A 67,474-nucleotide genomic window follows, 5' to 3' on the forward strand; every position below is an offset into this window, starting at 1 on the left:
ATATACGGATTTAGTGTTATGTATGCGGATCTTATAAATGTTTTCAGTACTTCCAGATTGAACAGTGCTTTGATTCAAGGAACATTCAATCTTATTGCTATGGGAGGAGGTATAATTTTTCTTTTTAACAGGAATTCGGTAAACCTTATGCCGTAAAAAATTGAAGTTCGTGGGGAACTTATCTGAAAGTAATATTTCGTTGACTAATTATATTCTCATGAGTTAGTCGTTTTGACAAAAATAATGAAATTATATAATTAATTTAAACTTATATATCAAAAAAGTACAGTCAATGGTACATGGTCACAATATTAAGCATATGTATGAGCCTCTCAAAAGGAAATTTTAAGACTAGTAAATGCATAATGTATATATTATGCAATTCATTTATATCATTCTACTAGGAGTATTATGGACATTACCAATAAAGAGATTCGGAATAGGCATGTGCATGGCTGCGGGCTCTCTATTGGGATGTTTGGGTTTCGTCACGAGCTCATTTGCACGAAATTTTCAAACTATTATCGTCTGCACTGGAGTAATAACTGGTAAGTTAGAATGCAATTTAAGCCAAGTAATGAAATACTGTAGTTTATCGCGCTATAAATGATATAGTTTGTATTTATTTATATGATTAGCTTTCATCAATTAGATTAAAATAAAAAGGCAACTTATGTTACTTTTATGAATATGGAATACATCAGATACATACAATGAGACAATTTTGACTTTTCTTCTATTAATCGCGCTATGTGCTTGTAAAAACATTGAAATTGTTCATTTATCGATAAGATAAGTTTCCTATTCACTAAAATGACCATTTTAACTCTAAGTATGATCTGTTGTAATTCACTATCAACATTATATCTCACGTGACGGATTTGAATCACTAAATGGAGAGTTTTATACTTATATGTAGAGAACCAAGCAAACTATCTTTAACGTGTAAAGAGGACTGTGCATGGCCATAGAAAATAGGATTCTACTGTCCCGAGGAACAGCAAGGAATGTTGAATAAATTGTTGGCAATAATTTCTTTAAATTTGAATTGCGCTTTCCAAATGGTTGAGATATAAATACATGTAGAAGATTTTTTGCCAATAATGTTAACGTTATTCCAAAATAATTTTCAATTTCATCATAAATAAGAAAGCTATTGGCCACAGAAAACTTAATCAACACACATATAAAGTGCAAGGAAACGTAAAAATTATTGAGTTACGATTCTTAACAAACGTTTAAGAATACCATATGGAAAGTTGTATACAGTATATAGCTTCATTGTACTCTTTGGATTGTTTTCCATTTATCTAAGTAATATTCCGATTTGAACCAACCATTCTGACAAATGACATAGGCAAAGGCGTTTGTCGAGTTCTATTACAGAACAAATGGTAGAAAGTCATTGCGTCAATGCTGAAAATGATATTCGGCACAAAATAGGCCCACAAATGGTGGATGTCGTCAAGGAATGCACATATTAATCAAATATTTCGTGTTTGAATTTAAGTAATGTATCTCAAATATTGATATTCCTTTAATAAAATCATAGATACGCCCTAGATATATTCTACCTATGTATCTTATACCTCTGACGTTGACTTTATTCAACGACGTAGTCATTGTTGAGATTATTTTGCAATTATTCGCGGGAAATCCTGCATATTTAGCAAACCGTAGATAAATGAAAATATCATGTTGATAATGAGCTGGTATTTCCTCTTTTGCGAGGGAAAATATCTGGTAATTACCCATGACAACATGCTATTTCCCTCCTAGGAAGAAAATAACGATGAAATTTGTGTTGTATAAATACGAGGTTAGGTGATTGTTTGAAAGTTAAACTGTATATTTTTGTCTTGTTTCAGGTACTGGTATATCAATAGGATGTCTAGCCCCGTTTTTAGTAGTGAGCATGATATATAATGAAGACCCTGGATTTCAGCTAGCGTTACTAGCAGTTTCGGGCAGCTTGGGGCAGATGACAATACCTATTGTTTATGAAGCATTTCTTACTTACTATCACTGGTCCGGGGCCTTTGTTCTTCTTGCAAGTATTGCTCTGCATGGTGTTCCTTGTGGGCTTCTTATCTATTATTCAAGAAACCTACTTGTCAGTAAAGACGATAAAAATGTTAGCTATTCTAATGAAGTTTGTAGCAAAGAGCTGTTGAGTCCAGTGATATGGTTACACATCGTTATCATTTTGATATTATTTGGGACAGGTAAGCTTTAAGAAATATATGATAGGAAACCATCGGCAATAAACTTTCAATAAAAAGTAATTCACTACCTAGTTTTGCTTAAGGAGATAGTATACATTGTTACCAGGGTAAATTCAAATTAGTTCAACCGTAGCAATTTATTGCATTTCCTCTAATTTAATATTTTAGCAGCTACAGTCTCAAGTTCGTTTATCTCTGTCCATTCCAGTACAATTTTAATCCAGGTGTGAAGAACATGACCCTCAAAAGATATTTTATATTGAAAGAAGAAGGAAAATACGGATATTTAACACTTTTCAGTGTATTTTGAGCTCACTGTTTTCCGTAGAAGTCTGCGTAGTTGACATTTTTACTAGTATGCGCGTTAGCTTTCTAATATAAGCTTAAAATGTATATGTCGCGGGGCTCGTGTTTCCATGGTAACGTATTTTCTCTCATTTATAAACAACTATGTATGATAACGGGTTTTTCGACGGCTTCAGCACCATTCTGTGAACGACCAACATGGAATATTACTTTAATATTACTAGCAGAATACCAAACACTTTACATGGTACCCTATTTATCTTAACATTTAAAGAAACCATGGCAACAAAGGTGTTTAAAATACCTTATATCTTGCTTTTTATCGCAATTTTTTCGAAAAAATATTAAATAGAATTATCATTCTCGTTTATTGTAGCTTCAAAACATATTATTTCTAAAGTAAGCAATATGTTCGTGTTTTTTGCATAGATTTAAACAAATTTCAAAGCTTAAAATACTTACAGCAGTACCCTCGTCTGACAATTTCATGAAAGAATCATTGTGCTTGAAATTATTATTCTTATGGATAGTGTTGAAATACAGATAAGAAGCTAAAGCTGAAGCTGTGTTCCTTAAATAGACCAGTGTCAACGCCTTTGGATTTTACATTTAGATATATTGGTTACGGGATTCCTTTCCATGGTAACATTAATTAAATTCAAGAAATCACTATTTTCTACTGAACAATTTTAGAGCATAGTTTTAGTACATAATTACCAAATTTTCATTCGAAATGGAAAAATAGGTATTATAAATCAAACTGCCTAATTTTTATTTGAAAATGGCCGTAATAAGTAACCTTTCACTCAACTATATTCCCCATAACATCAGTTACCATCATCCATATCCTTACATTCCGCATTACATTTCAATATAACTACATAAAAGTCGCAAGTATTGATCATTATTCCGAGCGAAAGACTCATAAAAATATTTCAGCAAATAATGGCTGTTTGAAAATAGTTGAAGAAAACGATAGCTCAGAATTACGTACTTTAAAAATAAAGTCATTAATTTCGCTCGCTAACTGACACGTAACGTCATGACGTCGATGACGTCATTTTAACACAACAATGTTTTGTAGCGTTTTTGCGGCAATTTATTCATTATTTCAGCATTATTAAACAATTAAGCATCAGATCAGAGACAGGTTAATGATTTTTTTTCCAAAAGAATAAATGTAAAAACACATTTAACTTGTCGTAAATTGTCACGTTCACTTCCGGTTGGACATGCCCACATACACATGTTAAAGTATACTTCCTCCTTAAACGACTGCCAGCTTAGCAGAGAAGGCAAAATGCAGAAGGTGTTACTTATTCTACATAAACATTCTATTCACTATTATTACATCGCACACATCTATATTTGCGTTTACCTTATATAAAACAGGAAACAAATTTCATCAAAGGTATACATTCGTGTTCAATCATCATATTTCTGTAACAAAGAATAATTAATAGAAATAAATATGGTTTCATGTAACCTTGTTGTTTGAATCTTTATAATAAATTTGTTTTTGAATCTTTAAAATAAAATTGTTTGCCTGTAGTGTAGTTACGTTTCTAAACGAAATTATGTTCATTTAACAGTAAGTTTAGAACCGTGGTTCATGGTTGACCAAATGGTATCTATTGGATATTCAGAAGAATTTGGAACTCTGTTGCTCTCTGTGTTCGGATTTGCGAATCTGGTTGGACGTATCGTCGGTACTATATTGAAGTTTAGATGCAAATCATTTCCAGCACTTTACAACATGTTTTACGTTTGTCCTTTGATAGCCCTAGGTCATACCCTCGTAATTAAACTACAAACTCTCAACATCTGGATGATTGCTGCCTGCATTGTACATGGTTTGGGATATGGAATTCTTATTGCAATGACACCTGTTGTTTTTTACGATTTAGTGGGACATGACAAGTTTCTGCAAGCTTTGTCTCAACTTCTCCTAGCTATTGGAATTGCAAACTTACTGTGCAATTTTGTAGGAGGTACGGCACTTCTATAATTGTATTTAAATAAATCAATATTGTAGTCGTATATAGCCCAAGATGTTTTTCCACATATTACAGACATAATGTTCAAGTTTGTTTTCATAGAACGTCTAATATATATTCTCATATCTACTTGAGATATATAGCCAGCAAAAAATATGTCTTCGATGACTAATAGGTTTGTTATTTGCCGTATATTCTTGTAAACAACAAAATAGAAGTTAATATTTTTTAAAACTCTAATCTAATTGAAACATTAGCAATTTTATTTTGTGATTGTAATTTTAGGTAGCATCCGAGATGTATATGGAACATACGATTTGGCCTATGAGCTGGGTATAGCAGCAGCACTTCTGGCGGCCCTCGGTTTCTTGGCCATGGCATTTGTCACGAGGAAACACCGCAGAAAGGAAGATCTTTTACAGCAACACTATTCGAAAATCACACCATACAACTCTATAAATTGAACTGTTTAATAACTTGTATTTTCAGAATAATTAAATTCTATTTTAATGAATTGAAAAAAATGCTCTGTGTATTCATCGTATGTTGCACGCAATCGATTGCGGAGACCCAGTGTAGCGAAAAGAAAAAAAATTATTAGTCAGTTTGTGAAATGTTTTACAAAGTAATAGGTTTTTAGTCACCGTGTCAACTTCCCTTATATTGACGGGAAGGGAGTGCACTTCAATGTAAAGTGTTTTGCGGTGGTGGTGTTTATCCTCTTCACATCCTAATCCTCCGTTTATGCCCCTTCCCCACTTCAAATCAAATGATTTCTAGGTTTCTTGTTTTGTCTGGAAAATGCAGTTCGTTCTGTGAGCTGAAATTTAGATAGACGCGTTATTATATATACTTCTTGTAGGAACGAAATTAACACTTTTCAAAGCCGATGCATTCAATGTAATTATTATGAGTTAAATCAGAAGGAAAATATTGTAAATAAAAACTATCTCCGTTTTCATTCTTGTTAATATCAACTTCCGGTTTTTGTTTTGAATGGTTGTTTATTATAAGAATACTATTAAACGACCACAAACACAGTGCTATTGAATATACAATGACCGTTTGTACTTTTCCTACTATTTCTTATTTATTTGTCTATTATTTAAATGTCACATATAATTCAAATGACTAAAATCATGTAATATTAAAATACCACTTAAAAAAGAAGAGTATATTGACTTTTCCTGTATACATTCTGCCTTGAGACTTCAACAGCGTAATATTTAATTGACAGTTTAAAAATGCAAAATCGATTGTACAGTTGCAAGGTTATAAGCAAAAACAGAAGAAATTGATTACAGGGATGTTTAAATGAAATTTTAACATAATCTGCTCTTATAATATTTCAAAGTCTCAAAGTGCACCCTGTATTTTGAATTTATTCCAGACAAAGAAATGGTGAAACATTAATTTCTTTGTCAAAAGAAGTCGTGATTTTCTATTGCTGGGTGACATATTTAAGAAATTCAAGAAACTTTAGTCGCCTCTGTTGCCTAGTTATAACTGGTCTGCTTTGCTGTAACACTCCTTGGCCGAGTCATATCAAAGGCATGTTATATAGTATTAACAGCTTCTTTGCTTGGCGCTCATCATTAACTGAATAAAGTAATCTCCTCTTTTATACCCTCGTTTCAATAATAGAAACAGTCGGGAATGACGTGATTATTATCAAGAAATAAACCAATACATTCAAAACATTAACGTGTCACCTGCTTAATAAACTTTAGGTGAGGTAGCAGAGCCGCTTGTTTAAATGACAATGCATTTATTTATCAAAAAGGTATAGCGAACGCATTTTTTTTCTAAATTGTTTATTTCTTTTATATAAAGGACTAAATATTAAAACTTCCATTAAAACGTATTCGCTAACTTTGTTTTAGGTCTTTAGCAAAGTATATCATCTGTCATATTTATTTAAGGTTAAATTGACATAGAATACGATTTGCTATTTATTTCAAATGAGTTATTTTTAAAAACATTATTTCTCAGCTATTATCTAGGTTCTGCGTCGGTGGTGCATTCGCAGCAAATATGGCGGGAAATGGAAGGACAAATACATCATTTCACCGCGCAGTTTATTTGAGCGGAAGGTTATTTCTGTGTCTTAAGGAAGCAGCGTCACAATTCATATTTGAACTTGAAAAGAGTTCATTATTGCTAGATGAATAACCTCTATGTGTTAGCCAAAACGAAGAACGGTTTACATCACACGCATGTTTTGAATGTTTCTATGTTTTAAAAGTAGCTCATTTATAACATAAAACATTGTAAGTAGGAATAAATGACTTACTGTATGCTTGCATAAGCATTGTTACTTGTTAGTGAAATTATAAAGTAAGTAAATTTTGACAATTTTGACAATGCAGAATGGATCAGTAAAGGTATAGGTAAGGATGAAGGAATCAATTGTAAGATTGAATACGAAGTTATATTTCAGAAAGTGAACTAGTATTATACACATGCAGAATATACGATTTCGGAATATTATACAATTATACTAATAGGTATAATATTACATTTATATTTTATAATTAAGATCTTAGTCCAACAAAATCTAGCATACAAGTATTTTCAGCTGTACATTTACATAGTTTTCATTTTATCGTAAATATATACACTGATTATCGCGTTGAACTTGTTTACACGTTTACATTGACATGTGAAGGTATCTGTAACTCTGCAAAGTGTCACGTTTCATTGAAAAATGTCCATATCATTGTTGAATCTGCCTATCTCCTATAATTCTCGGGTGTTTTAAAGTTCTACTGTAGTATATATTTATGTTTTACTCATTACTACAGAATTATTTTCTGACTATCAGTTATGACAATTTTACTGTTTGACAGCAATGAACGCTTCATTAACCCAAAGTCACTTTGTATAAGATCGTTCTAATTGATGGTTTTAAAGTTATGAAGTTTAATTATTATTGTTTGAAATAAAAAAAAAGTTTAACTAATTATATAATTTATTTACATGTGTACAACTTTCCGACAAACTTGTTCGCAAATATAGGTTACAGCAATGTTACGAATATCACAATTATTTGGTGTGGACTATCTCTAACACGATCTTCAACAATTGATATAAAACTTATAGCAAACCGCCTATATATGTGAATCCTCAATAAATATTTATTTGCAATTCTAATATGAAAAATCCATGCACATTTCCGTTAAAAAGGGAATTTGAAGTCACGTCGGCATATTGTTCGGCGCAATACAAGCGTTGAAAAAGAATACTACCAGATTTGGTCTATTATTCTATAAAAAAGACGTTTCAGACGTGTGTAACACTTAATTATAACAGACTGTATAGGTTATGAATTACATATATTAATATATTAAATGAAAAACAAATTGCCGCAGATTGGGCGAGAAATATTTTGTGACGAAGTAAGCGAAGGAATACAAAAACTAATTATATATTGACTATAAGCGAAAAGCAAGTGAAAGTCACTTATAACCTGGGGATAAAGTTCTTTGGAAAGACACAAGAAATAGAAATACAAAAATGAGCACAAACTATGAACCAACACCGTATATTCTTATTTTTTAAAAATGGCAATCTATGTATTTTAAAATCTTCTGATAACGTCATACACATACTCACTAGCACTTATGTGAACAAGAGGTTTACGATGACCCTAAATCGCTCACCTGAGTATATGAGTCACATGTTTAAAATGGCAAACTGATGCTAAAATATTACAAAGCAGGTCAGTAGGTCATATTCATGATCACTAAAAGTCAGTTTTAAGATCGGTGTGCAAAACTGTACAGGTCATCCAAATTTCATGGCTGAATCTTAAAAAACCAAAAAAGTAGGTCAGTAGGTCAAGGTGACAGTCAGGTGACCCTTAATCACTTGGGGTCATCGGGTAATTATAATTAAACAGTCTAGGAAATATGATCTGATAATTTTTGAAGTATTTATTCCTATATAACTCATATAGCAAGTGACCCACAGGGTGGGACCTCTTTTCACCCCAGGGGAATAATTTGATTAATCTTGTTAGACATCCACTAGGCAATGCTACATACCAAATATCAAAGGCCTAGGCCTTGAGCTTTCAGACAAGAAGATTGTTTTCCCTATGTAAGCCTATGTTAAATTTGGGACCCCCAGGGCAGGGCCTCTTTTCACCCCAGGGGCATAATTTGAACAATTTTGGTAGAGGACCACAAGGCAATGCAACATACCAAATATCAAAAGCCTAGGCCTTGCAGTTTCAGGCAAGAAGATTTTTAATTTTTTTTCCTATATAAGTCTATGTAAAACTTGATTCATTTTGGTAGAGGACCTCAAGGAAATGCTACATATCAAATATCAAAGGCCTAAGTCATGTGGTTTTAGACAAGAAGATTCTTAAAGTTGTTTCAAATATAAGTCTATGTAAAAATTGGGACCCCCTGGGCGGGGCCTCTTTTCACCCCAGGGGCACAATTTGTAAAATTTTCATAGAGGACCATTAGATGATGTCACATACCAAATATCAAGGCTCTACGGCTTGCGGTTTTGGACAAGAAGATTTTTAAAAAATTTCCTTTCGGTTGCCACGGCAACCAGAGTTCTGCATGGAATTCAATTTTTTGAACAATTTTGGAAGGGGACCACCTAAGGATCATTCATGTAAAGATTGGTGTAATTTTGTCCAGTGGTTTTCAAGAAGATTTTTTTTTAGAAAATGTTGACGAACGCACGACGCACGACGGACATTGAGCGGTCATGAAAGCTCCCCATGAGCCTTTGGCTCAGGTGAGCTAAATAAATGAAACAAATTGACGCGAAAACTGAGAATGATCAAAAACAATCTCTGGCTTCAGCCGTAGATAAAGTTCTTGAGAGCGTGTTCTGTTTTTATTTATTAGCTAATATTTACATTATGGTATTGCAAAATTAACCTTTTTGCTTTGATAAATGCCGAGTGAATGAAATGTCTTTGGCAAAGTGTTTTCTCCTGTTACCGTAATTCTTTTAAAACTTTATTTGCCACAATGTGTAGACGGTTTGTCGTTTATACTTATAGTTTCTTTTTAAAAAATAGTAACTTCTTTAACTAGGAAAATATAATTCTGTAGAAAGGGGAAAAACTGTAGAGTATGTACGGTAAATCACGTGGTTATGTCCTGGCTGGATTATGTATTAATAGGTATGCATGCCTAATGCTCTAGAGCAGTATATTTGCCATCTATAAGTATGATTGTGTATTAAAAGCATTTAACCCACTAAGTATTGTCAGTATAACACTACAAACATATCTAGATCCATTTTAATAGACTATTCCTTAATTACAACGCCAGGTAGGTATGATTAAATATGTCGCTTATCATGCAATTTTGGAGAGAGTGAAAAATAACGTTCCTCGACCAAGGAGACAGATCGTTTGTTTTAAGCCCGACAGCTCAGACAAGAACAACAGGAAACAAATAAAGCAACCTTCAACAAACGTTCCAATCATAGTTTTTAAAATTGTTTTCTTACATCATTAACGTACGTCTTATTCTTCCATCATTAACATATTAAGACTCATTGAAAGATTTGCCAATTTTGCTCTTAAAGACATATTTGCACTTTTGAAGAAAAACGTCAAGGGACAATGTTACATTTCATCATCCATTAAAGTATGTGGTTTTTGCTTGATAACCAAGCTCATAAGAGGCCAAACCTTCAGTAAAATAAATAAAGTGTAGTAGTATTTCCTTAATCAGTTCTTATCAGGTGTTAGTCTGCACTCCTGGCGTATTGACCTTACAGGGTTGATTAAACAGACTTTATTTGTTATGCTCTTTCTGAAGGTGAACTTATTTCAACCTTACTGTTAACGTGATAATAAGCATACGCACACCTGTATTATTTCAAAATACGCTCGCACGCTTGATGGAGTTGCCTAAAATAACATTTTCATTGATGGATAGTGTTTAAATTGCTTAACATTTATTGCATTTCTAACATTTATTTCAGTTCATACTCGCTTTAGAATGTAATTTAAGATAAGAAGTTTGTTTTTAGTTAAAACAACATTTAATTTAGAAATTTGTTTAAATAAATGCGAGGACGTTGTGTGGTTTTAATAAGAACTTTGTTGTAGAACCATTCGGGAGAAAATAGTAGCATGGGATTAAAAGTAGCGACTGCAACTCAAGTAAACAGACAGCAGAGCATGTGTGTTCCTCGAACGTCATGGTCAGTATAATAAATGAAGCAATGATTGTCGCTGAATAAAATCATCGTTTGGAGTTCAAATGCGAAGGAATAATTTCAAGAGGGCCCGAGTGATATAATAACACGCATCTAATGATTTTTTTAAAAGCAAATCACTGCTTAAGATATATTGTTTCGATTCTAATACGATATTAAGGATTATTATCTTATTCATAATGGAATCCCTTAACTTTTTGACGGTATGTATTGTTTTTTCTTTCAGCGCGCCGCTATGACGTCTGACGATATGACGTAATAAGTGTGACGCATTATCAGTGCTTTTATTGCAAATAAGATACATGTTCAGTAAGAAAATAAGTTGGGTCTTGTTAGAATGTTTCACAGCGCAGTAACTTCGACACATTATACTAATGTATCACTTAATACATCTTTTTTTCTTGTTTACTTGTTTAATGTATTATTTAATTAAGCACAGTACAGTTCTTAGGTTTAACATCACACCTACTTAATAATATGTCCTAGTTGTTTTTAATAATTTAATACGTGTTTTATCACAAAAATTGAATATTAGTACCTTGAACACATCTGTATAAATTGTTCAATTACGTTTAATTGTATGAAGCTATTGTAGTCTGTCACCCATAATTGCATGCAGCCTTTTCCATAGTATCATTCTTATTGTATCATCTGAATCACAGAATACTAGGTGGAGGGATATGCCTACAACATGACATTAGCATTTCGGACAAACAATTACAAATATCTACTTATGACAACTGACAACTTGCCCCCAAATGTATTTTCAGGCACTGGCGGTCAGCTGGGTAGAACCTCTGACCGTCCGTAGGTCATATACCTTAAGTGAGGTTTCAAAACCACAGAGGTGCGGGACAAGTGTTTCGAAGTCAGCGGCATTAACCACTCGGACATTGAACCGTTTATATATCGAACTGATTACATAACTGCCTAGAATAAATGGAAAACGCATCTTTTGTTTACGTAGTGTAACGGCAATTCCACATATATATCGGACTGGAACGGAAACTTAACCGATGTCGTTTCGTTTTCGTTTCGGATCACATATACACCGAATATTCATCAAAATCCCTGGACTAAGATGTGTAGAAGCATAGCAAAGTAAAACGAAATTCATGAAATGGCCATAATAATGGGTGATAATGATATCTTATTGCTCGGATATCAATAATACACATAAAGCTGCTGAAGCCGACAGCATAGAATGGAACAGGTATATGTGATCCATTTGGAGGATACATCAAGCTTGTTTAGAAATTCAGTGATGATCCAGCACGAGTTTTGACAAAAAAATGAATCGACTGACTTGTTGAAAACGCGACCGTATTCACATTTTCGGACCTATATCGGTGACCAGTCTAGGATATCAGTTCGTTCAGGGTTTTGATTCGAGTCATTTTACTTTGCGATTCAATTGTGTGAAGTTTTTCGGTTTTTATATGTGAAATGGCCTTTATGTCTTTAAGTACAAATAGGGTATGTCTGTCTGAATTTAGAAAAAACATACTTAAATTTCCCATAAATAATGATTCAAATATGTACTAAAGGTACTCACGATTCGTGGTTATTGGTTGACATTCACATTCATTATTATTGTCCCAAATGAGGGGTAGCAAGCTGGGCATCTGGTTCGCAATATTATAATAATGGTTGGCTATTTGAAAGTTGGCTGTTTGCATCTAAATTTACCCGAGTGATATCTGATAAATGGAACAAATGTATATCGCAGTTTAACTAATTTAACTAACTAATTTATTTTTTCTAGATTTCGTATACCTCATCTTTTAACTTAATGTTTTTATTTTCTAATAATATGAAATTCTGAAGATAATACATGTCGGGTTATAAGGACGAAACCATTATGCCACTCAGCCCATTAATGAAGTAGTTAGCAGCTGTTCTTTTGATGCAAGATGATGTATCACGTAATGTAGCGATAATAAGATATTTGTAAAAAATATGCGTCTTGTACTATTGTTGATAAATGTAGAAAGAGTATAGACACAAAATTACTTTATAATATATTTTTTTCTGCATACAGTTCAAAGCTTGGGCGTTATTTTTCCTTGTTGACGATTGTGGTTTTGATGGTATCTGTCACTGTTGGATCTAGTAACACAACTGGAAACAGATCTACAAACATATTATTTCTACATCTACTCAGTTTTGCTGTACATTTTGGAGTACAATGCTGGGTAACATTTGTGGCGGGTAATAGTTTTATAACATATAACGGAATAAACGTCTCATAATAAACACTTGCTAAAACCTATCCGAAGCAATGAATGTCATATGAAATGATTCGTAGCTTTTATACTTAGTTTGAATTACGATTTGAGTGAATGTTCTACTGCCGATTTAAAGTTAAATTAAATTGTTTACAAACGATACCAGTATATGTACTCAGTATGGTCAAAGTTTCATTCTGTTTTATTTTTTTTTTCAGGTTTCGCGATGTTTTTCAGTGTGCCTAGAATCATGTTCGGGCATTTACAAAGTAGAATGTTCCCGCTTTACTTTACATTAACATTGGTTTTGTCGTGTGTTACATTGTTAACATATGTTGTACAACATCCCTATCCGACAATGACGTCATCAGAAGCAAAACAGGTACATGACATTTATCGAGAGTTCACATTTCACAAAAGTATTTTTTAATAAAACAAGTTTCGTGTCTGATTATTATATTATCAGTTACAAAACGGTCAAACAATATTGATTGTTTGCAGCTGCATGAAAAATACTTGCGAATTATTTAATACTTACTAACAAACAAATATTTTTGTTCAAAAATTTACGTGAAATTGATTAAGAATGATGTGTTTACGACACATCCATAATATATTTAAATAGCATGACCTGTTTTTTCTTGTTTAAACTAATTTTTTCTCCTTTTAGCTAATGGGAATGTGCATATGTGTAATATCAATATTCATCAACAGTTTCTACCTGGCACCGGAAATCGTCAACGCAATGATTAGCATCTTTGAGATAGAAAAATCATCCGGAGTAGCATATGTCATAGGATACTGTGACAGAACTGAACTGAAGAAAGATCCAAAGTACTGTGAACATTATAAACGATTCAGATTGGTTCACAGTATATCAGGTGTTGCTAATGTTGTAACTCTTATTTGTAACATAATGTATTTATACCACCTGGCTAGTATTAGCGTTAGTCTACATTTGAATCATTTGAATAATGCCTATTGCATATGATTATTCTTTCATCTTGTTCAGAAATCAGTATTAGATTTACATAGAAATATATATTGTAACCTTTTACAGTAGAATATATTTGTTGTGTGATTTTTATCTTATGTATATGTCTGGTCAGTATGTTGTATTATATTTCTTCTGAATGATATTTCAAACATCATGTATTGGGAATAGATCACATGTACTATCTAAAAGCAATTAACATCAATTTTATATTTAACAATATACATTTTGTATTATCGGTTTACTGAGAATCTTATATATCTTTTTGTTAGATTCGTTCTTGAAAGATATACTTTTTTTCATGTTAAATAGCATGTTATAACATTTATGTTTCATTTCATATACATATATGCTTATCTGAGAGTTATAAAATGTTCTGTCGATTAAACAGGTCCCAGAAAAGTCATAGCTAAATCTGGCTATATATAGTTAGAAATGTCTATAAAAAAGCAATAACAATTGTAAAATATATGGCAATGTCAAAACGAAAACAGTCATTATCCCATCCTAATTGTTTATAAGACAAAAGACAATCACAAACAACTGAGATCTATGCAGTCTCAATTTCAATACATGTTACGAATTTGATCAAACATTACTATATTAGTCATAAATAACAGTGCTTAATTTGAATGTGACATATTTTGCATTATTGTTATTGGTTTTATAGCTGATTCCAGCTATCTATAGCTAGATTTAGCTATATAGCTAACCTGTGACATTTGCGACATTTCTGGGACTTGTTAAAGAATACTCATTTCGCTATATACATCGTTGTTCATATTATGATGTCAAACGTTTATCCAATGTTAGATATATACGTACATGTATAAATATAAAAAGAATGATACCACTTACACTTCTTTCTGTTATTGGTTTGTCTTTATTGATATTGTTGTCAGACCCAAGAAGTATTCAGAGAACATATGGCAGGCTAATTTCGAATCGTCATGGAAACATATAAACACGCGTAACTTAAAGTAGATAATGAGAAATATTAACGTCAGTCAATCTTAGAAAATTGTACATTGCAAATGCAAACAATCAAAAACTGAGTTTACCCTTTACAAGTATTTACGAATGAAAGTACAATTTCCAGTAAAAGCCTTTGTAATAAACAATCAAAGTACAATGTTTAGTAAAAACCTTTTTAATTAAAAATCATACAAAAGGCTTTTTGCCAAATCAAATACTGTAGACTCTGGTAAATAAGCGCATATTCGAATATAAGCGCATATCAAAAGTAAGCGCATACGGCCTTACCGTTATTTCGTATGGGATAATAAGCGCATGTCATGCCCTTACCATAAATTTTGTGTCGTAAGTAGGCGCATATCCGATTACTGGTAAACAAACAACAGATGCAGAAAGAAGACGTAATTAACGTTATTATACCGTGATAATTATTTATCATAAATACAGATGACAAGTTTTCTAACCTGTTGAATAGCCGATAGGTGTTAAAAGATTATAACATCTATTGTCTGATAAACGATAATACTAGTATCGTGTCACTAGTAGAAACCAAATAACTGCACCCTATATGGACCCTGACTTGAATAAGCCATCCATTATTACCCTCAGCCGAAGGCTTGGTTGCGTAGGTTATTTTTAAAGACTTAGTTAGTTATCTCTATAGCAGATCGGGTAAATTTGAGAAAAAAAACTGGTTGAGGGTTACATAAGGACTATTTTTGCATAAACGGTCTTGGAGAATATGCATAAGGACTATTTTTGCATGAGCGGTCTTGGAGGAAAAATCGCCTGGTTTTCAGTACCTACTGGTTTTTAGGATACCCATTTTTCGAACGTTTAACGTCAGATGCGCATACAAATTTTGCTTTTTATAGCTGTATTGGGATGAATAACAATATGCAATAGTTTTTGTTACCAGAAACATACGTCATGCAGTTTTCCAGACACAATAAATTGCTGATTTATTTTTCTCGATCGACTCTCGAAGGATGAAAATAAACAATGTAGGACGAAAATCAATAAATATTCAGTATCAGTTTTCACCTTATAACATACGAAAACACTTTGATAAACACATACGGGTATGTATAACAGCAGAATATTTGGAATTGATGTTGCTCACTACAGGCCTGGAGCGGTCGTTCTGCGCATGTCACAAAATCATTATCATCGGAGCTTACGGCAGAAATACGCAAATTATTGCATGTCCGCAAGCATTTAGTGTATAATATGTATAATATACTGACTATAAGGTTAGGGTTAGGATTACCATAGTTACAAATTATATACATTAAAGATACCATTAATATATTTTTTATTTTGAGCAAATGATAAAAAAACAGGTGACTAAGTCGTTTGTGACAAATGAATGTTTATTATCGCACGTTCCATTGAATTTATTTGACATTCGATATAATCAACGACTGTTTACAATGTAGCAAACTTATTTTCGTGGCCTTATTTGTTAATGTTTTATTTGCAGCACATGTATTTTAACTTTATATAAATAATTATTTTAAACTTGTTATAATCATTAACAAAATTGCACATTGCAGAATCCTGTAAACCAGGTTAATAACCAGACGCGAGCATATACTTGACCGTCAGAGATGTGTGGCATCATTTGTGGCGTCCCTTTACTCAGTGTCATTGCTTCGTTTACATCGATATTTTATGTGAGTAACCGATTCAAAAAATCGAGTAATCATTATTTTTAGGAATATGATAAAAAACTATTAAAAGGCAGTAACATTACAACATGTTTATGAGCATTCCTAAGACTATACTGGCGCTCGGGCTATGCATATGCTAAAAACCGCTTCAGACTCGTCAATGTCAGTTAATTAATGTATAATAATACATCCCAAGAAATAAAAAAACAAATTAGGACATTAACAATATGTTGTTGCCTATTTTCTGTCGTTAATGAATAAAACAAATGTCATAAAATAGGATGAAACGTGACAAGAATGTTAAACATTTAGAGTGCTTGTTTATGTTTACATAAACAAAATATCAGTGTTATAATGAGCAATGTTTTGTTACTTTTGGTTTAAACTGTATTTATTTCCATAATTACAAACACGAGTAATACATTTAAGTTAACAAAGTTTGATTAAAATATACATCAATCAAAATAGTACAAACAAACAAAGAAAATATTAATCGAATGGATTGGAAAACAAGCTACTTAAAACTGATATGAATTCCGCTCCATTGACCATTTTATAGAACAAAACAAAAAGATGTTTCTTCGTCGTGCCGTCAGAGGTTCCCAACCGAGATCGAATAAGAGTTTCTGGATGTTACAGAGTTTTGTGTCACCGGTGACTATACGAGCAGCCTCGTTATGGACGGCCTGGATTTTGTTCTTTTGAGCTTCTGTACAGTTGTCCCAAACAACATCAGAATATTCCAAGATAGGACGAATAAATGAAAAGTACATTCGTTTGAGACTATGTCGATTCAGTAGAAATTTAAGAGATCTCATAATTCCAATTCGTTGCCAAGCTTTTTCCAAAGTGATAGATATATGTGAGGACCATTTTAGATCCGAGGAGAAGGTGAGACCAAGATGTTTATGTGCAGTCATTTCAGTGATTGGTATATTGTTCATACATATTTGGGGATGATTGGGGTTGGAGAGTTTTCTTGAATAGATCATTGATTCTGTTTTTTGATGGGTTGAATCTAACAAAGTAGAAAAAATGGAGTGAGTGAGTGAGTTGGGTTTTACGGCGAATTGACACAAAATGGTCATATATCGCCGAGAAGAAGTCATATTGCAAACGCCAACTGTAATGCATAAACATTGATGTAAAAATGTAAAGCATACCCAAAAACACCCATGTAAAATGTAAAGAACACTGTGAGTAATGTAAAACATATCTAAAAACATCCATGTAAAATGTAAAGCATATCTAAAAACAGTTATTTAAAAAAGTATAAACGTGTGTGTTAAAATATCAGCTGCAAACATAATAATATTGCAAGATGTAAGCAAAAATATGAAATGTTAGATTTTTTTATATATTCCTATTAGCTTTGAAAACGATAAGAAAAAATGGAAACTCCACAGGTTGCTCAACAGGACAAAAACGAAAATGTTGCAGGCTCGGTTTGATTGTGCCTGTTCATGGGCGGTAGAGGAAATGCATGCTACCGTTCACGCCCTCTAGCCCCGGGTTGAGCATAACTCAACATTTACACATGCTAAAAGTATAAAAATAATTTAGAGACATCCGGAGATGTGTTCATACGGCGGTGTACATGGAACCTTCAATGATACACTTGCATGTAATTCCATGAAAAGCGGCGTATGGTCCTCAGTTAAAATAATGGGTTTGCCCTGAACGAGAAAACAATGAGCAGAATTAAACAAACTGGAATTTAGAAAGGGATCTGATGTCGTTACGAAGATAGGCCAGTTGGTTCACTGTAGAGTCACCTTTGATAAAGCCTGATTGAAGAGAACTAAGGAGATTGTTTTGAGTGAGATAGTTGTAAAGATATTTGTAAATACAACGTTCCATAAGTTTGCCTATGCAGCTAAGAAGGGAGATTGGTCGATATTACAAAGGTTTAGAGGGATATGATTTTTCAAAAATTGGAGTAACATTTGCTAGTTTCCAGGACAAAGGGAAGAAGGCATGCGTCAATAACTTGTTGAAGAACTGTGAAAGAGGTTCAGAAATTTCTGCTTTACCTTCTCGAAGACGTTTTGGGCTGATGAAATCAGGACCACATGCTTTAGATGGATCAATGAGGGATATAGCATCAGAGACGTCTGTTGGTGTTATAAGACTATTTGATAGGGAAGCTGTAGTAAAGGATGGGCATGGTGGCAACGTTTTGTTAGTGTCATCTATGGTTGATTGTGAGCAAAAGAAGCGATTAAGAAGTTCTGTCTTTTCTTGGTCTGTAGATGCTTGTGTATTTTGGTCTTGTAGTTTATAATTGTTTGAGCTGTTGTTTTGTTTGTTAGTTTTTTAGCAGTTTTGAACCAGAGTGTCGCTTTTATTGTGTCTGAGTTTATTTGTTCAATGAGTTTTACCTCGTTGCGTATTGTTTTAAAGTCCAAACTTGTTTAGTGTGAAGTCGCTTTTGCTGTTTTATGTAACTTCTTGTGCTTCCTAATAGCCTTTTTTTATTGTATTATTTAGTCAAGGAATGTCGTTTTGTCCTATTGTGACTGTTTTATATGGAATTGATTGTTGGGCTGCAGTTAAAATTGCGTATGATGTCTTCAGTGGCTTTGTTAAGGTCAGCGTTGTCTATTATGGTGTCCCAGTTAGTATTGTGCAGTATTGTATTGATCATAGTTACTGTTGAAAGTAGACTCCTTAACTTCGAACATTGTTTCACTTAATAAATGCGTCGTCATAAAATTTCATGACTATCTTTATTTCAGCACTGGGTAAAATATTCAGATATGATCCATGGTTTAAACTGTTCGCGTGCAATGTAAACCGGTAAGAAATACAACAATAATTATTTCATCAGTGGAACAAAACCCAAGCACTAAAGTGGATATAGCGCAATGAACACAAAAGAAGACCCGGTAGCTGAAACCAGAAGACATTTGGAGCAAACGGAAAAGACCAGGCTTTTATCTTCATCACGATCAGTGGAAAGAGGATTACGAACTGGGTAATTTCTCGGTTAGAATTGAGGATCAATAAATTATGGTAATGACTGGTCATTTTAAAGTGATTTGTCACTTCGAGCCATATGAAGGAATTCATAGAGCAATTTCACGATTCTTTTGCAAAGATAATATATGTCTTTCTATGTTATTATTATTTAGCCGACATAGGAGTATGTGAAAAATTATGAATTTTTACACGGACCTATAGTTTGTTTCAGACATCCTAAGGCGGCATCTTAAGCAAGAAAACTGTTAGTCATGTTGTCCTGCGTAATGCAGTTGTTTATATGCAATGGTATAGGGTTTGGCTTGAGCGGTATGTATGCCGAGCTTGTGGTGATACTTGATGCAAAGAGGGCTGATGCAGCATTAGTACAAAGCCTTAATATGGGCTTATCAGTTGGAGCTCTTTGTGATTATTTTAATGATTGTCCCCTAAACATAAAGCACAGAAAATGGTTTAAATGTTTCATACAGTGCCGGTGTAATGAAGTATTTCGACCCCCATAGAATAACGACCCCCCGGTCATTATTCTATAGAAAATGTGACTCCTTTCCTGTAAAATATTGACTCCCCTTATAAAAAACTGACTCCCTTTGAAAACTCTATAGAATAGCGACCCCCCGGTCATTATTCTACAGAAAAACTGACCCCTCCAAGTAAAATACTGACTCCCTAAAGATGACTCCTTTCGAATCTCATAGAATAACGACCCCGGTTATTATTCTATAGAAAAAGTGACTCCTTCCATGTAAAATACTCACTGCCGAAATTACTACATTCGAACTCTCATACAATATCGATTCCCGGACATTATTCTATTTAAAAAAGTTACTCTTTCCGTGTAAAACACCGGCTCCTAAAAAGACTTTCGACGATAATATCTATTAAAAAGTGATCCCCACCAAACCTAACGGACAATTTTACTAGATCTACAACTCTAATACCCTCCATTGCCAATAGTTAACATTTTGATTGTACTACTACTACTGGTGCCGCTACTTCTATTGTAATTACTGCATGTACTTCTTCTTTTACTACTACTACTACTACTACTACTACTACTTCTACTATTACTACTACAACTGCTACTACTGATACTACTATACTTGCTTCCACTAATACGTCTTGTACATCTACCTCTTCTTCTCCTGCTGCTATTGTTGCTGTCACTTATTCCTCTGCTGCTGCTGCTGCTGCTGCTGCTGCTGCAACTGCCACTACCACTGCCACTACTACTACTTCTACTACTACTACTGCTACTACTACTTTCTGTTGTTGCCGCTACCGTACTTTACTGCCACTGCTAAGTATTGCAACTTCTATTAATACTAAGTTCTATGCTAGCAGTTTCTTGTGCAGTTTTCTTACCGAAGTTTGCAGGGATTATTGACACTGGTGTATTTTGTGAACGTTTTGTGAATTGTTATTTTCCTGAAAAAAACTGTATACACCAAGATACAGCGTCTAGAAATAGAATCCCTTTTCCCGTTGCGGAATGCTCTGATTTCTGTGTCATGTGATGGTATCTGGGGCTAATGGTCAAACGGAAGGACGGACGGACGGACGGACAAGGGCAAATCTATATGCCCCCCCCCCCCTCCCCCGAGTGGGGACATAAAATGCAGCAATTAGGCCTTAGATACATGAGTTATCACTACATTTGACCAAATGACTGGGGGTCGTTTTTTTATGGGAGTCAATATTCTTCGTGAGGTTCAGTTTACTTCACGTGGGGGAGTCATAGTACTATGATCTGGAGGTCATAATACTATGACCGGGGGGTCACTTTTTCTATAGAATAATGACCGGGGGGTCATTATTCTATGGGGGTCGAAATACTTCATTACACCGGCTTAGTATAACTATGTCTTAAGTTTTGATCACATGGTTTGTAAAAGTAGAACCAACTCCTTTCACATCTCTCGTTCTTAATGACATTAAATCTAATTTGTGTTTATATATACGGATCTGTATAATTATATAAACATGCTACGAGGCTCATTCTTAAAATAAGGACATTTGCGCGCTCCCGTAGAGGTTTGACATGCAAGAAAGAAACTCATGTTGTACACGGTTGATGCATGAATGTCTCCTCTATAATCCTGCATTTTTTATTCAAAAATACAGTACTGTTTGGAGATATTTAGTTTCGTATAAGGTGTAATCATATACTATAAGAAAATACATGCTGTAAGACGTCTGATTTATGAAGACGCCATGTACACGTACCAGATAGCGTCTATTCTTGGCATCTTAAAGAAGAGACCTCATGAGATTCTCACCAAGCACTTGGGTTAAAAGAAGGTTTGTGCCCAATGGGTGCCTCACATGTTGACCGAGGAGCAAAGGGTCAATAGGGTCAAATGTGCTAAAGGAACGTTTAGAATATTCTCAAATTTAGATGATAGCACAATGTCACAGCTCCTAACAAAAATTGAGACCTAGATATACTTGTGAGCAACAGCGTTGTCTTTTACTCACTAGGTACTGTTGTATAAATTCTTACATCGTCAAGAAAGTCAGTCACTGGAAAGATATTTAGAGACAAAGTACTGGAAAATGTAAAACGAAAACACACACACACACACACACACACATGCGCCAAGGGACTTGTTTTCGCGGTCTCCAGATGATCCATTACAACGATGCGGCTCACAGATGAAAACATTGTACAAGTCAATCGTCTTGCTTATTCATCAGATGTATGTCCTTGTGGCATTTTTCTCTTTCCAAAGCTGAAAAAGATGCTGTTTATTCTCAAACATTTGTCGAATAAAGCACTTGGGAGTGTTATTTTTTCAGTTACTTAAAACAATACCGAGGAGGTGTAGTCTGCAGCGTTCACCACTGAAATTTCTCAACTGCGAAAGAGCTTAGAATCAAAGGCGAATACTCTGAAGGAATAACCTAAATTTGAAGTATGTACACAGACCGTGTACCATGTTCCAGCACAGTTGTCTTTATTTCTAGAATGACCCTCGTATGTTAGATTGTAGTTTCGCCGTACAGGTCCGAGTTTAGCCGATAAAATGTATCTTAAGTACCTAGCTTGAATGATACAGTAACGTTTATTTCACTTTGGTTTTAAAACTTTGGCTTTAGGTATTTTGTTTGCCGGCTTTATCAAAAAGTACTGGCCAGGAATTTGTATTGTTGTTGCATCTGTCATCAGCAGTATTGGTTTATTTGTCAGCTGTTTTGCAAATGGACTTGGTCTGATAATATGTTTCACCGGGGTTCTAACAGGTAGAATTATTTAAACAACGCATGTATTTGTATATATATATTAAAGGACCGAATATGTCATACACAATATAAATAAAATGTACTGTTTTGGAACTATACGGATAACATATTAGGAAAAAAGTCCGAAGAAAATTATCTTTTTAAGTCAGCTCTGCACGTTTGATAAACTGGAACTGATTGCGGAACGTCATTTATCCGGAAAACGTAGAATAAAGCCTGGATTCGGCGTACGGAAATGAAAATCATTTTATCGATTAACTGTTACTATCTTTCTAAAGTTAAAATATGATATTAAAACATCTGACACGTTAAATAATTCAAAATAATATCTTATAATCAGCATCAAATGTGCGATTCACTTTAATCATAGTCAAATATTTCAAACATAAGGACAGGAAGCTATACGTTGTATTTCTTCACATTATAGGCCATGTGTTTATTTACTGTGAAAAGTTTCATTTAAATCTACATTGTAGAAAAATCTCTATTCTCGAAAATGTTATGAAAGTTATGATTTTCTCATAGACTTTCATTATGAAAAATTGCGTGAGCTCCAAATTTTTCAAATCAGTCTATCAAAAAATCAAGCACACGACCCTATCTTTTTTATTTGCTGAAGTTTCTTAGTATATTCTGCAGTTTTGAAAAATCAGAGTTTAATCAATTTCTACATTGTAGAAAAAAAAATCGATCCGAACGTACATAACTACCTTAATATGAACCATCAAGAGAATGATAACTAGATGCCCACGGGCAACAAGTCGAGCCCGCCCTTTGACCCCTAAAATGTGACCTTTACCTTTGAGATAGACTCCGTCTCATTGAATTAAACATTCATGCCAAATATAAATAAGATTCCTCAATGCATGTCAAAGTTATGGGCTGGACACGATCTGACATGTCCTTTGACCAACTTTGACCTTGACCTTTGAGATAGGAATCTGGGGTTTGCGCATGATACTCCGTCTTACTGAGATTAACAGTCATGCCAAAGATAAACAAGATTCCTCAATTCCTGTCAAAGTTATGGGCCGGACAAGATCTGACATGATATTTGACCTCCAACTGCGTCCTTCACCTTTAAGAGAGGAACCTAAGGTTTGCGCAGGAGACGCCGTCTCACTGAGGTTAACATTCATGCCAAATATAAACGTAATTGCTCCATGCATGTCAAAGTTATGGTCCGGACAAACAAATCCTCACTGACGTACGCACGCACGCGCGCACGTACACCGAAAAGCGATTTGGACAACTATGTGTTTGCTTCCGCAAGCGGGCTCGACAAAAATAAAGTGGCGGTCCTTCAACAAAGTTATGAGTAATAACTTCCTGATTGTATTAATAAAAATGGTAAAATTAACATTAGCATAAATGAAAATATCATTAAAATATGAAATTGTTGCATGAATTATTTTGCAAAATCAAATCGTTTCTGTAATGCTTGAATAACAGCATTTAGATCTTTTAAAAATCCTAGACGGTCGCTTATTCATTTTTTATGTTTATTAGTTAACACCTTGTCATCATACAATCAACTTCTCTCTTCTTTGACCTTATACTATTTTGAGTGTTACAATACATGTATCTATTTTTTTTTCAGGACTAGCAATGTGCGTTTGCTATTTTGCTTCCTATCTAACAATAAGCTTATTATTCTATAAGGATCCAGGATTTTATTTGATTAGTATGACATGTGGGACAAGTTTAGGACAATTTACCGTTCCGTTCTTTTTTTGAAATTTTTATATCCCAATATTTTTGGTCAGGGGCTTTCATTCTTCTGTCTGGTTTATCTCTTAATTGTTTGCAATTCGGTTTGATAATACACTATTCACGGGACTTTTTCTACAAAGGAAACGATCAAAATAATAAGTCGTCAAGAGCAAGTGCATTTTGTGACGTTTCTCTTTAGACGGACTATCTAATTAGGATTTTATGGTCAAACTGCTTTCTGCTGGCTTTGACAGGAATTTCTTTTACACCGTTCGATATTTACTTTATTTAAAGGCGTTTCAACAACATGTTAAGCTTACGTAACTGTAATCTTGGTTTTAACCTGCGTATAGTCTACAACTTCCTTCTTTATATAACATAACATGAAAGCTTATTGTTTTATTAAGCAAATGTGGACGCCTGGTTCATCGTAGATCACGCTGTGTCTATAGGACTTACACGGGAATCAGGTTCATTTATGGTTTCCGCTGTTGGGCTTGGCAATCTGATTGGTCGAATCATTGGGTCAGCCATTCGATTGAAATGCACGTCAGTATAGGATATAGTGCTAGTAATTTTTTTAAGACTTGCAAAGGCCCGTCTTAGATATTCTTAAACTTGAAATACCTGCTTTGATAATACGTATTTATCACAAATATCAAACTGTTGCAGGCGAAATAGGAAAAGGTTCTCGTATTTTGATATATGCGAACACACAAAGGTTTTCACAAAACATGCTTGACTTCTATCGGTTTGTAGCAAACCTGTTTTCTTCTGTAGATGAACATTATATTTTTATGTAAGGCTACCTAAACAAATTGTGGTACACTAATAGTTGGCATATCTTCTTTCAGAAAAACACCAACTGTTTATCATTGGATCTATTTATGCGTTTTGACGGCCGCCATCCATTTATTGTTCCCAAATGTAAGAGAAGTCTTTCCTCTTATTCTTGCATGTTTGGCAATAGGAATAACTATGGGCACCACTGCCGCTCAGGCTCCTGCTATAATGTTTGAAGCATCCGGCTTCGACAGGTATCCGCAGGGAATGGCTATGGTTAACGTTATGTATGGAATTGGTGACGGGCTTGGTCCTTTGTTAGGAGGTGAGTGTTCGTTCATTTTTCGAATGTATTATGTTGCTTAGGCAACGATAATATGTATTATTTTTCTAACGCTATGGTAGTGCTTCATGAAACTATCTAGCCGACTTATGGAAGCTCGGTGGTAATACTTGAGAGACCACCAGCGCCACCATTTTGAACGGTTAGCATTAGATCTGCCTCTGCATACTATAACTTGATTTGTGCCGGCGACACTTAACACTCGATATATACAAACTCATACTGACACAAGGTTTCATACGTATAAACAAGATCAAGAACAATATATCAGATACTCAGTCTAAACAATTAAAATTTAGTTTGGCAGCCATATGTTGTATAAAACTTGAAATGAAACAATCTTTTGTTTAAAAATGCAAGCATGAAAAATCTGTTGCTTATAAAGTACATTGCTTTAATTTACAGGTATGATAAAGGATCTTCTTGGGACTTATGATTTAATTTTCTATATTGCAGGTGGAGTCAGTGTGTACATGAGTATTTCTACTATAATCGCTGCATATTATATGCGAAGACGTAACCAGCAGGAAAGACTTGAATTATGGTAGAACACGACACTTTGCGAACTTTCGAGTAGCGTCTTGAAATTTTGCATGTGTAACCAGTTTTTATACAGGAGACGTCAAAGTTGACCACCAAAGCCCGTTTTTGAAACTGACGTTGCCGCGTATCCTTGTCAACTGTTACGGGTACTGCAACGGCACCAGCCAACACATTTTCTTAAATTATACATTATTCGACGAGAATTATTTTTTCCTTTGTGGTGATGTAAAAACCATTGTTTTACAGCGACAAATATTTGAAAAATTGAGAGAAAATTGCCGTTTTTGACTAAAAATTGACGTTCAGTTTCGCAGCATTTTACGGCTTTAAATCACCATATTAAAAAATCCCTGAATTAAATTTTTGATTTTTTTTCAATAAACGGTGTTTAAAATGTATACCGAGTCCAAAACACAAATAAAACTGGGGGGTCACCGACTTAGTTTTCTCGGTACATGTGATTTTATTTCCCCCACCCCCATGCGTAAATTTTGTACCATAATTCGACGTCTGCAGATACGTTCGAGACATCATAATTCAGCCATTTCGAAAATCGCTTTAAATATATTTTCTATATAATAATGATTCTTCTTCTTCTTCTTGTCGTTCGCGTCTACACTGTCAGACCAGTAGCCTCGATGAAACTTGTGGTTTGCCGAAGATCCTCAATGCCTCCATACAGTTTCTGGTGGATTGAGGTATCTATCGGCCAAGTCGCAGCTCGTACCTGGTCATGCCATTTACATCTCTGAAGTATATGCTCCGCAGTCTGATCTTCTTCACCACATGGTCAAGTTGGCGATGATGTCAGTCTGTGTTTCTTGTACATGTGAGCATTGAGCTTGTTGTGCCCTGAGTGGAGCCTGACCATCATCACTTGTTCAGACCGATCAAGGAGATGAAAATCATCTTCCTCCATCCTTGGTTTCGTTAGCGCCTTGATGATGGTGACTTTCTCCTTGTAACTCACAGGTTCTGTTGGTTGTTCTGACTGAGCTCCTAGCTTAGCCAGTTTGTCTGCCTCTTCATTGCCTGCAAGTCCACAGTGGGATGGAATCCACTGAAGTGCTACTTTGCAGGTTATACTCAGGCTCTGCATTCTCCTGGCTAGCTGCGGAGCTTTATTGTTGATCAGAGCTTCCATGACAGACAGTGCATCTGTGAGAAAGACGACTGAGGAGCTTTCTTCTGCCGAGTCTTCAACCATTGAGACGGTCTTCATGAGTGCTTCAATCTCTGCCGTGTAATTGCTGCAGTGTTTTCCTGTGGCTGCATGTAGTGTTTTTCTCTTGCCAGATGGGTATTGAATGAAAACTCCTGCTCCTCCATCTTTGACGGCGCATGTGGCTGATCCGTCTGTATAGACATGAGACCATAATTCCGGAGGATAGTCTTCATTGATCATAGCAAGTGTGAGGCTCTTCCGAATGCCTTCATCCTCTTGTGTTGGCTTTGAGTGTGTGTGTGTGTGTGTGTTGTTCGTTTTATCCTGATGTGTAAGCCTTGAGTGTGTGTGTGTGTGTGTGTGGTGCACGCGTTTGCGTGCTGGGGGATTCGTTTTGAGGAGGCTGCGCTTTTGGTGCGTGGCATTCCCTGTTTGATATTTTTCTTTGTTTTTTTGTTGATGAGGTTTAGCTTGTTATCATCTTGCCAGGTCTCTACTTCCTCTCCATGTTTATCCAGGTGGTCATATCCCCAGCTTTGTGAGTGACTGTTAAAGTCTCCTACAATGATGAACCTGGTTTCATTAGTTGTAACTTTGTCAAGGGACAGAGCTTTGTCACTTGGAGAGTATATGTTCATAAGTTTCAAACTGAACTCGTTCTTTCTGAGGCTCAGAACTTGGAACTCGGAGTCATCCATATGCGTGTTGGTCTGGACAGCGCTGATGTTGTTCCTGACCAATGCCATGATGCCTCCTTTTCGTCTGCCAATTCTGCCACAGAGGAAACACTGGTATCCTCTGACTTTGAAGGATTTCTCTGACTGTTGGTGAGTTTCCTGAATGCAACAGACATTGATGTCTTTCTCATGGAGGATATGCTCAAGTTCAGCTTTCTTGTTGAAGACACCATCCGCATTCCAATGCATCAGCCTGGATTGGTTCTTCTCCTTGGTATGTTTCTCCTTCTTCTCTTTGCATGTTGTGGATTGAAGGAGGGACTTCCAGTAGCTGTGGGTGGACTCTGTCGAGGCTCAGAGTCTGGAGGGACCTCAGAGATTCAGCACCACGTTGTTGAATACCGGGTGGCTGTTTAGACATAGCGATATTGCATGGTGCTGTGGTTCGTTAAGAGAGTGCCAATGGCCCAGCACCTCTGTCTTCAACTCTCTAGGTTTCTTTCGAGGTTACCTCACCCTTAGTTCCGAGTTAAAAACCCTATCCTGGGAACACAGGAGCTATTTGTCCCATAGCTGGGGGTCTGTTCATAGGCATCAGGGCGTGTCCACACACCGGTGGGCCTGGCATGCCACATGTCTGGGGGCAGACCTCCTCCGAGTCCCCTGCAGTTCTGCCTGAGGTCGCAAGGTGCTCAGTTACCGCGTGGCGCCAACTCGGAGGCACTGTAAAAGGGCTTGTCCGTAGAGAGGCTATGCACTGGCAGGGAAGACTTACGCACTCGGCTCCTTTTTCACCAGAAGGCTAGCAAGCGGTGGAGGCTGAAAGCGGAAGGTGACAAGCACACAACACACAGCACACCATACTTGACGCATCAGCGGACCAATTGCCACACAATTTCTATATAATAATGATTATGTTTTCATCTTTTTCTTATTCAAAGTACCAATTAACAAGTTTTCCGTTGTAATGCACTGCCAAAATGAAGAATTCATACATATGCAATTGTGTAGATAGTTCGGAGATTTCACATTTGAAACAAAAAGATAAAGCACAATTATTGTAAAATATCATAGATAAGTATTATACAGCAGTTTCATATATTTTTGAGTTTGCCCTTCACGAGAGTAAAGCTTAATAGTTTCGTGCTTTTTTTTGATATTATTCCTATTCCTCCATAAGCACACACACACGCACGCACGCCCGCCCGCACATCCCAATGTCATACATTTTTACTATTTCGTTTCTTACTTCTCCAGCCTAGTAACATATCACAATAAGATTAGTTTCCATGGTCTCTTCCGGTTATTATCCGCTCCACGCAAATGTTCACTTATTTTGACGGTGGGATTTGGTTTTACTAGTTAAGAGTATTTTGAAATTTTATAGCAAAGGGCACTATTTGAGATATGAGTTCCAGGACAATCATGATATGAGCCGCGCCATGAGAAAACCAACACAGTGCGTTTGCGACCAGCATGGATACAGACCAGCCTGCGCATCCGCGCAGCCTGGTCAGGATCCGTGCTGTTCGCCTTCAAAGCCTATTGTAATTAGAGAAACCCTTAGCGAACAGCATGGATCTTGACCAGACTGCGCGGATGCGCAGGCTGGTCTGGATCCATGCTGGTCGAAAATGCACTATGTTGGTTTTCCCATGACACGGCTCAATAAGAGGTTTCGCTTTGAATACTATCCTACAGTTACATTAACGCATAAGCGTAGCTTTATAAAATTCTGATGAGTGAACTGCTAAATTGTTTGAAAATTGTTACATTCTGAATGTTGACATCTCAGACGCTGATCAAAAAAAAAAAAAAAATAAACAATTAAATCTTACACATAAACATATACTCGTACAAATCCTAGTATCTCGTAAATATGAAACCAGGACTAGCAAGTTTGAGCCGTCGGTCCTACGTACAAAGTTACGATTCTTGAGTCGCTCATATAGATAATTACAACATAGAATTATAAATGTTTAACCGCTGATGAGTTACAGCGAGTTTCCATCACAACCACTGTTTTCTGTGTTTCTTTCTTTTACCCCATCCGCTTAGCTCAGTTCTATGAATCACTTTTTCGATCCCTGGGTAGGGCGTGACAATTTGGTAGAAGGTATCTGTCCGAAATCATTCGTCCTCCACCTCCGATTTTATGTGATGAAGTTGAAAGTTACCTGTTGAGGAACACTGGTTAGGTTAACCGCCTATCGTAACAGAAAACAAACAAACAGTTTTCTTTCTTTTTTTTTTTTTATGGAATATTTATCATTTTTAGCAGAGTATTTACTCGTACTTGTTATGTTTGATAGGTCTGTAATATTAGGAAAATGTTTCTATTATGTGTCTATGAATACAAGGATAACCTTTCTTAAAACACATCTCTGGAGAGCTAAACTCTTTGTAAAGGATGGTGTTTCTATCTAGCGTTGTTAATAAATTAACCTTTTCAGAGCAACAGCCTCCGCACAATGAATATAAATTCTGTTTCCCCGTGGCTGTACTTTATTTGGAATCGGGGTGTCTAACTACTCTTGAAACAATCGAAATATTTCCAAAGCGTAAAATTTATAATAAATAAATTTATGATGTTTATTCCAACATAACGATATAAGGGCTTTTAATTTTTCTTATTATTTTTGTAAATGTTTTGTTAATGTCGTGTGTATCAATCATGTATAATCATGAACTTTAGAGGTAATTCAAGAAATCCTTGTAAAGTTGTAAAGGACTCTTTTGACTAAATTCTTCTTAAAATAGGTTAATAATTGATCACAAGACATACGAGAACCCGTTTAATTACGTATTTTTATCTTGGATAGGAGTAGAGTAATGTAATTCAGCGTAATAAATTCGCCCACGGTAACAGAGTTTTAAAGGCTATTTTGATCTAAAAGTAGAGTTTATCTTAAAAGTGAAGATTTACAGAAACAAATACGCATTGCGATTAAATAAATTTTCATTATCATATTACTTTTTAGTCAAATTATATTGTTCGGGTTTTACATTAGACAAGATTAAAACAGAACGATTTACTAAAACAGTCCAACGGACGTGAAATCACGATTCATCAAAAATGGACGTCTACGGTTTGCGGAGAAAAAAGTTACAGAAATATCAAAAATGTAAAATACGCATTATATGAGGAATATGCTGGATTTTAAGTTAAACAAAATGTCGAAACGGAACCCAATAACTTCTGAATTTAGGCGCATTCCACCTAAATTATAGCAAATTGTGTCCACTTGACGCATTTAAAGATACCAAACGCTTCGGATTCTTTTTGCACCAGTGGCACGTTATATAATATATTGAAATGTACTAAGATTTCACTTATTAATGCGCTTTCATCATTGTTTATATATAAACGTCTTGCCATGGAACAAAATGTTTGTACTTGTTTTGTATAAAGGTCTTTAAGAACCAGTAAAACACTAAACGGTGCAGCTGATAAGCTAAACACAATGGCCAAATTATGATGTCTCGAACGTATCTGCAGACGTCTAATGAGAATAAATTACAAATATAAAAATGGTCAAGGTTGCCAACCTAGGGAAATATGTCCCTGTTGAGGAGCGTTCCCATATTACCATAGGTTATTTTAAGTCCCGGTTATGGCTAAAGCGTCCAGCCTGTGGTAATGTATTTCATCTTTTTAAATGTTCCAATCCCTCATTAAATAGTTTTAGCGGTAGTACACCTTTGTACTGTATTTAACTGTAGATTCATTAAGTGTGTACTATTTAAAATCTAATTTATAGTGTTGGCAAATGTCAAAACTTGAAGAAATAAGTATGAGATTTTCTGATGTCATATAATAAAACAGTATGGGACCCTGGTCAGTAGTTACAATTATACACCACAAAACCTTTTAGTAAGTGTATAATATAATCATCATTAATAACCAACTAAAAATGAATATCTGTTTAAACATTCATCCTTTTTAGTCAGAAAATAGATCTTGCTAAAAGTACGAAACGTTGGTTCTTAGTGTTTTGGCATATTACAACTGGAACATATCCTTCACCACTAGTATGACTAACTTGTTCATACTGGTTATTAAATCCTATAAATAGATAACTGGAAGTAAAGAATAAATCATTATCTTGCCTCCTACAAGTTTCGTGCATTTCTATTGGCCAATAGACGTCAAGCAGTGTAACTAATGATACATGAATCAGATTTTTTTTATCTACAATGCAAGCCAATATATTGAGCTGCAACCTTATTTACAACTTCCATCGAATACTAGAAAAACTATACATTTGCCTTTTAAACGCATATGTCGAGAGTGTGGAAAAGCAAACATTTCAGAGCAAAAGTCTGGATATCGTTATTCCCTTCATTGCTTCCGTCAAAATGCATCAGAAATAATAAGGGAATAAACAATCAACCCGTCTGACGTTTCAGTCACAACACTGTTTTAACTATTTGTTCTTCTTTAAAACGGTCATTTCTTATAAAGCCTTGAGCAGTTTCTATGCCTAAACAATGAGTTCTGTGTATTATTTATAAGTAATTCTTTAAAAAAGTAAAATCTGTAAGAAGCAGAAAAATAGCAGATTCTATTTATAAGACGTGAAGACAAGTACAACAACCAATAACGTATGCAATTTCATCATGTAACACTACAAGCAATATTCTAGAATTAAAATCAATACATTTCACTGTAATTAATTTTTGCCTATGTGTTCAAAGTATTGCAATGATATAACAGCATCAGAAAATGACGGAATGCGAATGCTTAAAACGGAGGATCCTACTCACATTTGTTTGCTCGGTTCAGAATTTTGTGTCAGTGGGATTAATCTACGGATTTAGTGTGATGTATGCGGACCTTATAAATGTTTTCAGTACTTCGAGATTCAACAGTGCTTTAATTCAAGGAACATTGAATGTGATCGGTATAGGAGGAGGTAAAATGTCTGTCATTTTAACAGGAACTTTTTGTTAACCTTATACTGTGAACTTAATTATAATTTTGTAGAACCTTTCTTATATTAAAAAAACGAAATCGGTTTATTTTATTCCCATGAAATGAAATAGTCACTTTGATCAAAACAAGGAAATAATATATGATTCAACAGTATATATAACAAAAGCACAGTCAAAAGCGCATGGCCATCATATTACAACATTAGAGTAGTCAAACATCATTTTCTTACTGATTTTATACCGGTTCACTTTAAAGTTTTATTCAGCGGCAAAGATAAAACGCAAACAGACTCCTTGGATTTTGATAAAAAAACAACAACACGATCAGTTAACAGATTTTATTACAAGTTACTGCAGAATAAATGCAGTTTGCAGTTTCATTTATATTATGTCTTTTGTTCTATTTTACTAGGTGTATTATGGACATTACCAGTCAAGAGATTCGGAATAGGCTTGTGCATGGTTGTGGGAGCTCTATTGGGATGTTTAGGTTTCGTCACCAGCTTATTTGCACGAAATTTTCAAACAATTATCGTTTGTACAGGAGTAATAACTGGTAAGTTACAATGTTTATTTATGCAAATTGACGAAATACTGTATTCAATCAGTGAGATAATCTATATCACATAATATTATATCTTCATTGTGAATGGCGTAGACTTTTGTTCGCTCCTATAGTTAGTTTTCCCTAATTAGCATAAAATAAGACAATTTGTTTTATATATGTAATTATGGAATGCATCTCGTCTCAATACTACACACTTGTGAAAATATAGAAACAGTCTCACTTCTAGGTGAGATACATTCCACATTCTTAAAAAAACAAAAAAAATATCATTTTGCGTATGTTTAATTTGTCTTTCACTACTACCTTGTATCTCTCGTGATAGATATTAGTCACAACATTAAAATCACAACATATTATGACTAAGAATTCTATGCTCATTAGTCATGCAAAATATCGTCTTTAAATGATAGTATACAGAGATAGTATATAGAGATAGTACCTAATATAAAATTTTAGATTATGAAAAGCAATTTTAAAAAATAATGCTGATTGCTGATATGTAACATCTTGATTTGATCATTCCATTCTGAAGCATATTATTTAAGATTTTCAGAAACGTCGTATTCCGTGTAGATGCTCTTGCAGATAGTCCTACCTATCAAGTCATTGATAAATATTTAATCCCCAATTATACCTACATTATTGCGGGAAGAACTTATCTCAATGCAAAACAGTTGTCAAATACACGATTATTGTGTGACGTCAGAAAGTGTTTTAAGTCTAATAAAAATCAGATCCTCTATTTAAGCTGAAATTTAGACATAATGTTATTTGTACCATATCACACATCATATATAAAAACAAGAAAAAACTCTTCAGCATTTATCAATCATGTTTTTACCTACATTATTACGGGAAGAACTTATCTCAATGCAAAACAGATGTCAAATGTTGTGTGACGTCAGAAAGTGTTTTAAGTGTAACAAAAAAATCAGATCCACTATTTAAGCTGAACTTTAGACATTATGTTATTTGTACCATATCACACATCATATATAAAAACAAGAAATAGGTTGAAATAAAATGTAAGCGATATTTGTTTTAATTTAAATTGTGTTTTGTCACTAGTTTAGACATATCTAATTACTCACAGCACAGGCCCACACAGGGCGTCTGTTTCGCCTACAATGTTAAAGTAATTGCAACATTTTTATTATTGATAATAATGTTTCAGGTTTCGTACTTACCTCAGGAAAATTAAGCAACACATAAAAGAACCATATAAACAATTTAATAAATGCGTTACATGTTTTATATCTATGGAACGTTTGATACACTTTATAACGTTATTATACTCGTTGGTCACCGAGATAAACAATGGCTTGCTTTCCGTTTGCACAAGTAACATTCGCATATAAACAGACCTTTCTGGCAACATGATACAGGATAAGGCGTTATCGAGTTCTAACACAGAACAAACAGAAGAACGCCGCAAAGCCAAACGTCATGTCCCTGCATTGTAAATGAATACGACAAAACAGGCATACATTTACTGGATGTCGGCAAAGAGTGTACAGGCCCTTATGATTTAACTCCAAACATTGATTTTAATAAAACGATACTATCACTGTTTGGGATAAATTGTTTCTCAATGATATGTGAGAAATCCTGCATATTTAGCGAAACATAGATATACAGAATACAATTTATGAAAAGATAATTTGGAGCGTATAACACAACTTAACAGCTGATTCGGTTTAACTAAATCTGTTCATGAGAGGTAGTGAAATGTGCACCCCCGCCCTCCTCTCCCATAGCACCGGCTGAAGCGGAATTTTATAACAGTAAACTTGAATGTTCTCCATGATCCAAATGTAACAGAAAATAAAACAAGTACGGGGAGACTTTACAGCCACCACACGACACTAAAGGAACATTTCTTTGCTAGTTAATAAAATTTGTGTGAAAAGATAGTTTTGAAGCATATAATGAATTGGCATTTGGTCGTTTCCCTACAGCAAATAGTGTGTAAATTAGACATTAGGCAACACTGCACTGTATTTACCCGCTAGGAAGGCCCACAATCTCATTCTTCCTGCATAAATACCGACTTTGTCGATCGTATTCCTCATTAACTGTGTACAATATGTTTGTTGATTCAGGTACTGGTATCTCGATAGGATTTCTAGCCCCGTGTGTGGTAGTGGGCATGATATATAATGAAGACCCGGGATTTCAGATGGCATTGCTAACAGTTTCGGGCAGCTTGGGGCAGATGACAATACCTCTTGTTTATGAAGCATTTCTTACTTACTATCACTGGTCCGGGGCCTTTGTTCTTCTTGCAAGTATTGCTCTGCACGGTGTTCCTTGTGGGCTTCTTATCTATTATTCAAGCAACCTACTTGTCAGTAAAGACGATAAAGATGTTAGCTATTCTAGTGATGCATGTGCCAAAGAGCAGTTAACGGACCCTGTGATATGGTTATTTATAGTAATACTTTTGATAATATTCGGAACAGGTAAGTTTTTAAAATACTAGTATATGTAAGAAATACATTGACAATGGGTATTTAATAAAAAGTATGCTTTGTTTTGCTTACACAACTATCAATTTAGCAGAAAATGCATAAATGCACATCCGAGTTGAAAATGTAGTATACACAATTTCAAATCAATATTTACACATCCCATAGAGCATTTTTTGAAGATAAATATTAAAATAGATATGTACACGAGCGAAAACGTCGTATGCCCGTGACAAAGTCAATCATGTTGCTTTTCTTTTTAAATCTTCACAATAAAAGTGTTTGCCTACATTTTAGTACATGTTTCAACAGAATATGTTCTTTAACAGTAAATTTTGAACCGTGGTTCCTGGTTGACCAAATGGTATCTTTGGGATATTCACAACAGTTTGCAACACAGCTGCTCTCAGTGTTTGGATTTGCGAATCTAGTCGGCCGTATCGTTGGCAGTGTACTGAGGTTAAGTTGTCGATCATTTCCAGCGATATGCAATATGTTTTACGTTTGTCCTTTGATAGCCCTTGGTCATACCCTCGTTATGAAGCTATAGACCTTCAATAATTGGATGATTGCTGCCTGCATTGTACATGGTTTTGGTTACGGAAATCTTGCTGCAATTACACCGGTTGTTCTTTACGATTTAGTAGAACGTGACAAGTTTCTGGAAGCCTTTGCCCTACTTGGATTGGCTATTGGAACTGCAAACTTACTTTGCAATTTCGTGGGAGGTATGTCACTTCTATAATCGTATGGACATTAATTGATATTGTCGCTGTAAATATTACTACCTGTTGTTCACATATTAAATACAACATTTTCCGCTTAGCTGCAAAAGGACGTCTAATGCATTTTTCCATATCTACAAAGGCGATATAGGATACATAAATAATGTCTTTGACGTCTATTGATACTGTTAAATAAGTCAATAATAATGTATAATTGAAAAAAAAAAACAATTTAATTTCGTTATTATGATTACAGGTAGCATACGCGATATTTATGGAACATACGATTTTGCTTATGAGCTAGGGATAGCAGCAGCTCTTCTAGCGACATTTGGTTTCTTAGTATTAGCATGTGTCACGAGGAAATGCCACAGGAAAGAGAGTATTTTACAACAAAATTATTCGAAAACCAAGCCATACAAATCTATACATTGAACTGTTATATGACTTTTCTTCCAATGAGTCATTAAATTGAATTAAATATATTGCAATGATGCTCAATGTGTATTTATCAGATGTTTCCAGCAAGCGTTTGTGAAAACCTAGTGCACCGGCTGTGCAGTAGTCATCTTACAAAACATAATCTCTATCTATATATTTTTGTTTTGCAAAATGATTTACAAAAATATTTGAATTTCCTAACCTTTGACCACTTATTTGGTAAATTTGTAAGCATCAGATATTAGAATGTCCTATTTCGGGTTCGCTTTGTATGGTGAAACATGGGAATGGCATGTCAGGAAAATGATTCATCGATCAGAGTATCCGTTACATCGATCATTTTTAATGAAATGACTCGTCCTCCATCTCTTACCTTCCTATCGAAATGTAGACCTCTCTGACTTCTTTAGCAATAATGATAGTAAGCGAGCGTATGTAAGCCATAAGATGACAAAAATGTAACAAGACGAGTATGATAATCAAATTACTCAATTTGACACTAATCGTTCTAAATTGAAATGGCTAAAACACTCAGGCGTCAGACAGTTTGGATTGGTTAATTATTCACAGTTGATTGAGTTTATTACGACACCTTTTGCGATTTAACAACTCGAGATAAACATTGTGAAAACAATGCAAAATCGAGAATTGGGGCAAAAAATATTAGCACGAGATAATGAAATATTCGGGATATAAAACTCGAAGATAAGCAACGAATTTTATATAAGATTATATATTTACATAAGAAAGAATCTTTTTTGATTTTCTTCTTTTCGTTCGCTCTACACAGTCAGTCCAGTAAACATATAAGAAGGAATGAAATCAGTACTTTACTAAATCGATCGAAATAACAAAATATGGAGACAAGCAATGTCTATATAACGAGGTCCGACTGTATTTTGCAAGAGTTTGTTAAAGTTGGAGGTTCCAATAATAGAAATCTTAGAATTAAAATTAAATATAAAATTAGATATCGCTATCTAAAAACTACAGATGTTCTTTACCAAATTTACCCCAGATTGTCCGAAATTTTAAAGACTTTTTAAGAAACCTGACACGGTCGTGCTCTCTCTGTATTCTACGAGGATGCATTTTTAAGCTAGGGAAAATTTTATGTAAAATACGATTAGATTTGTACATTTTAGACAAAACAATCTGCTAAAATATCTTCATTGCTAATGTAAGGACTCAAATTCATATTTGGTGAATTGTGAAAAATCAGGTATGTAATTGCCAATAGAGTAAAAGTAAGTACAATTACGATTATGAAAAGTTTCAATAAAAACCTACGTCGTGGAACTCTTTATATAGTATTTCCCGAAAATTTCATCAATACGTCCATTTTCACATAGATCCCCAGTATCTTAAAATTGACCTACCATAAGAAAAAGAAAAAAAAAAAAAAGCATGCACACTACCCTATCTTTGTTTCGGGCTGGATGTACTTCAGGAAAAATGGTCCTTTGAAAAAAAAATGTTTTTATTAAATTAAACATTGTAATATTTCATTTTAGATCAACAACAGTAAAGAAAACTATTAATATACCCTACGTTCGTAAACCGAGTGATTGCTTATAATATCTAAACGTTCATATTTTACTCATACTTATTTATTTGAAAGATATATTTGTACATTTTAAAATGTGCTCATTTCACTAACATGGCATCATACAAAATATCCGTGGTTATAGAAGGCACACTGAATTACCAGTTGACACACACAATACAAAACCTAAAATGTTACTATAAACGCAATGTTTATATCATTTAATAATTTGCCAATTCCCAACAATAATTGTTATATATTTTCATAACAAAGTTAAAGGCGCATAATGCCTTTGTTTAAAATGTGGCTGACACTTTAAGCAATTGTCTTAAGTAATATTTCCGAAAAACTTAAATAATGTCAAATCATCAGTAAATAAAATGTGTTCAAATAAACTGAGATATGATTCTAGTGTTCTTGTCTTGTAATGGAAGCATTTTACAGGGTGTGGTTTTTAGCTAGGCAGATAACTGAAACAATACTGCATTTGGTGATGCAAGCATGCAATTTGGCATGTATACTCGTCTGAGGCTACTTTTTTCAAAAAGCCCGTTCAAAATGGCGGCCATTTTTCAAGATGGCCGCCACAGGAAATTGATTTTTGACTTGAACACACCTATGCAGAGTTTATTTTTGTCAATTTTGAGAAAAAATATCTCTTAAGATGCTTTGCGTGTGCAAAACCTATTTTTGATACACAAAAGACTGGTTTCAAAATCCAATATGGCGTCTTTCTTTCAAGATGGTCGCCGTTTCATGTAAAAAGCACTAATTTGCCATTAACACTGACGTTCCTAGTCAAATCAATTTTAATGTTATGGACAAATAACATATATTTAGAGTGTTGAAGGACAGTTTTGTCTCGCCTGCGACTTTTAAAACTGATGGCGGACAGAGGCGTAGCTTTTCCGACGGCGACGGCAATGACGACGGCGGTGGTGACGTCAACGTTAAGGTTGTATGTCAAGTTTATTTCTCAGAAACTACTCTGTTTATTGGATTGAAACTTAACACGCGTCTTTGTAATCATTAGGCGCTGTACAAAGACAAGCTCAATAACTCTGACATACATTTTAACAAAATTATCCCCCTTTTAAACATTAGAATTTTCAACGTTAAGTCTTCGTATAAAGTTTTTTTTCTCAGAAATTACTGTTTAAATTGGACTGAAACTTCACACATGCCTTCATGGTCATTAGGCACTCTACAAAGCCAAGTTCCATATTCTGACATGAATTGTAACAAAATTACCCCCTTTTAAAATTGGAAATTGTAATGATAAGTTTTTGTGTCTCTAAATGGAATATATCTAAATTATGTCCCTTTATGACCGTCACTGCTTGATTGGAACTTGTAGTCAAACTTTATATAAGGCAGACATTTTAAAAATTTAAGTGTATTTCGCAAACCACGTAGACACATCAATTTTGATAAACAAAAGACCTGCTTTGTATAATAGCTGAAACAATGCAGGTCTACCATACTTGTTTCCTCTGGAAAGCATGTTTATATTTTGTCCAAATAGTTGTCACATTTGCAGCTGTATAGATCTGTCCAATTGCATTAAGACACCTACCACAACATTCTGTTTTACACGCACATTTGGTCAGTCCTTCATAGTTATTTGCAACTGGTGGGTTGTTGTCCAGTGTATCTGCCAAAGGTCACCATGTTTCTCCCATTCCCATTCAGCAGGATTCTCGACTTCCATTTGGCAAAACTGTGCCTGTCCCCATATGCAACCAGCTAGGTATGGAGCACGCTTTGTGTGTTCGGCAAAGGCTGCTTGAGTTGGGGGAATAACATTATATGACCTATGTTTTGGGGCAAACATGTCTAGTCTGACACAATCAAGATGACAAACATTTCAAGAACCATCTTGTCCTCATTAGTCATCACTGTCCGATATACTCCTTGGTTCTCAAAGACATTTATCACTTCCCGGCAAACATTCCAAGTTCTACAAACAGCCTTTCTACCCTTTTCCCGAAAACCTGACAATACAGATTGACATGGCCGAATGATTGAATGGCATCATGTATGGGAATCCAATTCAAATTTGTTCCCTGTTTGAAGGCTACCCACAGCTGTAAAAGGCCAAGCCCTTCCAGCTCAGAAAATACATGAAAAGCGATGACAATAAAAACGACATGAGGTCATGACGCTAGACGAAGGGTTACTAGCAACAGGAAAATCCCACCCAATTGGTGCAGTTTCTTGGAGGATAATAATAACAAGACTGATCTTTTTATTTTTCGGCCGACAGGCATGTTGAAATGCACACACAAATAACTGTAATTTTGACCAGAGAGGAAAAGACTGTATGCAATCAGGAGAATAAGTCTTGAAGGTCTGACGCCATGCAGTCATGAGGAATTCGATATACGGACGGTTATGCATGCATGCTGTTGTGGAGGGTCATAAACAGCTTGCCAGTAAAGCTACAGACACAGATTTAGTTGCCACCGCTATTCATGTATTTTCTGAGCTGAAAGATCGTGCGTGGCCTTGAACAACTGTGGGTAGCCTTCGGACAGGGAACAAATTTGAGATGGATTCAGATAAATGATGTCATTCAATCAATTGGCCATGAGAAAGCAAAAGGTATTGCTTTCTTTCATGCGTTTACAGGTTTTGATGTAGTGTCAGGTTTCCGGGGGGAAAGTAAAAAGACTATTTGACAAACTTGGAATGTTTGTTCGGAAGTGACAGATGTCTTTGAGATTTTAGGTGTATATCAGCCAGTGATATCTAATGAGGACAAGGGTGTTCATGAAAAGCTTGTCATCTTTATGTAAGACATGTCAAGTTCTATAGCAGATAATTATGGCGTCAGACTGGACATGTTGGCCTGAAAACATATGCCATATGATGCTCTTGGCCCGACACAAGCAGCCCTTGCCAAACACATAAAAGGGTGCTGTATACCTAGCTGGTTGCATATGGGGACAGGCATTGTTTGCCAAATGGAAGTCGAGAATCCTGCTGAATGGGGATGGGAGAAACAATGTGACCTTTGGCAGATGCACTGGACAACAACCCACCAGTTGCATATAGCTGTAAAGAACTGACAAAATGTGCATGTAAAACAATGTTGTTCTAGATGTAAATGCAATTATTTTGGACTCCCGTTTATGGATTTATACAGCTGCAAATGTGACAACTATTTGGCAAAAATATAAGGTCTTGAGACATGCCTTCCAGGGGATACAAGTACAGTAGATCTACATTGTTTCACCTATGACACAAAGCAGTTCTTCTGTTTATCAAAATTAATGTGTCTACGTGGAATGTTATATACCCTTTATTTTTAAAAATGTCTGCGTTATAAAAAGCTGGACCACAAGCTCTAATCGGCAGTGACGGCCATAAAGGGACATAATTGAATAACATTCCATGTAGAGACATAAAAACTTAACGTTACAATTTCTAATTTTGAAAGGGGGATAATTTTGTTAACATTCATGTCAGAGTTATTGAACTTGACTTTGTACAGTACCTAATGACCACGAAGGCGCATGTGAAGTTTAAACTCTATTAACCTAACAGTTTTTGAGAAAAATACTTAATACGAAGACCTAACATTGAAAATGATAAGTTAGAAAGGGAGATAATTCTGTTAAAATCTATGTCAGAGTAATGGAACTTGACCTGGTACAGCACCTCATGGCCACAAAGGCATGTGTGAAGTTTCAACCCAATAAACAGAGTAGTTTCTGAGATAAGGACTTGACATACAAACTTAACGTTGACGCGACCGCCGCCGTCGTCATTACCGTCCCGCCGGAAAAGCTACGCCTTTGTCCGCCGTCAGTTCCTAAAGTCACAGGCGAGACAAAAACTGTCCTTCAACACTCTAAATATGTTATCCGACTATAACATTAAAACTGATTCAACTAGGAACGTCAGTATTAATGGCAAATTAGTTCTTTCACATAAAACGGCGGCCATCTTGTAAAAAGACGCCATATTTGATTTTGAAACCAGTCTTATAGTGTCTAAAAATAGGATTTGCACACTCAAAACATCTTAAAAAATATCTTTTCCTCAAAATTGACAAATAAAAACTCGGTTTAAGTCTGTTCAAGTCAAAAATCAACTTCCTGTGGCGGCCATCTTGAAAAATGGCCACCATATTGAATTTTCAAGTGGCTAACGGGTTTTTTGAAAGAAGGAAGCTCAGACGAGTACACATGCCAAATTTCATGCTTGCATGACCAGATGCAGTATTTTCCCGAAAAATTGACTTAATCTGCCCAGCTACGCCCCCTAGCACCGGTTTAAGCGGAACTCTATTACACATCTATTGTATGGACTCCATGATCCCAAAAATACCACACTGAAAACAGACTTATTTTCTTATAATATATGCAATATACCATCTCAATATTGTTTTATTTTTGGTAAAAAGATATATTGTACTAACAAACTATTTATTGTTCCAATATCATTGAAATACTGTTAAGTGCTGATAATTGGGTCTCAAGATGTAATTGTTACATGAAATTGAAAAAGAATTGAATCAGTATACTGTAAACTAAGATGTACACTAATTAAAAATTAGTTTTAAGACACTCCATTTTGAGACGAAATCGACCAATGTTGCCCATCTATGAGAACCTATCAGTATCATCTGCATTTGACTAACCTGAAGTACATGTCTGCTTTTTTGCAATGCTAGGACGGTGATCTTTCCCGCACTGGCAGTAAACAGTTATATACATTGTGCGTTTGTGGTAAAGTTATGTATAGCAAATATCTGGGACTGCGCCGCGATCGGAATGATTGGATATAAAGAGGACATGTTGCGGATAATTAAAATATTTAAAATGGATTGTTTTCCATTTATTTAAGTAATATTCTTTGCTTTGTAAGAATGGAATGTAACCAAATAACATGATAGCAGACCCAGCTTTACTTGGTCTGTTCAAGATAGGTAAAGTATCACGCAATTTCATTATTAAATATTGTTAAGGCTCTAACATTAATTAGAAATAAATATATTTCATTTTAATTGCTTTCACCTGTGTTCTGATGCAGTTGATACAAATATTACAACAATATCGCAACAAACAAAAATGACGGAATACGTACGTACAAGGCGAAGGGGCCTAGTCACATTTGTTTGTTCCGTTCAATATTTTATTTCATCGGGATTAATATACGGATTTAGTGTTATGTATGCGGATCTTATAAATGTTTTCAGCACTTCCAGATTGAACAGCGCTTTGATTCAAGGAACATTCAATCTTATTGCTATCGGAGGAGGTATAATGTTTCTTTCTAACTGGAATTTGGTAAACCTAATGCCGTAAAAAAAATGAAATTTGTGGGGAACTTATCTGAAAGTAATATTTCGTTGACTAATTATATTCTCATGAGTTAGTTGTTTTGACAAAAATAATTAAATTATATAATTAATTTAAACTTATATATCACAAAAGTACAGTCAATGGTACATTGTCACAATATTAAGCATATGTATGAGCCTCTCAAAAGGAAATTTTATGACTAGTAAATATATATTATGCAATTTCATTTATATCATTCTACTAGGAGTTTTATGGACATTACCAATAAAGAGATTCGGAATAGGCATGTGCATGGTTGCGGGCTCTCTTTTGGGATGTTTGGGTTTCGTCACCAGCTCATTTGCACGAAATTTTCAAACTATTATCGTTTGCACTGGAGTAATAACTGGTAAGTTAGAATGCATTTTATGCCAACTGATGAAATACTGTAGTTTATCACTCACGCTATGAATAATATAGTTTGTGTTTATTTATATGATTGGTTTTCGTCAACTAGCTTAAAATAAAAAGACACCTTATGTTACTTTTATGAATATGGAATACATCAGATACATACAGTAGACAATTTTGTCTTTATTAATCGCGCTACGCGCTTGTACAAACATTAAAATTGTTTCATTTATCGATGAGGTAAGTTTACTATTCACCAGAAACGACTATTTTAACTCTAAGTAACTGTTGTAATTCTAACCAGTATATCTCACGTGACGGATCTGAAACACTACATGGAGAGTTTTATACTTATAGGTAGAGAACCAAGCAAAATATCTTTAACGTGTAAAGAGGATTGTGCATCGCAATAAAAATAGGCTTCTAACGTCCTAGGGGACAGCGAGGAATGTTTAATAATAAGATAGCAATATTTTCTTTAAATTTGAATTGCGCTTTCCAAATGGTTGAGATATAAATTCACATAGAAGTTTTTTTTGCCAACAATGTTAACGTTATTCCAAAATTTTCAATTTCATCATAAATAAGAAAGCTATTGGACACAGAAAACCTAATCAACATGTCATAGGGTGGATTTGTACATTTTGGTCCCTGTTAGCATCTTTATGTTTAATAAGTCCTTTTGTGAAAAGTATATTTCAACATGACAATCGTCAGTCTCCGTATTCTAAAAGAACCCGTTTTATAGCAGGAATAGTGTATTCTAACTAGTAAAGTATGTAGTCGTATTTAGAGCTCTAGATAGTCCCTCCGTCACTTAACCAATTTTATTCGATTAACTTTTGCACTCGTCAATAACCAATCACACCACTCTCCGTTTTCTCCACCATTATTTAAAATGTAAACAATGCCATTTTGTGCCCCATCAATTTGTAATTGTATATTTATATAACTACAGGATCATATCATTCAGGATCGTATCTGTTACATCCTTACTACCAACCCCAGGGTCCCAAATACAACCCAAAGCTCTACTAACCCATAAAAGCTAGTAGGCGACAAACAAACAAAATGTCCGTATAAAGTGTACGAAAACGTAAAAATTAATGAGTTACGATTCTTAACAAACATTTAAGAATACCATATGGAAAGTTGTATATAGTATATAACTTCATTGTACTCTTTGGATTGTTTTCCGTTTATTTAAGTAATATTCGGATTTTTACTAACCATTCTGACAAATGACATAGGCAATGGCGTTGTCGAGTTCTATTACAGAACAAATGGTAGAAAGTCATTGCGTCAATGATGAAAATGTATTCGGCACAAAATAGGCCCACGATTGGTGGATGTCGTTAAGAATGCAAATATTAATAACAAATTTCGTGTTTGAATTTAAGTAATGTATCTTCTTTTAACAAAATCATAGGTACGCCCTAGATATATTCTACCTATGTATCTTATACCTCTGACGTTGACTTTATTCAACGACGTAATCATTGTTGAGATAAATTATTTCTCAATCATTTGCGGGAAATCCTGGATATTTTAAATTAGCTAAAGTAGATCAATGAAAATATAATGTTCTTAATGAGCTAGTATTTCCTCCTTTTGCGAGGGAAAATATCTGGTAAATTATGTCCTCGACAACATGTTCTTTCCCTCCTAGGAAGAAAATAACAGATGATATTCTTGTTGTATAAATATGAGATTAGGTAATTGCATGAAAGATAAACTGTATATGTATTGCTTGCCTTGTTTCAGGTACTGGTGTATCAATAGGATCTCTAGCCCCGTTTGTAGTCGTGGGCATGATATATAATGAAGACCCGGGATTTCAGTTAGCGTTACTAGCAGTTTCGGGCAGCTTGGGGCAGATGACAGTACCTATGGTTTATGAAGCATTTCTTACTTACTATCACTGGTCCGGGGCCTTTGTTCTTCTTGCAAGTATTGCTCTACATGGTGTTCCTTGTGGGCTTCTTATCTATTATTCAAGAAACCTACCTGTCAGTAAAGACGATAAAGATGCTAGCTATTCTGGTGAAGTTAGTGGCAAAGAGCTGTTGAGCCCAGTGATGTGGTTATATATCGTTATCATTGTGATATTATTTGGGACAGGTAAGCTTAAAGATATATATGATAGGAAAACACCGGTAATAAACCTTCAATAATAAGTACTATGTTGGCTTAAGGAGGTAGTATACCTTGTTACCAGGGTTAACTCAAATTAGATGAACCATAGCATTTATTGTATTTCGTGTAATTTAATGTTTTAACTGGTACAATCTCAAGTTCGTTTATCTCTTTCCAGTACAGTATAATTTTTATCCAGGTTTGAAGTACATGACCCTTAAAAGTTATTTTATTTTGTAAGAAGAATGAAAATACGGAAATTTAACACTTTTCAGTGTATTTCGGGCTCACTGTTATCCGTATAATTCTGCGTAGTTGATAATTTTACTAGTATGCGCGTTATAATATAATATAAGCTATAAACGTATATGTCGCAGAGCTCGTATTTCCATGGTAACGCATTTTCTTTCATTTTTAAACAACTATATATGATAATGGGGTTTTGACGACTTCAGCGCCATTCTGTGAATGACCAACATGGAATATAAGGGTACTATTATCAGCAGAATACAAAACACTTTAAATGGTACCCTATTTATCTTAACGTTTAAAGTAACCATGGCAACAAAGCTGTTCAGTGTAGTTTATACTAATTTATTTAAGCTCGATTGTGATGAAAGCTTTTAGCTTATTTGAACCACTCTCGAGACCGCTTTCTGGGAAAACCTGTACTGGTGTCATATGAGAAGTTATGGTCGTGACCCCAGTGGGGTTCGAACATGCGACCCCGGGTTGAGCGGCTGACACCTTAAAAGGTGTTTAAAACATCTTGCTTTTTATAGCAATTTCTTTGAAAAATATTAAATATAATTATCTTTCTCGTTTAATGTAGCTTCAAAACATTTTATTTATTACGTTAGCAATATGTTCGTGTTATTTGCATTTACTTAAACAAATTTCAAAGCTTAAAATACTTACAGCTGTACCCATGGTCTGACAATTTTATGAAAAATTCATTGTGCTTGCAATTATTATGTATAGTGTTGAAATCAGATAAAAAGCTAAAGCTGAAATAGACCAGCGTCAACGCATTTGAATTTTACATTTAGATATATTGGTTACTAGATTCGTTTCTATGGTAACATTAATTAAATTCAAGAAATCACTACTTTCTACTGAAATTTGAACAATTTTAGAGCATAGTTTTAGTATATAAATACCAAATTATCAATCGAAATGGGAAAATAGGTATTATAAAATCAAACTGCCTAATTTTTACTTGAAAATGGTCGTAATATGTAATCTTTCACTCAACTATATTCCCCATAACATCAGTTACCAACATCCAGATCTTTATATTCCGCATAACACTTAAATATACTTACATAAAAGCCGCAAAATATTGATCATTATTCAGAGCGGAAGACTCTTAAAATATTTCGGGAAATAATGGCTTTTTGAAAATAGTTGAAAGAAAAGAAATGCCCAGAACTACGTACTGTCAAGATAAAAGTCATTAATTTTGCGCGCTAACTGACACGTAACGTCATTATCTCGATGACGTCATTTTAACGCAACAATGTTTTGTAGCGTTTCCATGGTAATTTATTAATTATTTCAGCATTATTAAACCATTAAGTATCAGATCAGAGACAGGTTAATGATTTTTTTTCAAAAGAATAAATATAAAAACACACTTAACTTCTCGTAAACGTTGTCGTAACTGTCACGTTCACTCCGGTTTGGCATGTCCACATACAAATGTTATGGTATACTACCTCCTTAAACGACGGCCTGCTTAGCAGAGAAGGCAAAATGCACAAGGTGTTAGTTTTCTAAAAACATTCTGTCATTATTATTAATCACCAATTTATTTGCGTTTACTTATGTAAATGGAAACAAATTCAGCAAAGGTGAACGTTCGTGTTCAGTAACAAAGAATAATTGATAAAAAAAAATGGTTTCATGTAACATTGCTTTTTGAACCTTATAATAAAATTGTTTGCCTACATTTTAGTTACATTTTTAAACGAAATGTGTTCATTTAACAGTCAATTTAGAACCGTGGTTTCTGGTTGACCAAATGGTATCCATTGGATATTCAGAAGAATTTGGAACTCAATGCTTCTGTGTTCGGATTTGCGAATCTGGTTGGACGTATCGTCAGTACATATTGAAGTTTAGATGCAATATTTCCAGCACTTTACAACATGTTTTACGTTTGTCCTTTGATAGCCCTAGGTCATACCCTCGTAATGAAACTGCAAACTCTCAAAATCTGGATGATTGCTGCCTGCATTGTACATGGTTTCGGATTTGGAATTCTTATCGCAATGACACCTGTTGTTATTTACGACTTAGTGGGACATGAAAAGTTTCTGCAAGCTTTGTCTCAGCTTCTCCTGGTTATTGGAATTGCAAACTTACTGTGCAATTTTGTAGGAGGTACGGCACTTCTATAATTGTATTTAAATAAATCAATATTGTAGTCGTATATAGCCCAAGTTGTTTTTCCACATATTCCAAACATAATGGTCTAAGTTGTTTCAAAAAACGTCCAATGTATATTGTCATATCTACTTGAGAACTATAGCAAGCAAAAGATATGTCTTTGATGACTAACAGGTTTGTTATTTGCCGTATATTCTTGAAAACAATAAAATAGAAGTTAATGATCTAATTGAAACATTGGCAATTTTATTTTGTGATTGTAATTTTAGGTAGCATACGAGATGTATATGGAACATATGATTTGGCTTATGAGCTGGGTGTAGCAGCAGCACTTCTGGCGGCCCTCGGTTTCTTGGTCATGGCTTGTGTCACAAAGAAACACCACAGAAAGGAAGATCTTTTACAGCAACACTATTTTAAAACCACCCCATACAACTCTATAAATTGAACTGTTTAATTACTTGTATTTTCAGAATATTTTAATTTTAGGTTAATGAATAGGAAAAGTGCTTTGAGTATGCATCGTATGTCGCACGCAATCAATTGCGGTGACCCAGTGTCGTACTTCAAGTTCTTGCAATAGTCTTCGTACAAAAATAATGGCGTTTGATATATTTTTTGAATAATGAATAATAGAAGTATTTAAATTTACTTTTCTTTGGATAGTTAGTTACAAAATTCATAGGCATAAGATATTTGATAACCCTATTATGAACAGAGTGTTAGAAAAAGGTAACCACTTTCACCATAAAAGACCATAATTTCGAGCAAAATTTCACTATTTTATTCAATAACGTCAACGTTTTACTTTTTGTAAAGTCATCATTAAATTTATCAAAAATACATTATGTATATAGTACATAGGATTAGATTTAAGTTTTCAGTCAGTTGTACGTGGACTACTCTAAAAACGTTTACACGTACACATGTTCAAGGAGGTACAATGTTGTCTAAATGGATGCTACAGTCAACATCCTCTAACCCCGGCTGGACCTGAACTCAACATTTGCACATGTTACAAGTACCAAAAGTACAGTTTTAAAGACGTCCGCAGATCAGAACATACGGCGATGTACATGAAGCTTTCAATGATACACTAGATTGAAATTCCATGAAAAGCGGCGTATATAGTCCTCAGTTAAATAAACAAAAGACGCAAAACTCGTTGACATGGCGTTTGACAAAACTGAAATATTATACGTAAAGTTTAAAGAATAATACAAACTCGCCTAAAAGTCTATGGATAAAACCTTTTTTTGTACTTTTTGTAACCTAAACCAAAGGTCTCAATCCGAAAATTGAGGAGTTCCATGCAAAGTTTGTTTTAGCCCCTACAAATAGAGTATAAATCAATATCATCATAATATTTCGCATTTACTACACAAATAAATTACGAAATGAAATAAAAATACTTATCAGTTGCCGCCACTAGATGAGATAAATATTGTGAAAGATAACGTACATCAATGGATCAATTTTAAAGTCAGAAGTGATTGTTCATGTAATAAAAGCTTACTACTATTTACGGTATCTTGCATAAAACTTGATACATTACAGAATTAATTACAAAATATTTCTTTTGACTTTCCAGTATTAGTGCAATAAAAGATGATGTACAAAGGTACCGCTCTTAAGTTATATGAGAACTCTGATTTTCATCTGCATTGGTTATCGAACATATATTAAATAAACAAAATTTTCGATTTTTAGCACATTCGTTTTTTCTACCCTTTATACTTAATTATTTAACACATAACCTGATAGAAGAGAAGACTAATGCTTTAACAGAGAAAGCATTTGCAAGAGTAATTGCTTATTATTTGTCAAGTCATGAAACAAGAACAATTTTTTATCCCCCGACGAAAGTCGGAGGGATATAGTTTTGGCGTTGTCCGTCTTTCCGTCCGTCCATCCGTCCGTCCGTTCGGAGCCATATCTAGGAAGTGATTGGGAATATTTTTATAAAACTTCAAATACTTGTTTACCACTATGAGTTTATGCGGCCCATCAAGTTTCAGTCAGTTTGCCCAAGTAACACCAGAGTTATGGCCCTTAGAAGTTTCTAGTGTTAACTATATAGGGTACTATAAATATGGCAATTTCTGCATCATAACTTTTTATATATTTGACCTAGAACTATGAAACTTAAACAGAATTTAGGTCACCATAATGTGGTTGTGCACACACAATTTCGTTGAGATTTCTTTTGTAACTTCATAGTTATTGCCCTTTAATTGAATAAAAATCAACATATTTGTACATAACAAACTTACCATTTGGTTGAATTTCATTAAATTTCTTTCATTCTTTTCCTTGAACAATTATTGTAAACATGTGAAGTTGTGTACCCACACCTGGTAATCCCCTTACCTTGGTCACTTGGTCACACCCCCTCCCCCTCCCGACCCCGACCCCGACCCCGACCCACCCCCACCCAAAAAAAATCATTTCTTATTTTAGATTTTTAAAATTAAAACTTCATACATGTCCACCACTATGAGGTTATGGGGCCTTTCAAGGTTTAGTCAGATTGCTCAAGTAACACCAAAGTTATGGCCCTTGGAAGTTTCTAGTGTTAATTATATAGGGTACTATAAATATGGCAATTTCTGCATCATAACTTTTGATATATTTGACCTTGAACTATGAAACTTAAACAGAATTTAGATCACTATAATATGATTTTGCAAACACAATTTCGTTCAAGTTTCTTTAGTAACTTCAGAGTTATTGCCCTTTAATTGTATAACAATCCACATATTTGTACATAACAAACTTACCATTATGTAGTTTTTCATTAAATTTCTTTCATTTTTTTCCATGAACATTTATTATAAACCTGTGAAGTAGTGCACCCACACCTGGTCACCCTCTTGCCTTGTCACACCCCCTTCCCCTCGCAAGCCCCCCCCCCCCCCCCCCCCGAAAAAAAATTTTTTTTTTATTATTTTTCTTTTCTTATGTTAGATTTTTTTCAAACCTTCCCTGAATATTTATCAACATGCAAGTTGTACCATTCTCCCACCTCGCTCCTCCAGCCAGTAATGCCCACCACCGATCATGCATCCCCCCCCCTTTCCTTCCCCATTTTTTTCCATCAATATTTATAATCAACATGTGAAGTTTTGTTTCCTCGCATGTCCACACACCCCTGCCCCCTAAAAAAATATAATCATATATTTATATATATATATATACATAATATTTCCATTCCTTTTTTATTTAAATTTGTTCAAACCTTCAACATGTTAAGTTGTAGCTGCACCAACCTTGCCCCGAGCAAGATATCCTACTTGATTGTGTTCTCTTAAGAACATCTGTTCTTTTAAGTTCAAATGTACATGTTAAACAGCAACACTTGGTGCCAAACCACTCAAAGACAATATTTCGTTCCAGTTAAACATCAAGCTCACATTTCAATTAACTGCATTTCATTTTAAAAGCTAAGCTTATTACAGTAAGCATATTCCATTCAAAATAAATTCTTTAGTCAGGATCAAAGTATCATACATTTATTATGTACTCTTTAATTAAACATTTGTTTTCTGTTAAACTGATTTTGACTAATGAAATTATTTGCATCTTAGTAATATTCTTAACTTTTTGCTGGATATATTTTTTTGCCATTCCTCACCACAAACCCTTTCGGCGGGGGATACCAATTAATCGAATTTGCTTGTTTCTTATTAAGAATTTCAAACAAAAATAAATGGAAAAACGACTTTTACTTCTATATTGTCAACTTGTTTTTCCTTTCGCAACTGTTTGCTTATATTAAGAGGATTTGATGATAGAAATCTTTAAATCACAACACTAGAGAGGCTTAAACCAGATTTTACCACAGATCGTCCGAACTTGTAGAAATTACAAAGGTAAGATATTCCTGGAAGCAAAGTTCACAACAAACAAAGCTAAACAAAGCCAAATTCAAACATCGCACGGCAGGTCTGCCACAAACAGAGACTTAACAGAAAGATATAGCAGATGTGCTGCTTAAAATATCCACAGCAACAAATACATTATATTATATGAAAGGTATAGGGACGGAATACAAGGGAAACCTGAGAACACTTCATAAACTATGTGTTTCGTACCATGTATGTTACGGGATATAGATTATACACTAGAGAAAATTAAATATTATACTTATTCTAATCGAACATCAAAAGAAGACACATTGTAAAACATTAAAAGGACGGTACATGTTTGTGTGATTGGCCCGCTACGCTTTCCATTTGATGGTCGATAATAATTACTCCAGTGTGATACCCTGATGCTATTTCCTCTAAATCTTACGAATGCATTTTTGTGCAATTACAATGGTGTAGTAATAGTTCAGATTCACTTGTCTATATATTTGACATTAAATTGTCTGTTTTTTTTGTAACACATTGGAGAGTTTATGTCTGCATGTCTGCATGAATTATTGTTTGCCACTTTCTTGTCTTAACTAGTTGATAATAATGTAATTACGGGTTGACATGCCCCAAACAGGGATAATCTCCACCCCACCCTCTCATTTCCATTTTATAGATTTTTTAGATTACCGACTGTTCCAAGAAAGTTTATGTACTTTATCATTATATATACCAAATTTATATGGCACTCTTTTTATGCACATGTACACGTTCAAAGATGCTTTACAGAACTACAAGTTCAACACTACAACACTTACAAAAAATGCATTTTTACATGAACAAAAGCATGAATGTAAAACATAAAGATAAAGCAAAACAAGAAATATATATACACATATAAAAGAAATAAAGTGACCTTAGAGTAAAATTTTGTTCTAAATTATGACATGAAAAGAAAAAATATATTGGTCAGTTTGCAAAATGTTAAACAAAGAAGTAGGTTCTTAGCAGGCTTTTGGAATAGCAGCCAGCGTGTCAGCTTCCCTAATATTGACGGGAAGGGAGTTCACTTCAATGTACATTGTTTTGCGGTGGTGTAGTTTATTCCCTTCACACCCCAACCCTCCGTTTGTGCCCCCTTCCCTAATTCCAACCAGATGATTTCAAGTTTTCTGGTTTTGTCTGGAAAATGCAGTTCGTACTGTGAGCTGAAATTGAAATAGACGTCTCACGCGTTATTTTATATACTACCTGTAGTAACGAAATTAAAGGCGTATGCTAGAATTCCCTGTATATGAGATGGGCGAAAATTTTCCCAATAACAGAATTTCTTTAAACTTTGGATATTGAAGGACAATCATCTAAGAAACAAACAAATGCAATAAAAATCATAGGTCACCGGATTCGAAAAAGAGTTATCTGCCCTTGAAAACGTCATTTTTGGGGGAAATGCCGTTTTCAAGGGCAGATAACTCTTTTTCGATACCGGTGACCTATGATTTTTATTGCATTTTTTTTTTGTTTCTTAGATGATTGTCCTTCAATATCCAAAGTTTGAAGAAATTCTGTTATTGGGAAAATTTTCGCACCAAATTCTAGCAAACGTCCTTAACACTAATACAAGCCGATGCATCCGATGAAATTATTATGAGATAAACCATAATGAATGTTTTTTAAATCAAAACTATTTCCATGTTCATTCTTGTTCATTGAATATCAATTTCCGTTTTTTTTAATTTGAATGGTTGTTTTGTTATAAGAATATTATTGAACGACAGCAAACACAGTGCTACTGAGTACACAATGACCTTTTATACATCTCCATACTATTTCTTATTTGCTTGAGACTAGAAGAGGACTACCCAAATGTCACGTATATTTCAAATGACTAGAATCATGTAATACTTAAATACCTATGGAAGCGTCCTGGTGCCAGCAGGGAGATTTAAATTTGTCATACGTACGATTTACTATCTCCTACGTAGGACATAGTTTCTCCTACGTAGGACTTAGTATCTCCTACGTAGTACTTAATATCTCCTACGTAAGACATAGTTTCTCCTACGTAGGACTAAGTATCTACTACGTAGTACTTAATATCTCCTACGTAGGCCATAGTATCTCCTACGTAGGACTTAGTATCTCCTACGTAGGACATAGTATCTCCTACGTAGGAGTTAGTATCTCCTACGTAGTACTTAATATCTCCTACGTAGGACTTAGTATCTCCTACGTAGGACATAGTATCTCCTACGTAGGACATATTAAGTACTACGTAGGAGTTAGTATCTCCTACGTAGGACTTAGTATCTCCTAAGTAGGAGTTAGTAACTCGTACGTATGTCACTGACTAAAAGACTGTCAAGCATGCGCAGTGGAATAATATACTCGTGTGTACTATAATTTAGTAAGGATTGTCTGATTATCTGATACCGGTAGATTACATATTTGTAAATAATTAAACATCTCCCTTCTTTCAATGTCTCACACTAACTTCGTAAGTATGAATTAAAGACACATTTGACTAAGTTCTGAATTTGACAGATGAAGTAGTCAATAAATTTGTTTTAATAGATATTTTTGAACATTTTATTTTTGTTGTTGTTGTTTTTTGTTGTTTGTTTTTGTTTTGTTTTTTTTTTTGTATTTTTGGGGGACTACGTAGTTTGGGTATAGTCACACTGCGCTACCCACAAGGTGCACTTCTAGGCATTGCTCCAGGCATGGGCAGACATCAGGTAAACACCACCGGCATTCCATAAGCCAACCGGGCAGTTTATGAGCATGAAGAATGGAAACATGTCATTTGAGGTTTCGAACCTTTACCATTCGGCTATGGAGGCCTCTCTTGAAATTATGTAGAGAGTACAAAAGTATGATTAAAGTATATCATGAAAGTTACTAAATATAATTACCGCCAGTTATTGTTTTGACCGATTGTGTGATTTGATTAATAAACTTTCTCTAAATAAAGGTACTGACCTACAAATTTTGGCTAAAATGGTCTCTGAAGTTCGGTCATACTATGGACATTAAAATTCGAGTTTTTGTTTCTAAACTATCCTTAATCTACTCAATCAAGGAAAAAAGATGCCAGAGCCGGGAATCGAACCCGGGCCGCCACGGCAATGAAAAATGTCCTGCTGTCTTTAACAATATACACCACGCAGGAATATGTATACAATGACCATTGAATGTAGATATATAATAATTAGGCAGTTTACCTCAGTAAAACGTTACAAACGCTTTTCAATTTCCAGTGTAAAAGATAGCTAAGACAACTAGTTCTCATGTGTTTCAATAACATATAATATGTTAGTAATTCATTCAAAGCTTTCTTAAGCAGTATAAGCATTAATTTCTTGATACTGGTTCCTAAAATTTCTCTTTTTTCTGTTGTCGTATGATCTCAAGGACAGTGCCTTTAATAATCAATATTTATTAGGTGTTATCATCATTTGAGCTGCGCCATGAGAAAACCAACATAATGGCTTTGCGACCAGCGTGGATCCATACCAACCTGAGCATCCGCGCAGTCTGGTCACGATCCACGATGTTCGCTTTTAAAGCCTTTTGCAGTTAGAGAGACCATTAGTGAACAGCATGGATCCTGACCAGACTGTGCGGATGCACAGGCTGGTCTCGATCCATGCCGGTCACAAAGCGACTATGTTGGTTTTCTCATGGCACGGCTCAATTTTCTTTTTCTACATTCAGGTCAAGCATTAACTAGTTACAGGAAATTACTGTAACTGCATATAAAGCATGATTTAACATGATAATAAACTATTGATACTTTTTTGTTTCAAACACTCATTTCTACTTTATTTGCATATTAAAGATGATACATTTATGAAGTTTATTAAGGTATAAAGTTCATTAACACCTCTCCCATTCATCTGGTGATAAAAGGTACTCATTGGCAAGCACTTCGTTATGCAGACTCTGAAGGTCATAAAGGATATTCTAGGATCCAGGGCACTGGAGTCAATCAAGGATTATGTTACATCATGAACACATTTGCAATGATCTCTAATGAGATGGTGATTATTATAGCTGGGATGAAAACTGCCTAGCTCAGAATCACATTTGTCCAGTCAGTCGTTAGAGTCAGAGGTAAGAGGTATTGTTTTTTTTTTTCAGAAAGTGGTATCAGAGAGGAAAGTGCTTTACATTTAATGACTCTAACGACTGATGCGAGTCTACTGTGTTCCGAAAAACTAATGTCAAATCAACTTGTGGTCCGACGGTTTTGCTTTCTTTAACATGGTGTGTGTATCTTCTATATTGTATATGTTGTGAAAAAGAGGAAGAATAGAATAGTATTTAAATAAAGTGAAGCTTTTTTGACAGTAAAATCTTTTAATTACCGAATATCACGGAATTTGTAGGTTTCAGTCATTAAATCTGGTAATCCTTTGTTTTGTTAAGTGTATGCCTAGAGAGAAGAAATTAAGGACGAGTAAATTGGTAAACATGATTTATTCCCCTTTATCGCTCTTCACAATAGAGGCTATTTTTTTATATAAGAGCTTATTTCATGCGAAATAATATATACAATTTTGTTTGATCAGAGTGACTAGATAAAAGAATATTTGACTAGTTGAAACTAACTAAATGTTATAGAACATTGACGATCGTGTCATGCAATCAGGTCTATATAAATTCATTCTTTGTTATTGGTTAGAAACAGTATTTAAGAGATAATTTCACTGATTGCAATGAAAAGTTATTTATTTAAGCCCCTTCCCGAGACAACACATAAAATACAAGAATATAAATAGTTTAGAAATTAAATCAAATATTGCAATAAATGTCATTTATCAGCACGCAATGTTCAATTAATACATGTACCGGAAACGCAAATAGGACCACAGAACGCTGCAGCGCCCCAAAATAGGAACCCTTACATATGAGTTACTAAGTCCTACGTAGGAGATACTATGTCCTATGTAGGAGATACTATGTCCTACGTAGGAGATATTAAGTACTACGTAGGAGAGAATAACTCCTACGTAGTACTTAATATCTCCTACGTAGGAGATACTATGTCCTACGTAGGAGATACTAAGTCCTACGTAGGAGATATTAAGTACTACGTAGGAGATACTATATCATACGTAGGAGATACTATGTCCTACGTAGGAGATATTAAGTACTACGTAGGAGATACTATGTCCTACGTAGGAGATACTATGTCCTACGTAGGAGATATTAAGTACTACGTAGGAGATACTATGTCCTACGTAGGAGATACTAAGTCCTACGTAGGAGATATTAAGTACTACGTAGGAGATACTATGTCCTACGTAGGAGATACTAAGTCCTACGTAGGAGATACTAACTGCTACGTAGGAGATAGTAAGTCGTACGTAAGACAAATTTAAATCTCCCTGCTGGCACCAGGACGCTTCCATAAATACCACATAAACAAGACGAGTATATTGACTTTTCCTGTATAAAGATTGCTAACTACGTTCTGCCTTGTGGCTTCAAAAGCGTAATATTGACAGTTTAAAAATGCATAAGCAAAATCGGTTTGTACAGTTTTAAGGTTATAAGCAAAAACGAAACAAACTGAATAAAGGGGTGTTTAAATGCAATATCAACAACATATGCTGCTCTTAAAATCATTCAAAGTCTCGAAGTGCATCCTCAGTTTTGAATTTAGCTCCATATCAGACAAAGAAACGGTGAAACTTTAATTTCTTTTGTCTAAAGGAGGCGTGATTTTCTATTGCTGGATGACATATACTGAACAGCAAAAGAAACTATCCAGATATATAACTGGCATATTTTGGAAAAAAATTATTGTTCAAATTTGAATTTTTTCTTCATACCAAAATTACACTTGAAGATCTTTACGTGATAAATTTTCAAATATCAATCAACCATGAAGTCAGTAGTCCCACAGTAGCCGTTTGAAAGGCTTTATCTTCTGCGCGTCAGTTGCATTGCTCGCGCTAAACTTGATTCAGTTGTGCGGTGCAACCAATAATATTGTTTTAAACTTTTTGCTGTTTTTCCGGTTAGTCAATTATCAATATTTCCAATAACAATAAAATTTCACAAAGAACATGGTTAATTACAAGCGCACATGAATTTCGTGCAAAACGGCTATTGTGGGACTACTGACTTCACGGTTGAGTAATTTCTTAAAATTTTACACGTTAAGTTCTTCAAGTGTAATGTGATAGGAAAAACACAAGTGATTTATAAATACCACAGTTCTAAAACTGGATTGCTGTTCAGTATATTTAAGAAATTCAAGAAACTTTAGTCGCCTCTGTTGCTTAGTTATAACTGGTCTGCTTTGCTGTAACACTCCTTGGCCGAGTCATATCAAAGGCATGTTTTACAGTATCAACAGCTTCTTGGCATTCTTCATTTATTGAATAAAGTATTCTCCTCTTTTATACCCTCGTGTCAACAGACACAATCGGGAAAGACGTGATTATTAACAGGTAATAAATCGATACATTAAAGTGTCACATGCATAATAAACTTTAGGTGTGGTAGCTGAGCCACTTTAAATGACAATGCAGTTATTTATCAAGAGTTATAGCAAACGAATCTTTTCCCCCCTAAATTGTCTATTTCTTTTATATAAAGGACTGAATATAAAAACTTCCATTAAAACGTATTCGCTAACTTTGTTTTCAGGTCTTTAGCAAAGTATATCATCTTTCATATTTATTTAAGGTTAAATTGACATAGAACATGAGTTCCTATTTATTTCAAATGGGTTATTTTTAAAAACATCATTTCTCAGCTATTATCTAGTTTCTGCGTTGGTGGTGAATTCGCAGCAGAATTGGCGGGAAATGAAAGGAAAAATACATCAGCTCGACGCGCAGTTTATATGAGCGGAAGGTTATTTCTGTGTTTTAAGGAAGCAGCTTCACAATTTCTTATTTGAACTTGAAAAGAGTTCATTATTGTTAGCTAACTTTTAATGGGGAGTAACCTATTTCGTAGCCAAAACGATGAACGTGGTTTACATCACACACCTGTTTTAAAAAATAGCTCATTTATAAAAATGAAACATTGTAGGAAGGATTAAACAACTTACTTTATCCTTGTATAAACATTGTTACTTGTTTGTGAAATAATAATCGAAGTAAATTTTGACAATTTTGATAATGCAGAATGGATCAGAGTAAAGGTAAAGACAAGGCTGAAGGAATCAGTTATAAGACTGAATACGAAGGTGAACTAGTATTATACACATACAGAATATTTCAGTTCGTGCTAGAGATTTGCCATAATGTGTAGTCGTTTTGTCGTTTATACTTTTAGTTTCTATTTGAAAAATAGTAATTTCTTTAATTAGGAAAACATAATTCTGAAGAAAGGGGAAGAACTGTAGTGTAGTAATGTTCTGGTGAGAATCTTGTGTATTAATAGGTATGCATGCTTGATGCTCCAGAGCTGTATATTTGCCATCTATAAGTATGATTGTGTACTAAAAAAGTTTAACCCACTAAGTATTGTCAGTATAACACTACAAACATATCTAAATCTATCATATTACTAGACTATTCCTTAATTACAACGCCAGGTAGGTGTGATTAAATTTGTCGCTTATCATGCAATTTTGGAGAGAATGAAAAATAACGTTCCTCGACCAAGGAGATAGTTCGTTTGTTTTGAGCTCGACACAGCTCAGACAAGAACAGCAGAAAATAAATAAAGCAACCTACAACAAAAGTATCAATCCTAGTTTTTAAAATTGTTTTTTTACATCATTAACGTAAGGCTTATTCTTGCATCATTAAAATAAGACTCATTGAAAGATTTGCCAATTTTTGTACTCAACGACATATTTGCACTTTTGAAGATTTCACATTTTATCATCCATTAAAGTACGTGATTTTTGCTTGATAACCAAGTTTGTAATCGGCCAACCCTTCAGTAAAATAAATAAAGTGTAGTAGTACTTCCTTAATCAGTTGTTATCAGGTGTTAGTCTGCACTCCTGACATATTGACCTTACAGGGTTGATAAAACAGAGTTTATTTATTATGCTCTTCCTAAAAGTGAACTTATTTTAACCTTGCTGTTTACGTGATAATAAGCATACACAGACCTGTATTATTTCAAAATACGCTCGCACGCTTGATGGAGTTGCCTAAAATAACATTTTCATTGATGGAAAGTGTATAAATTGCTTAACATTTATTGCATTTTTTAACATTCATTGCAATTCATACTCGCTTTAGAGTGTAAGTTAAGATAAGAAGTTTGCTTTTGAATTAAATAACATAAGAAATTTGTTTAAACAAAAGCGAAGACGTTGTGTCGTTTTAATAAGAACTTTGTTGTGGAACCATTCAGGATAAAATAGTGGCATGGGATTAAAAGTAGCGACTGCAACTCAAGTAAACAGACAGCAGAGCGTGTGTGTTCCTCGGACGTCATGGTCAGTATTGATTTATTTGTCGTTGAATAAAATCATCGTTCGATGTCACGATGCGAAGGAATTATTTCAAGAGGGCACGGCCTGAGTGATATAATAATACGCATCTAATGCTTTTATTCATTAGCAATTCACCGCTTGAGATATATTATTTCGATTCTAACACGATATCAAAGATTTTTATCTGAATTATTGGCGAAATCCGCTAAATATTTGGCGGTATGACGTAAAAGTTGTGAGCATTACTAGTGATTTTATTGCAAATAATATACAAGTTCAGTCTTATTTGTTTAATATGAAAGAAAATCGGATCATGTTAGAATATGCACTAATGGGTCTTCCGAGGGATCTACTTTCCAGATTTTATTTACAGCGCAGTTACTTCGAAACATTATACTATAAATCTTTTGGAATCTGCAAGGGGTTTCATATATACGCCAATCTGCGGACCAAAATGTGTAAGGAGCATAGCAAAATAAAAATATACTCATGAAATGACCATAATAAGGGCGATAATGATATTGATAATACAAAGGTGACGCAGTCAACAGCAGAGAATGAAATTGCTACATGTTACACATTGGAAGAATACAGAAAGCTTGTTTATAAATACAATTATGATCCAGCACGAATATTGACAGATTATTTGCTAATGCAAAAGATGAATTTGCTGACTTGTCGAAAATGCGACCTCATTCACATTTTACGGCGGACCGAATTAATTAACAAATCTATTATGATTTTATTTCGGTTTTGTTCTACTTTTCGATTAAATTGTGTAGATAATGTTTTGGTTCGGTTTTCGTTCCCTATAATATGTGAAATGGCCTTAAGGTCTATAAGTACATATAAAATATGTCTTTGTGAATTTAGAAAGAACGTACCTAAATATAATTAAATAGATTATTCAAATATGCACTAATGGGGTATAGAACTCGTGGTTATTGGTTAGCGTTCATATTATTGTCCAAATAGACTGGCATCAGTCGGTAGAATCCTTTAAAGTAAATATCTCTGCCATTAAATCTTTTCAAATAGCACTTTCTGGAGAGAAAAAAAACCCTGAATCTGTCTGTTGAGATGAACCTAGAAAGGAAAGGCTTTTGTTAGAAATTATCAGTGTCATTATGAAGAAAGAAATATACTTTATTACAGATTACTTGATCTCAACAGATTTTGTAAGTCTATTGTCCTAAATGAGGCATGGCGAGCCATGCATCTGGTTCATGATGTTTATAACAACGGTTGGATGTTTGAAAGTTGGCTGTTTTGCATCTAAATCTATCCGCGTGATATTAGATAAATGGAACGGAAGTATATCGCAGTTTAACTTCCTAACATATTTTCTAAAGATTTCGTATAAAAAGATAAAAATGTTTTATTTCCTAACGATATAAAATTCTGAAGATTATAAAGACGAAACCGTTATGCCACCCAACTCATTACTGAAGTAGTTAACAGCTGGTTCTTGAATCATGCAATGTAACGGTGTTAAGATATTTGTAAAGATTTGCGTCTACTACTATGTTGATAAATGTAAAATGTATAAAGATACAAAATCACGTAATGATATATTTTTCTGCTTACAGTTCAAAGCTTGGGCGTTATTTTTCCTTGTTGACGGTTGTGGTTTTGATTGTATCTATCACTGCTGGATCTAGTAACGCAACTGGAAACAGATCTACAAACATCGTATTTCTACATCTACTCAGTTTTGCTGCACATTTTGGAGTACAATGCTGGGTAACATTTGTGGCAGGTAATAGTTTTATAACATCTAAATAACAATCTATAACGGGATCAACTTTCATAATAAACACTCACTAAAACCTATCCGAAACTGTAAATGCCATATGAAATGGTTCGTACCTTTTATACTTAGAATGTTTTAACTTGAGTGAATGATGTTACGCCGATCTAAAGTTTAGAGGAATTAAATCATTGTATAAAAAAACAAAAAAAAAAAAAAAAAACGATACCAATGCATGTACTCAGTATGTCAAAGTTTCATTCTATACTTTTATTTCAGGTTTCGCGATGTTCTTCAGTCTGCCAAGGATCATGTTCGGGCACCTACAAAGTAGAATGTTCCCACTTTACTTTACATTAACATTGGTTTTGTCATGTGTTACATTGTTAACATATGTTGTACAACATCCATATCCGACAATGACGTCATCAGAAGCAAAGCAGGTACATAGATAGCATCGATTGTTCACATTTCGTGTGCATTCGTGAAGTATATTTATAAAAAAACAAGTTTCGTTTCTGATTATTAGGTTATCAGAATCAAAACGGTCAAACAATATTGATCTGTTGCAGCTGCATGAAACATACTTGTGAATTATTAAATATTTACTAACAAATAAATAGCTTTCTTCAAAACTTTACGTGAAATTAATTAAGAATGATGTGTTTACGACACATCCATAATATAATTAAATAGCATGACCTGTATTTTGACTTGTTTAAACGCTTTCATCATTTAAATTATTTTCTCCTTTCAGCTAATGGGAATGTGCATATGTGTTATATCAACATTCGTCAACAGTTTTTACCTGGCAACTGAAATCGTCAACGCAATGATTAACGTTTTTGAGATAGAAAAATCATCCGGAGTAGCATATGTCGTAGGATACTGTGACAGAACTGAATTGAAGAAAGATCCTAAGTACTGTGAACATTATAAACGATTTAGATTGGTTCACAGTATATCAGGGGTTGCTAATGTTGTCACTCTAATTTGTAACATAATGTATTTATACCACCTGGCTAGTATTAGCGTTAATCTACATTTGAATCATTTGAATAATGCCTATTGTATATGATTTTGCTTTCATCTTGTTCAGAAATCAGTATTAGATTTCACATAGATATACATGTATATTGTAACCTATTTACAGTAGAATATATTTGTTGTTGTCTGATTTTTTCTCATGTATAATGTTTGGTCAGTAGTTTGTATTATATTTCTTCTGAATGATATTTCAGACAATCATGTATTGTAGAGATAGAACCTAACATTTTCATTGATAGAAATACATTAAATAAAGTCTAGAAATTGATTTCCAAGTCCTTGAAATTAACAAAAATGATTTCACAAATATGCAGTGTATGATAGTTTTGATAATATCAATAACAGAAATTTTAATATTTAATTCAAAGTTGTGATCCGCAAAGAATGTCAACTCTTTCCTTGGGCTAGTACTTGAAAGCAGAGTTATTTATTAGTTTACTTCCCTTGCAATTACACAATAGAGTAGAAAACGAAAACAGTTTAAAACACAATATTATACATTTTTGCACAACAAAATTGTTTAGGATTTATTACGATGTGTTTGATTTACCCCTGAAACACTGGTTCCTATGATTTTGTCAACTTAATTATGGTAAAAATTAACTTTTAACAAGCCGATAAAAAATGAAATACCAGTAAGTATTTTATAGTGCAGATAATACAGTTTTGCTTGTATCAAAATGTCACAATAGAAGCACTTTTGTAATACAGAACACCTGGTAGGATTAGTAAAGGTGCAGTTATACTGATCTCTTTTTCCTATGCCTATGTGTTGGGAATAGATCACATGTACTATCTAAAAGCAATTAACATCAACTTGATATTGAACAATATATTATCAGTTTACAGAGAATTGTATATATCTTTCTTGAAAGATATTATGTTTTCATGGTAAATAGCATATTACAACATTTATGTTTCCTTTCGTATATACATCGTATTTACATTGTCGATTTCTGAGAATTATAAAATGTTTCATCCATTAAAGAATACTCATTTCGCTATCATATTAATCGTTGTTCATATTATGTCAAACGTTTATCCAATGATAAATATATACATGTATAAATATAAAATAGAATGAAATCACTTACATTTCTTTCTGTTATCGTTTCGTCTTTATTGATTTATTTTTATGTCAGACTCAAGAAGTATTCAGAGAACGTATGGCATGCTTATATCGAATCGTCTTGGAAACATATAAACACACGTAACTTGAGGTAGATAATGAGAAATATTAACGTCAGTCAATCTTAGAAAATGGTACATCGTCAATGCAAACAACCGAAGACTGAGTTAAGCCATTACGAATGAAAGTACAATTTCCAGTAAAAACTTCTGTAATAAAATAATAATACAAAAAGTTTTTGAGACAAATATCATGTTACTAGTAGAAACCATATAATTGCAATCTATCTGCACCGTGACTTATAACCCTCTGCCGAAGGTTTAAAATTGTGGCGTCGTCCGGCTTTCCACGGAACCATCATGGGTTTATGGGATTGCGAGAGTACAGTTAGTACTTTGGCTTTTATTTATCTGACTGTTTGGGTTTTATGTGGCTTCCTTATATGGCTATTTGGATTCATACAAACGTCCGTTTGTCCATCTGTCCATCCGTCTGCCGGTAGGTCCGTCCGTCCGAGGTCATATACATGACATTGTTTGGATAATTTAAATAAAATTAGCAAACTAAGACAAACACACGCACATACAGACAAGGGAAAAGATAACACACGAAGACAAAACGAACAAAGGAACACAGTGGTGCATCGCCTTGGATCGGTCAGGAGCAACAACAACAAAGAGCGTAAAGCGGTTCATGGTACGCACCTTATCTCACTCGTACTTCCACCATGTTCAAAAGCCATAGGACACTGTAAAGTTATACCCGCTAGTTAAGTCCCTTACACAGACAACGGTAACAGAAGGCACGGCATGTTAAACACAAAAATGCTCTAGTAAAACTATATAAAAAGCAAAACTAAAAACTCAAGCATGAATGTACTCAATGCCTTTGGGCCCGCCCGCTTAGGGAGAGCGCAAATCTACGTATCGCGGGCCCGAGGCGTATGTTCTTTGCAACGATTTGATAAAAGACATTGTGTCCTCTACCCCAGATTCATGTGGGGAAGTTGGCAATTACTTGCGCAGAACAGGTTTGTACTGGTACAGAATCCAGGAACACTGGTTAGCCGCAACTGAAATACTGTTGAAAAACGGCGTTCAAAGCAAATAAAACAAACTCGGTGCCTTTGCAGAAGACAGAGCATCACGTGAAACATCCATAAGGACCAGAGGACTCTGTGGGGTTATAAACCTAAACTGCCTATCATAGAGTCTTCCGCCTGTTCCGTCGGACACAATGAAAGACGAAAGTGTAGTGCAAAACTGTGAAAGCGTTGAATACTAAACATATGGTGCGTCTCGAAACACTTTGACCATAAACTTTTAATAAAATGTTTTATAACATTACCAGATACAGTAAGGAAATTACAATGACATAAATCGTATGAAGTTTATTAAAAGCATTTTATTAACATTTCAATAAAAAATGTTTTGATATACCATCTCGCAGAGTTTTCTTTAACTTACTATTTAATTTTGTAACCTAATCAGAATTATGACAGTAAAATGTAGCAAACGATGTACATAGTTTGAATATAACGGTAGCCTTGCTGGAGAACTTTTAAATTATTACTAATATCTTGATTACGTTCATTTAAATCATCAACGCGACTTCACGTAGATGTTGCCTTGAGTACATCCTCATCCAAATGGGGAGTATTAACAATACGGAAATTAAAATAATACCTCTTGTCATAATGGAGACATATTGTTTTTGCCCTGTCCGTCCGTCCTTCCGTCACACTTCATTTCCGATCAATAACTAGAGAACCATTTGACCTAAACCTTCAAACTTCATAGGATGGCAAGGCTTGTAGAGTAGACGACTCGTATTGTTTTTGGGGTCACTCCATTAAAGGTCAAGGTCACAGGGGCCTGAACACGGAAAACGATTTCCGATCAATAACTTGAGACCCACTTGACCCTAAATGTTGAAACATCATAGGATGATTGGATATGTAGAGTAGATGACCTCTATTGATTTTGGGGCCACTATTAAAGGTCACTGTCACAAGGGCCTGAACATGGAAAACCATTTCCGATCAGTAACTCTCAGAATGTTGAAACTTCATAGGATGATTGGACATGCAGAGTAGATGATCCCTATTGATTTTTGGGTCACTCTATCAAAGGTCAAGGTCACAGCGGACAGAACATGGAAATATATAGTCAATAACTTGAGAATCATTTGACCTAGAACCTTCAAGCTTCACAGAGTGATAGGACTTACAGAGTAGATGATCCTTATTGTTTTGGGGGTCACTCTATCAAAGGTGAAGGTCATAGGGGCCTAAACATGGAAAACAGTTT

The 67,474-nt window shown here is 34.6% G+C and overlaps 6 protein-coding genes across 10 annotated transcripts; all 6 read left to right on the forward strand.

The window, feature by feature from the left end:
- The first annotated feature begins 10,304 nt into the window (after positions 1–10,304).
- On the forward strand, positions 10,305–14,811 carry LOC123541382 (transmembrane protein 205-like). Of its 4 annotated transcripts, XM_053527078.1 has the most exons (5): positions 10,305–10,717; positions 10,959–10,987; positions 12,774–12,943; positions 13,179–13,342; positions 13,631–14,811. In XM_053527078.1, the coding sequence occupies exons 1-5, from the start codon at positions 10,715–10,717 to the stop codon at positions 13,949–13,951; spliced, it is 687 nt and encodes a 228-aa protein (XP_053383053.1). In that variant the 5' UTR covers positions 10,305–10,714; the 3' UTR covers positions 13,952–14,811. The 4 variants fall into 4 exon arrangements, with proteins under 4 accessions (XP_053383053.1, XP_053383054.1, XP_053383055.1 ...); XM_053527079.1 differs by having other exon boundaries at positions 10,314–11,041; XM_053527080.1 differs by lacking the exon at positions 10,959–10,987 and having other exon boundaries at positions 10,314–10,935.
- A 4,549-nt stretch (positions 14,812–19,360) lies between these two features.
- On the forward strand, positions 19,361–26,660 carry LOC123540869 (monocarboxylate transporter 10-like). Of its 2 annotated transcripts, none has more exons than XM_053527081.1 (3): positions 19,361–19,579; positions 25,395–25,648; positions 26,072–26,660. In XM_053527081.1, exons 1-3 carry the CDS (start codon positions 19,470–19,472, stop codon positions 26,212–26,214), a joined length of 507 nt encoding a protein of 168 aa, XP_053383056.1. In that variant the 5' UTR covers positions 19,361–19,469; the 3' UTR covers positions 26,215–26,660. The 2 variants fall into 2 exon arrangements, with proteins under 2 accessions (XP_053383056.1, XP_053383058.1); XM_053527083.1 differs by having other exon boundaries at positions 26,123–26,650.
- A 6,493-nt stretch (positions 26,661–33,153) lies between these two features.
- LOC123540864 (monocarboxylate transporter 13-like) lies at positions 33,154–36,744 on the forward strand. Its single transcript, XM_053527084.1, has 2 exons — positions 33,154–33,542; positions 35,657–36,744. Exons 1-2 carry the CDS (start codon positions 33,446–33,448, stop codon positions 36,034–36,036), a joined length of 477 nt encoding a protein of 158 aa, XP_053383059.1. The 5' UTR covers positions 33,154–33,445; the 3' UTR covers positions 36,037–36,744.
- A 6,197-nt stretch (positions 36,745–42,941) lies between these two features.
- Positions 42,942–46,610, forward strand: LOC123541138 (monocarboxylate transporter 2-like). The gene is made up of 3 exons (XM_053525943.1): positions 42,942–44,002; positions 44,291–44,434; positions 46,201–46,610. Exons 1-3 carry the CDS (start codon positions 43,813–43,815, stop codon positions 46,608–46,610), a joined length of 744 nt encoding a protein of 247 aa, XP_053381918.1. The 5' UTR covers positions 42,942–43,812.
- A 2,107-nt stretch (positions 46,611–48,717) lies between these two features.
- Positions 48,718–50,631, forward strand: LOC128549226 (monocarboxylate transporter 12-B-like). Its single transcript, XM_053525742.1, has 2 exons — positions 48,718–48,957; positions 49,233–50,631. Exons 1-2 carry the CDS (start codon positions 48,723–48,725, stop codon positions 49,409–49,411), a joined length of 414 nt encoding a protein of 137 aa, XP_053381717.1. The 5' UTR covers positions 48,718–48,722; the 3' UTR covers positions 49,412–50,631.
- A 10,283-nt stretch (positions 50,632–60,914) lies between these two features.
- LOC123540896 (transmembrane protein 205-like) lies at positions 60,915–65,007 on the forward strand. Its single transcript, XM_045326222.2, has 4 exons — positions 60,915–61,242; positions 62,829–62,998; positions 63,269–63,432; positions 63,747–65,007. Exons 1-4 carry the CDS (start codon positions 61,172–61,174, stop codon positions 64,065–64,067), a joined length of 726 nt encoding a protein of 241 aa, XP_045182157.2. The 5' UTR covers positions 60,915–61,171; the 3' UTR covers positions 64,068–65,007.
- Positions 65,008–67,474: the final 2,467 nt, after the last annotated feature.

This window comes from Mercenaria mercenaria, chromosome 16 (genome assembly GCF_021730395.1).
Source record: "Mercenaria mercenaria strain notata chromosome 16, MADL_Memer_1, whole genome shotgun sequence".
NCBI classification, from domain to species: domain Eukaryota; kingdom Metazoa; phylum Mollusca; class Bivalvia; order Venerida; family Veneridae; genus Mercenaria; species Mercenaria mercenaria.

Coding starts and splice junctions, on each gene's coding strand:
- LOC128549226 (XM_053525742.1), top strand. CDS start 48,723: ATGTTTTACGTTTGTCCTTTGATAGCCCTAGGTCATACCCTCGTAATG. Junction 48,958..49,232: donor ACTGTGCAATTTTGTAGGAG/GTACGGCACTTC, acceptor TTGTAATTTTAG/GTAGCATACGAGATGTATAT.
- LOC123540864 (XM_053527084.1), top strand. CDS start 33,446: ATGGTTGTGGGAGCTCTATTGGGATGTTTAGGTTTCGTCACCAGCTTA. Junction 33,543..35,656: donor TTGTACAGGAGTAATAACTG/GTAAGTTACAAT, acceptor TTGTTGATTCAG/GTACTGGTATCTCGATAGGA.
- LOC123541382 (XM_053527077.1), top strand. CDS start 10,647: ATGGGATTAAAAGTAGCGACTGCAACTCAAGTAAACAGACAGCAGAGC. Junction 12,944..13,178: donor CTGGGTAACATTTGTGGCGG/GTAATAGTTTTA, acceptor TTTTTTTTTCAG/GTTTCGCGATGTTTTTCAGT. Junction 13,343..13,630: donor CGTCATCAGAAGCAAAACAG/GTACATGACATT, acceptor TTCTCCTTTTAG/CTAATGGGAATGTGCATATG.
- LOC123540896 (XM_045326222.2), top strand. CDS start 61,172: ATGGGATTAAAAGTAGCGACTGCAACTCAAGTAAACAGACAGCAGAGC. Junction 62,999..63,268: donor CTGGGTAACATTTGTGGCAG/GTAATAGTTTTA, acceptor CTTTTATTTCAG/GTTTCGCGATGTTCTTCAGT. Junction 63,433..63,746: donor CGTCATCAGAAGCAAAGCAG/GTACATAGATAG, acceptor TTCTCCTTTCAG/CTAATGGGAATGTGCATATG.
- LOC123540869 (XM_053527081.1), top strand. CDS start 19,470: ATGAACACAAAAGAAGACCCGGTAGCTGAAACCAGAAGACATTTGGAG. Junction 19,580..25,394: donor GAAAGAGGATTACGAACTGG/GTAATTTCTCGG, acceptor ATCTTCTTTCAG/AAAAACACCAACTGTTTATC. Junction 25,649..26,071: donor GCTTGGTCCTTTGTTAGGAG/GTGAGTGTTCGT, acceptor TTTAATTTACAG/GTATGATAAAGGATCTTCTT.
- LOC123541138 (XM_053525943.1), top strand. CDS start 43,813: ATGACGGAATACGTACGTACAAGGCGAAGGGGCCTAGTCACATTTGTT. Junction 44,003..44,290: donor TCTTATTGCTATCGGAGGAG/GTATAATGTTTC, acceptor TCATTCTACTAG/GAGTTTTATGGACATTACCA. Junction 44,435..46,200: donor TTGCACTGGAGTAATAACTG/GTAAGTTAGAAT, acceptor GCCTTGTTTCAG/GTACTGGTGTATCAATAGGA.